At 41.8% G+C, this 57,681-nt stretch overlaps 1 protein-coding gene across 1 annotated transcript; it reads right to left on the bottom strand.

Annotated features, from left to right (window-relative positions):
• Positions 1 to 25,989: 25,989 nt before the first annotated feature.
• Positions 25,990 to 57,045, bottom strand: CDC25C (cell division cycle 25C). The gene is made up of 16 exons (XM_075274628.1): positions 56,834 to 57,045; positions 56,034 to 56,125; positions 40,669 to 40,711; positions 40,169 to 40,198; positions 39,664 to 39,697; positions 38,196 to 38,270; positions 37,750 to 37,845; positions 36,965 to 37,111; positions 35,584 to 35,673; positions 34,236 to 34,418; positions 32,732 to 32,833; positions 30,797 to 30,859; positions 30,005 to 30,103; positions 28,826 to 28,959; positions 27,232 to 27,343; positions 25,990 to 26,187 (listed from the first exon to the last, which is right to left on the bottom strand). The coding sequence occupies exons 1-16, from the start codon at positions 57,022 to 57,024 to the stop codon at positions 26,047 to 26,049; spliced, it is 1,632 nt and encodes a 543-aa protein (XP_075130729.1). The 5' UTR covers positions 57,025 to 57,045; the 3' UTR covers positions 25,990 to 26,046.
• Between the last annotated feature and the right edge of the window lie 636 nt (positions 57,046 to 57,681).

The raw sequence follows: 57,681 nt of genomic DNA, 5'->3' as shown, positions 1-57,681 counted from the left end.
GTGTGTAGTGTTTCCTTATCTTATTAATAATATGGAGATGTAATAAAAATGGGATATTGGTTGCCTCTTATTAACTATTTCTTTCCTTCATGGAGCAAACACCTGTGCCCTGGGGATTACAACTGTAACTTAATTACTCCAGCGACCTATCAATTTCTTCCCAATTAAATTAGGTAAATATAGGAGACCGAGGCAAACACACAGCAAGACAGCAAGTGCCATGGTCTGGACTCAGCCTCATATTTCACTTCTCTTATCAGCTGTATTTATATTAGCGGTAGCTATACGTGAATACACAGGCAGTCTCCAGTCCACAGCCCCACCTCCCTCAGCCTGAACATACATGACACATGGCGCAAAGCACTTACTGTCACATGGAAGAACCTTGATTTGTGCACAGCTTGGTTTTATGATTTTATAGGAAACACTGATTTTTTTTTTCTCCCCTAAAACTGTTTTTATCAAAAATGCACAAAAATTATACAGCGTAGAAAGAGCTATATACTGTACAAATATCTTGGAGGATATACATCAAGAAAATAGCTGCCCATTAGATAAAATAAAGCGTAGCAAAGTAGTATGGTGCATTATTGCAAGGACAGCAGAATAGGATTAAAAGGGTTTTACCATTTCAGCAATCTATCCCTTATACACATCATTGGGAGTCCAACTACTGGGGGGCGCACAAGAAGAATGGTGTTTTTCTGCCTGTTCTGAATGCAGAGATGGTCAGACAGGAGTACCCAAGCCCTATTCATATCAATGGGAGCATCAAAGATAGCCGACCATGATCCCTTTGGAATGAATGAAGTAATTCTATGCCTGTCCAACCATCACTACATTCAGGGCAAGGAGAAAAAAAAAAAACCCTCAAGTTCTTGTGAATATTGGTGGGTGGAACCCCAATAATCTGCAACTTATCTCCTATTCTGTGGAATAAAATATAAGTACAGTGGGGCAAAAAAGTATTTAGTCAGTCACCAATAGTGCAAGTTCCACCACTTAAAAAGATGAGAGGCGTCTGTAATTTACATCATAGGTAGACCTCAACTATGAGAGACAAAATGAGAAAACAAATCCAGAAAATCACATTGTCTGACTTTGTAAGAATTTTTTTTCAAATTATGGTGGAAAATAAGTATTTGGTCACCTACAAACAATCAAGATTTCTGGCTCTCACAGACCTGTAACTTCTTCTTTAAGAGTCTCCTCTTTCCTCCACTCATTACCTGTAGTAATGGCACCTGTTTAAACTTGTTATCACTATAAAAAGACACCTGTGCACACCCTCAAACAGTCAGACTCCAAACTCCACTATGGTGAAGACCAAAGAGCTGTCAAAGGACACCAGAAACAAAATTGTAGCCCTGCACCAGGCTGGGAAGACTGAATCTGCAATAGGCAACCAGCTTGGATTGAAGAAATCAACTGTGGGAGCAATAATTAGAAAATGGAAGACATACAAGACCACTGATAATCTCCCTCGCTCTGGGGCTCCACGCAAAATCTCACCCATGGGGTCAAAATGATCACAAGAACGGTGAGCAAAAATCCCAGAACAACGCGGGGAGACCTAGTGAATGAACTGCAGAGAGCTGGGACCAATGTAACAAAGCCTACCATCAGTAACACACTACGCCGCCAGGGACTGAGATCCTGCAGTGCCGGACGTGTCCCACTGCTTAAGCCAGTACATGTCCGGGCCCATCTGAAGTTTGCTAGAGAGCATTTGGATGATCCAGAAGAGTATTGGGAGAATGTCCTATGGTCTGATGAAACCAAACTAGAACTGTTTGGTAGAAACACAACTTTTCGTGTTTGGAGGAAAAAGAATACTGAGTTGCATCCATCAAACACCATACCTACTGTAAAGCATGGGGTTGGAAACATCATGCTTTGGGGTTGTTTCTCTGCAAAGGGGCCAGGACGACTGATCCGGGTACATGAAAGAATGAATGGGGCCATGTATCGTGAGATTTTGAGTGCAAACCTCCTTCCATCAGCAAGGGCATTGAAGATGAAACGTGGCTGGGTCTTTCAACATGACAATGATCCAAAGCACACCGCCAGGGCAACGAAGGAGTGGCTTTGTAAGAAGCATTTCAAGGTCCTGGAGTGGCCTAGCCAGTCTCCAGATCTCAACCCTATAGAAAACCTTTGGAGGGAGTTGAAAGTCCGTGTTGCCAAGCAACAGCCCCAAAACATCACTGCTCTAGAGGAGATCTGCATGGAGGAATGGGCCAACATACCAACAACAGTGTGTGCCAACCTTGTGAAGACTTACAGAAAACGTTTGACCTCTGTCATTGCCAACAAAGGATATATAACAAAGTATTGAGATGAAATTTTGTTACTGACCAAATACTTATTTTCCACCATAATTTGCAAATAAATTCTTACAAAATCAGACACTGTGATTTTCTGCATTTATTTTCTCATTTTGTCTCTCATAGTTGAGGTCTACCTATGATGTAAATTACAGACGCCTCTCATCTTTTTAAGTGGTGGAACTTGCACTATTGGTGACTGACTAAATACTTTTTTGCCCCACTGTATGTGTATTGCATTAATGTGGTGGAAGATGATTCTTGATCCAGGAGCCCAAAACAATAGATCTGAGAGGTCAAGTGTCTTGACCAGATCTAGGAGGAGATCAGATATAGTCCAAAAGAACAATTTTAGTGCTTCTCCACAGAAGATAAAGTCTGGTCTGCATGAGTGTGGTATTCTGTCCATGCAGAAGGTAAATAACAGATGACTGTAACACCTGCTGTCTGCACCTGCCAACTTACTACATCTTCCAGCAAGCATGGTGGCCAAGTTATCTTGTCTAGATTCTACCAGTTCCCTGTACCTCCACAATACCATACACATATACCTCCTGATTATGCTGCGGCTGGGTCTGGTAATGGAACCACTCCAAGTGGTAGGAACATCCCCATGCAGGGATTAAAGTCCCTTAGGAGAGACCCCCAAGTGAAACTGGTTTAGTAACACAATGGCCTCACAGCTTGGTGTCCACTACAATGATACACAATTGGATCAAATTGTTGTTGGATTGTCTGTGAGACATAAAGATGGGAAAGCAGGATCTCAGCGGAAACACGGTCTGACATGCAAGGAAGCTCTACTTATAGCCTGCGTGTAATACTTCTCAATCTGGGGTAGTTAAATACATTTTTATAACTATAATGACCAACCAGCAATTGAGAGGAACACAATTGGAAATTGTGGCTCGTATAAGCTCATATAAGCTTAGACAAGTCAAATCAGTCCTGACCATATATTGGCTCCCTTCCTCCATGTCACCTTTTGCACATGAATCTTTCAGATTATTATGGAGGAATTGATAAGGACATTTTTCACAGCAAATTTCTAGCCTCAAGATGAGAGGAGGAACCGAGTAACAAAAAGTCTAGCGAAAGTCCACAGCCTGCACAAAATGTCAGCTCAGGACTCTGGAGGGGAGAACCTGTGTGTGCCACGGGACCAAGATCAAAGAATACTAATCAATAATAGACAGGAAGCTCACGGTTTGGGCAGGTTGTGTCAGTTCAGGTCTGTTTGCAACTTATAATCACTAGAGATGAGCGAACAGTGAAAAGTTCGATTCGAGTAGTTGCTCAATACTCGACTGTTCGATCGAACTTCGAACCCCATTATAGTCTATGGGGAATAAATACTCGTTTAGGAGGAAACCACTATTCGACTCAGGAGGGTCACAAAGTCCACTATGACACCCCAGGAAATGATGCCAACACCCTGGGATGTAACTGGGACAGCAGGGGAAGCATGTCTGGGGGCATCTAACATGCCCAAGTCACTGTATTACGTCAGGATCCCTTTCAGCTTGCGATATACGCAAGCTGACTTTTTCCCATAGAAATGCATTGACTAGCGTTGATTGGCCGAATGCTATACAGATTACAGCATTCGGTCAATTAACGCTGGTTCTGCCGGAGGCTCATCTGTGAGGAGGCAGAGTCTAAGATCAGACCAGAATGGAGACTGCTGTGGACCGATCTTAGACTCCGCCTCCTCCGGCAGAACCAGCGTTGATTGGCCGAATGCTGCATATGTTTAAACATATCCGATGTACTATCAGAAGGCTGCCAGCAAGTTGTATGTACCTGAGGAAGGGCTATTTGCCCGAAACGCGTAGTTAACTTAAAGAGGACCTTTCACCACTTTTGGGCACATGCAGTGTTATATACTGCTGGAAAGCTGACAGTGCGCTGAATTCAGCGCACTGTCGGCTTTCCCGATCTGTGCCCGGTGTAAAGAGCTTACGGTGCCGGTACCGTAGTGCTCTATGGTCTGACCATTAGCCAGAGACGTCCTTCTGCCTCGCGGCGCCTATCGCGCTGTGCTGTGGAGCGGGGAGGAACGCCCCCTCCCTCTGCTCACACAGCTCGTCCATAGACGAGTATTATCAGGAGCGGGAGGGGGGAGTTCCTCCCCGCTCCACAGCACAGCGTGGTTGGCGCCGCGAGGCAGAAGGACGTCTCTGGCTAATGGTCAGAAACGCCCTTCTGACCATAGAGCACTACGGTACCGGCACCGTAAGCTCTTTACACCGGGCACAGATCGGGAAAGCCGACAGTGCGCTGAATTCAGCACACTGTCAGCTTTCCAGCAGTATATAACACTGCATGTGCCCAAAAGTGGTGAAAGGTCCTCTTTAATAAATTGTCTGAAGATCATCAGCTCTGTTGTTGGTTTGTGCGTGCTGTACCCCACTCCTCCTACCTGATTGGTTTTTTACCTTGAGGGATCCGTTTCCAATGCAGTACTCTGTGTCCGGTTTTAAAAAAAACGGTTTCACCACGGAGAGCTCAAAGCGCTCACGGCCGGACTCAGCACGACAGATTTCCATCTTCTGCCAGCAGAAGACTGAAACCTAATACGGCGTGCCGAACGCTGGTGTGAACCCAGCATAAGACACTTGTTTTCACTCAAGATTTATCTATCTAAGCCTAGAAGATTTCTTTACCAAAACCAGTCCTTCCATTTCCTCATATAACAGAGAGGCCGGTCACGGTGCAGGTGCCTTTGGCAAGTTTTATAAAATAATTGGGAAACAGGTTTCCCAATGGCCTTTAGAACAGCAAGGTGTCTTGACCTCTACCACTAAGACAACAGCCACATGGTAGCTGTTCTGTCCATTTCTGTGGCCCTTTTCCAACCACTGCAGTTTTCCTCACAATCCATAGGATAAGCCTTCAATATCAGATCAGTCCAGCTTCCAGCACCCCCACTGATCAGTCTATTGAAGGCCACATCACTGCTGGACCTGAGGTCGCAGTCACTAAAAGACTGTCTTATTGCTCTCAATATGAGAATAGCAGTTTTGCAGTTGTGTTACCTTTTTAATCACTAACTGAATTTAAGGGGTTTTCTCATCTCATTGTCTTGGCAGCTTTGCCTGCAGTGTCTACTTCTTACTTCCTGAATTTCTCTCCTCCCTCCTGCTAAATGGGACATACAATCTTTCTGCAGATCAGATAATATGCAGATGCTTGTACAGAATGGAATCAGTGTTATCTGTGTGTTTACATTTGAGAGATAACAGACTCGGCTTTATCAGCAAACTACAATTAACTGAATGGTCCTGCCAGCACTGAGTAAGTGATGTCACTTGTCCTATCTCCCAGGTCCATAGTTATAGCAACGTTGTGTAAACAATGGAAGGAATAAGGTCACATTGCACGCAAAGAAAGCAGATTTCTAAAGCAATTTATTTAGGAAAAGTCTTCAATTTACATAAGCTACCAGTACAGATGGGATCCTTGAGATGGGACAACCCCTTTAAGAATTTTGCAGGGCAAGTTGTCAAGGCTACTCAAGGACTCTTCATCATGCATGTTATAAGAACATATGTAAAGAAATAGACATTTATACAGAAAAGTACAAATGGTGCAATAAAATACATAAAAACATCACAATAAGCTTGGAGAATCTTTGAATAATTTCCGGATAAGCAGTGTGAAAGTTTTATTGTCTCTAAACTGATGTTACTTTTAGAGCAGTGTCAGGCTGAAGGTCCTTGTGCCTGCCAGATAAAATGAGCCCCTAAGAAATAAACTATATATTCTTAAGTTTGGGTGACTTCTACTTGAGCCTGGGCACAGAAGAGGATCCTCTGGTACTCTAGTGGGTCTGACACTGGTTCAAAGAGCTGTTAACCCCACTATCTGTGTTACAAAATCCGTCCTGTATGAGGAATGCCATAGACAGTGTGTGGGAGGGGGGCATACTGAGGAGCATATAATACTGTATGTGGGGGAGTACTGAGGAGCATATAATACTGGGGGGCATACTAAGGAGCATATAATACTGGGGGGGTACTGAGGAGCATATAATACTGGGAGGGATGCGTAATTAGGAGCACATAATACTAGGGGTCATACTGAGGAGCATATAATACTGTGTGTGGGGAGGTACTGAGCAGTATATAATACTGGGGGCATACTGATGAGCATATATTACTGTGGGGAGGGAGTACTGAGGAGCATATAATACTGTGGGGAGGGAGTACTGAGGAGCATATAATACTGTTGGGGGGATACTGTGGAGCATATAATACTGGGGCTACTGTGGTACTGTGGAGCATATAATACTGTTTGTTAGGCCTACTGTGGAGGATATAATACTGTAGGGGGGGCTTGATGTGGAGCATATAATACTGTCTGGCGTCCCCTCACTATTTATATCACTCGGTATCTATTTTATAGCAGACGTGATATAGTACAGGCGGTAATAACATTGCACGGTCACTACAAAACAGATCCTGTGCAATGTAAATAGTGAACATTAATTGTTCAAAAGTATAAAATGCAGAGACCTTTACATTTCAGTAGAAACTTGTTTGTATTATGGAAAGCTCTGTAAAGCCCCATTCATACGGCTGTAATTTGTGGGTCCGTAAATGTCCGTAATTGTGGATCTGCACAATATTAAGGTTAAATTGCCCTGTTGGCACTTCACGATAATTTAGTAGGTTTTGGGCTGCAGTTTGGGCACTCAGTCTCTAAAGGTTCGCCATCACTTCCCTAGGGTATTAGGTGCCAATGCTTTTCTTGCAATTCCATGTACCATATGTTATGTATGTTATGCACTCTCACCCCGACCCATATAATAAAGTTACTATGTTATATAAATATTTGCAAACAACAGTGAAATAGCTTTTTTCCATAAATGTGCTATTATTTTCCAAAGCAGTGAATCAAAAATATCCATGTGTATTTAGTATTAACAGAATTGTATTGACCCATTGAATAAAATTAACATGTTAGTTATAAAGCAATGCCAAATGTAAAATGCAAGATGAATAGTGGCAGTTAACCAGTAAGTACAATGTACCTGATCCTGCAATATACAAACCCCTATATATCAATGTCTATGGAAAATGAAAAAGGCCTTTTTGGTAAAATAGTATCAGCACATAGGGGGTTAAATCCTCAGCTGCATCTGTTACCATGGTAACTGCAGCCACCAACCAATAAGATTGCTGGATCTGAATTTCAAAAAGCAGTTGGTGCCGTCAGTTACTGCAGTGATGGAGGAGATGGACGTTGTGCGCGCGGCTCTGCAGAGGTGATCACTGTACGGTGACGTCTTTGGTAAGAGATCTGATCATATTGCTGAGGATCTTAAGACATGACCGATCATTAGACAGCACATATTACAGGTAACAGCAGGGGGCGACTCTTATTAAGTGTCCATTATTAGTCTCAGTTCACATGAGGTTCTCTCTACATTATTCTGCTTCATCATTTATATGACAAATAAGAAATATTTCCATTATCATCTTTGCTTATTTTAATAAGATTTCTTCTTGTGGCCAATGGCGTCAATTGTAATCTGTTAGCTCCGCTCAGTCAGGTTTGGGTTATTATGGCGCCCGGCAGGATAGCACTGTCAGCTCTGCTATTCCACATAGATATACAAGTAAGAACTTTATGATTTATATTATATCAATATGAGATCTAAAACATATCAGATGTATAACAGATAACATGATGGACATGACGGACAGATCTTCTGATTATAAAGCAGTAATGTACATTGTTATTGGGCCACTGCTCTGATATTGGGCACAAAATATCTGTTTAAACTAACTGATCATAGCTCTTACCTCGAGATACCGGAGCTTAGGGGACAATAGTGGAGTCCAAAGTCCCAGAACAGGTACAAACAATACAATAGTATAGTACAATAATGCAGTAAATAAAATAATACAATAATAATAATAATATAATACAATAATAAATAATAATAATAATATAAAAATAGAAGAGTATAATAATGGTAATAGTGATGTCAGCAATAAAATTAACAATTTTTATGATTTCCTGACGTCTACCATCATTACCCCTAGTGCTGAACGGGAAGTAAGTAAATGGAATAAATAAATAAAGTAAATAAAATAAAATAATGTAAGATTAAAATAAAATATTATAACTTTTTATATGTAAATCTATGTCATGTATATATCCATGTACAGTATATATATCAAGGTGCCACATGTATAATGTTCATGTATAATATGTAAATTTGTCATGTACTGTATATATTTATATGTTTAGAAATATCTGTAATTAGTGACCACATGTAATGAAGATATCAAAGAATCAATCAAAGAAGCTTTATTGGTACATCCGAATAGATATTTGGCATTGCCGAAGCAAGTAAAGTGGAGGGGGAGAGTTGGGGTTGGGAAGGAGAATGGGGGGGGGGGGGTGATTTGGGGTCTCATCTTCCCCTTAGTTGGTGGCAGGTGAACACATATTGGGCAGCGATCTCTACAGTCGACTCCTCTTCTCCCAGTAGGACGTAGAATTTTACCACAGGTCGCAGGATTGGACATGCGGCTGAGCACAATTTACTACATGTTGCAGGATCAGACACGCAGTACCACACGTCACAGGATTGGACACGTGGCTCAGCACGCGGTATGACACGTCGCAGGATTAGACAAGTGGCTGAGCAGGCGGTATCACACGTCACAGGATTGGACACGCGACTGAGCACACGGTACCATACGTCGCATGATTGGACACGTGGCTGAGCACGCGTTACCACACGTCGCAGGATTGGACACGTGGCTGAGCATGCAGTACCACATGTCGCAGGATTGGACACGTGGCTAAGCATGCAGTACCACACATGCCACATGTAAATTTGTCATGTACTGTATATATTTATATGTTTAGAAATATCTATAATTAGTGACCGCATGTAATGAAGATATCAAAGAAACAAAGAAGCTTTATTGGCACGTCCAAATAGATATTTGGCATTGCCAAAGCAAGTAAAGTGGGAGGGAGAGTTCGTGTTGAGGGGGAGGATGGTGGGTATGGGAGGGGGGTGATATGGGGTATAATAGTCTTTGGGGTCTCATCTTCCCCTTAGTTGGTGACAGGTGGACACATATTGGGCAGCGATCTCTACAGTTGACTCCTCTTCTCCTAGTAGGATGTAGAATTTATCACAGGTTGCGGGATTGGACATGCGGCTCAGCACCATTTACCACGTCGCAGGATTGGACAAGCGGCTGAGCATGCGGTAACATACGTCGCAGAATTGGACACGCGGCTGAGCACGCAGTACCATACGTCGCAGGATTGGACACTCGGCTGACCACGCGGTACCACACATCGCAGGATTGGACACACGGCTGAGCACGCGGTACCATACGTCGCAGGATTGGACACGCGGCAAAGCATGTGGTACCACGTCGCAGAACATGGCTCAGAACGGGGTACCACACGTTGCAGGATTGACATGCGGCTGAGCACGCGATACCATACGTCGCAGGATTGGACACACGTCGCAGGATTGGACACGTGGCTAAGCATGCAGTACCACACATGCCACATGTAAGTTTGTCATGTACTGTATATATTTATATGTTTAGAAATATCTATAATTAGTGACCGCATGTAATGAAGATATCAAAGAACCAATCAAAGAAGCTTTATTGGCACGTCCGAATAGATATTTGGCATTGCCAAAGCAAGTAAAGTGGGGGGGGGGAGAGTTGGGGTTGAGGGGGAGGATGGTGGGTATGGGGGTGATTTGGGGTATAATAGTCTTTGGGGTCTCATCTTCCCCTTAGTTGGTGACAGGTGGACACATATTGGGCAGCGATCTCTACAGTCGACTCCTCTTCTCCTAGTAGGATGTAGAATTTATCACAGGTTGCGGGATTGGACATGCGGCTCAGCACCATTTACCACGTCGCAGGATTGGACAAGCGGCTGAGCATGCGGTAACATACGTCGCAGGATTGGACACGCGGCTGAGCACGCGGTACCATACGTCGCAGGATTGGACACTCGGCTGAGCACGCGGTACCACACGTCACAGGATTGGACACACGGCTGAGCACGCGGTACCATACGTCGCAGGATTGGACACGCGGCTGAGCACGCGGTACCACACGTTACAGGATTGGACACACGGCTGAGCACGCGGTACCATACGTCGCAGGATTGGACACGCGGCAAAGCATGTGGTACCACACATACCACATGCAAATTTGTCATGTACTGTATATATTTATATGTTTAGAAATATCTATAATTAGTGACCGCATGTAATGAAGATATCAAAGAAGCTTTATTGGAAAGGCCCGAATAGAAATTTGGCATTGCCAATGCAAGTAAAGTGGGAGGGAGAGTTGGGGTTGGGGGGGAGTATGGTGGGTATGGGGGGTGTGATTTGGGGTATAATAGTCTTTGGGGTCTCATCTTCCCCTTTATTTGGTGGCAGGTGGACACATATTGGGCAGCAATCTCTACAGTCGACTCCTCTTCTCCCAGTAGGATGTAGAATTTACCACAGGTTGCAGGATTGGACATGCGGCTGAGCATGCGGTACCATACGTCGCAGGATTGGACACGCGGCTGAGCACGTGGTACCACACATACCACATGTAAATTTGTCATGTACTGTATATATTTATATGTTTAGAAATATCTGTAATTAGTGACCGCATGTAATGAACATATCAAAGAATCAAAGAAGCTTTATTGGCACGTCCGAATAGATATTTGGCATTGCCAACGCAAGTAAAGTGGGTGGGAGAGTTGGGGTTGGGGGGAATGGTGGGTATGGGGGTGTTGATTTGGGGTATAAGTCTTTGGGGTCTCATCTTCCCCTTTATTTGGTGGCAGGTGGACACATATTGGGCAGCGATCTCTACAGTCAACTTCTCTTCTCCCAGTAGGATGTAGAATTTACCACAGGTTGCAGGATTGGACACGTGGCTCAGCACGCGGTACCATACGTCGCAGGATTGGACACGCGGCTGAGCACGTGGTACCACACGTCACAGGATAGGAAACATGGCTGTGAATGCAATACCACACGTTGCAGGATTGGACATAAAGATGAGCATGCGATACTACACATCGCAGGATTGGACACACAGCTCAGAACGTGGTACTACACGTCGCAGGATTGACATGTGGCTAAGCACGCTGTACCACACGTTGCAGAATTGGACACGCGGCACAGAACGAGGTACCACATGTCGTAGGGTTGGACACGTGGCTGAGCACACGGTACCGCACGTCGCAGGATTGGACACGTGGCTCTGCACGTGGTACCACACGTCGCAGGATTGAACACATGGCTGAGCACACTGTACAATACGTTGCAGGATTGGACACGTGGCTGAGCACGCGGTACCACACGTTGCAGGATTGGACACGTGGCTGAGCACACTGTACAGCACGTTGCAGGATTGGACACGTGGCGCAGAACGTGGTACCACACGTTGCAGGATTGACATGCGGCTGAGCACGCAGTATAACACGTCACAGGATTGGACATGTGGTTGAGCACGTGGTACCACAGGTTGCAGGATTGGACAGGCGGCTGTTGCAGGATTGGACAGGCAGCTGAGCACGTGGCACAACACATTTCAGGACTGGACACGCAGCTGAGCACGAGGTACCACACGTCGCAGGATTGGACACGTGGCTGAGCACACGGTACTACAGGTTGCAAGATTCGACCCTCAGTTGAACATGCGGTACCACACATCGCAGGATTGGACATGCGGCTCTGCACTCCGGGTCCTCCTGCTAGAATATATATATTTATGTGTATGGCATGAGAAAGGCTCCAAGCATTGGAGCTAAAATGTCGCACATGCAATACACTATTGAACTATTTTCGGAGTGTTGCCTATTTCTATTTATTGATTATATATATATATATATATATATATATATATATATATATATATATTTGTCAATAATGTAATAAGAATTTCTATATACAGCATATATTTACAGAGCCCATCAACCACTTAGTGGCCTTATTACGATGGCTCCCTACACTAACACTTTATATATAAGACAGGAGATAAACTTTTTATATTCTCACTGTTACAGTGCAGTCTATAAGAACTTGATCTCTGGGGGTCTTGTCTATGGGGGAAGTGCAGCATTTTTTTTTTTTTTTATAAAAGTAAAGTCTTAGAGTAGGGACCCATCTGAATGAGGTCGCCGTGACGTGGCAGATGGGCTCGCACAATTTATCAAACTGTGCGCTAAGAACCTCACATTTATAACTGTAGTCAGTGACACGTGAAAGTGTAGTTGAAGATTCTCACTAAGAAGTAGAAACCCACTTGTCAGAACTCTGAATGGTTAAAACTATTCTGGGTGCATCAGTCCTAATCTAATTTACCTTGTCTTTTAATCTTCCGCATTTAATTTACTTCTTAGGCTGCTTTCACATGGAGTTAACACACCGCTCATTCTGACACGTAAACACGTTCAGAGTGAGCGGAGTAAAACAGAATCCCATTGAGATGAATGGGTTCGGTCCTACATGCGCTACCCATTGAACTCAATGGGAGGCTTTTTTACCTATTACTTTTAATGTGATATGCGCGTATCACATTAAAAGCAATAGGTAAAAAAGCCTCCCATTGAGTTCAATGGGTAGCGCATGTAGAACCGAACCCATTGAACTCTCAATGAGATTCTATTTTACTCCGCTCACTCTGAACATGTTTACGTGTCAGAATGAGCGGAGTGTTAACTCCATGTGAAAGCAGTCTTAGATTGACTTAAAGGGGCATTCCAGCAAGAAATATTGGGTAGAAGGCAAATATTAAATTGGTTCCATCCAAGTCCAGAGGCTGGTACTAGTATTTCATTTCAACGAGCCATATTAAGTGTCAGTGATTTTTAGAAAATATGCCTTCAATATATGACAATACATCTTGCTGCTGTTACATAGGAGAGGTTGTAAAAGAAGTGTTACTGCAGCCTCTAGTAGTATAAAAGTTTTGGGATTGCAAACAGCAATTTCATTGTTTATCAAAGGGGTCACTATTGAGGCATCATAATGTGTTGGTGATATATGGGGGCATTATAGTGTGTAGGAGACACTAAGGGGGGGGCATTATACTGTGTGGGAGACACTAAGGGGGGCATTATAGTGTGTGGGAGACACTAAGGGGGGCATTATAGTGTGTGGGAGACACTAAGGGGGGCATTATAGTGTGTGAGAGACACTAAGGGGGGCATTATAGTGTGTGGGAGACACTAAGGGGGGCATTATAGTGTGTGGGAGACACTAAGGGGGGCATTATACTGTGTGGGAGACACTAAGGGGGGCATTATACTGTGTGGGAGACACTAAGGGGGGCATTATAGTGTGTGGGAGACACTAAGGGGGGCATTATAGTGTGTGGGTAACTAAGAAGGCATCATTATTATGTTACAGAAAGAAGGGACAATAAATATGTGGGAGTACAAAGGGACTGAGGAGGAATGGGCAAGGTCATAGGGAGTATGGGCAGAATTTAAGGCATAGCTTAAAATACCAAACTAAGGTCATTAATTCTTTACAGAAAACATTTAGGGCCCATTCACACGGGCACAAAAGGGGCGGATTATGGCACGTAATTCACGTCATAATCCGCCCCCAAACAATGGTGGTCTATGGAGACCACTAGCGTTCTTTTTTCCGCTAGCAGCAACCTCCGGAGTCGGCCCATTCATTTGAGCCGACTCTGGAGGGGGAAGCCCCCACGTCACTCTCGGTGCCAAATTATGCACAATGCATAATTATATTCTCTTCTGTCAGATGGGCGGTCCTGGGATGGAGCAGACAGAAAGGGACCACCCACCTGACAATACAGAACATGTAATGAAGCCAACAGAAATGATTACTGGGAAATGTAGAGAATAAAAAATCCAACTGCACCAGAATCAGTGGAGCTGCACCTATTGAGGAATGCAAAGAGTTGAAGCTGTTGGAGGTGGTAAAAGGTCCTGGTTAAAGTGAATGAGACAAAGCTGCAATATGAAGCACAACTGCTACATGTAAGGATGATTTGTGTAGTACGGACTAACCAAATGGACATACAGTCCTATGAAAAAGTTTGGGCACCCCTATTAATCTTAATCATTTTTAGTTCTAAATATTTTGGTATTTGCAACAGCCATTTCAGTTTGATATATCTAATAACTGATGGACACAGTAATATTTCAGGATTGAAATGAGGTTTATTGTACTAACAGAAAATGTGCAATATGCATTAAACCAAAATTTGACCGGTGCAAAAGTATGGGCACCTCAACAGAAAAGTGACATTAATATTTAGTACATCCTCCTTTTGCAAAGATAACAGCCTGTAGTCGCTTCCTGTAGCTTTTAATCAGTTCCTGGATCCTGGATAAAGGTATTTTGGACAAACAATTCAAGTTCAGTTAAGTTAGATGGTCGTCGAGCATGGACAGCCCGCTTCAAATCATCCCACAGATGTTCAATGATATTCAGGTCTGGGGACTGGGATGGCCATTCCAGAACATTGTAATTGTTCCTCTGCATGAATGCCTGAGTTGATTTGGAGCGGTGTTTTGGATCATTGTCTTGCTGAAATATCCATCCCCGGCGTAACTTCAACTTCGTCACTGATTCTTGAACATTATTCTCAAGAATCAGCTGATACTGAGTGGAATCCATGCGACCCTCAACTTTAACAAGATTCCCTGTGCCAGCATTGGCCACACAGCCCCAAAGCATGATGGAACCTCCACTAAATTTTACAGTGGGTAGCAAGTGTTTTTCTTGGAATGCTGTTTCTTTTTGGACGCCATGCATAACGCCTTTTTTTTATAACCAAACAACTCAATCTTTGTTTCCAAAATGAAGCTGGCTTCTCCAAATGTGCTTTTGCATACCTCAGGCAACTCTATTTGTGGCGTACGTGCAGAAACAGCTTCTTTCTCATCACTCTCCCATACAGCTTCTCCTTGTACAAAGTGCGCTGTATTGCTGACCGATGCACAGTGACACCATCTGCAGCAAGATGATGCTGCAGCTCTTTGGAGGTGGTCTGTGGATTGTCCTTGACTGTTCTCACCATTCTTCTTCTCTGCCTTTCTGATATTTTTCTTGGCCTGCCACTTCTGGGCTTAACAAGAACTGTCCCTGTAGTCTTCCATTTCCTTACTATGTTCCTCACAGTGGAAACTGACAGGTTAAATCTCTGAGACAACGTTTTGTATCCTTCCCCTGAACAACTATGTTGAACAATCTTGTTTTCAGATCATTTGAGAGCGGGCTGTCCATGTTCGGCGACCATCAAACTTAACTGAACTTGAATTGTTTTGTAGAAAGAAATGGTCCAAAATACCTTCATCCAGGATCCAGGAACTGATTAAAAGCTACAGGAAGTGACTAGAGGCTGTTATCTTTGCAAAAGGAGGATGTACTAAATATTAATGTCACTTTTCTGTTGAGGTGCCCATACTTTTGCACCGGTCAAATTTTGGTTTAATGCATATTGCACATTTTCTGTTAGTACAATAAACCTCATTTCAATCCTGAAATATTACTGTGTCCATCAGTTATTAGATATATCAAACTGAAATGGCTGTTGCAAATACCAAAATATTTAGAACTAAAAATGATTAAGATTAATAGGGGTGCCCAAACTTTTTCATAGGACTGTACATGGGGTCCTTCAATACAGCTGACTGAGAGGGTGCCGAGAGTCAGCCCCTAATAAACCTAATGATGCCTTATCCTAAAGATTCATTTTTCAAGAACTGGATAACCCCTTTAAATTTTCAATGCCAATTTAACATGTAACCAGGCAAAAGCATGTAGCCCAGACAAAAGATGTATTCTACACAGGCAGCACAATAAATCCAAATTCTTGAAATGGGTTGAAGTTACAGAGGTTTTCAGACTACCATTGTTTAGCTAGAAGACAAGGCTATCAGTACAATGTTTCCATGCAGTTCAATGCCACATGCTTAGAAAGTGTGCAGAGGTAAATAATATACTTAAGTAGCGCTACATTGTTTACATGCTGCAGCATTCAAGTCAGTGAAAACACCATAGGTAGTACCATTACATTTGTTACACCATTTTTGTAACAAATATAATAAATGAAAACTCCTTTAAATGTATTAATAAATATATATTAATATATGTAAAAACTCAAGATATTCGGATACAGTGGTAATCTAGAAGATATTTCCAACACAGGACACTCTGTGTGAGTTTCACAGACAACTATGTAGTGTGCTACTGGCTGACTCAAAATGGCTGACTCAAAGAACAATAGTGTGCAGACATGCAGGACTTTGTGTCTGGTAAAAAAAAAATGGCTTCATAGCAGAGAGGTACAAGATGCTCACGGACGGACACTGACTGCCGAGTTTCCGTCTCCTGTCCAGTTTTTCGGACAGAAGACGGAAACCCACAAAGTAAGTGCGTAAGTGTGAACCCGCCCTAAAGGAGACTTTTGATCCTCCGCTGTAGCACACATATTTGTAAGTCAGACAGTCCTATTGTGTTGCTACTGCATTCCCTATAGTTACATCCTTGCTTATTTAACAGGAGCAAAGGTTACATTTTCCCACACAAAAATCCCATTTAACAGTTTCATTGATTGGTGGCTGGATTTTATTAAAGAGGCTTTCTAGAAGTAAAATCTATGGCAAGAGACTAGAAATGGATGAGAATGACCACTCAGTCATTCACCCGCCAAGGCAGGACGCTGCCATAATGAGGTCCACTGGGCCGTTCCAGCATCTGCCATGTTGGTGTCTGCTATTTTATATGAATTCTGTGACAAAGGTGCCTGTGACAATGATGCCTATGCTAACTAACTGGAGTGCAGTCATTTTAGAATCAGCCAAGTGAGAAGATCAAAAAAAAATCAAGAAAAGGAAACCTATATCCTGAACAAATTTCACCATTCATGCATTTCACATTCTTGAGATAATAACCTCCTTTTCTATATACTGTTACAGCCGTAATAGATAAAAGAGAGACTTGTCAGTCACACATAATAACAATGGAATGAGAAGTATGAGCTTCAGTTACTGTAATATTGCAAAACGTGCATGAGCTGTACAATACATACCAACAAAGAAGACATGAAGGCAAATGCTTACATTCTCATACTTCTATATTAAACACTAAGAAAACTGAGAAGAGCTCAACGGAACCCATAGGCAAGAAACCATGCATATCATGTTTGCTGTTTACTAGTTTTGAAGGGAATGGGAAGACAATGGATGGCATGTCTCCAAGTATCTGGACAGGATCAGCTTGATCAGGTATTTTACTTTAAGCGTAGACAATGTGCACTAGATGCAGGTTAGACCTGGGACTAAAACCTGGGGTAGAAGCACAGAAGGTAACAGCAGTCATTGCAGGAACAGTCACATAATAATAATAATAATAATAATAATAATAATAATGTTTATTTATATAGCGCCAACATATTCCATAGCGCTTTACAAATCAGACACGAGTCACTTTTTAAGTCAAGTGCACATCAATACTACGTAAACACCAGTAATACCACCATACAGTATAGTGGTCCACACATATGCTTTGTAGAGGATTGTCATGCTGCACACTATACTATACATGAATATCCATCCCTGATCAGTCACAGATAGCCTACATAACAGTTAAAGAGCACCTGTAAGCTCTCCTGACATGTCTGCTTTAGTAAATACTTCTATTCCATATGGAATAATTCAGATGCACCTTTTCTCCTATGAATAAATTGATCCCAGACCAATATACAAAAAACAAATCTTGCTTTACAGCCAGCGATGGGCTGTTTATGACATCAACATGCTCCACACTCAGAAAACAACCTGCAGCCTATGACTGTAGGTGGTAGGGTAGGAGGCCATCAGTTCTCTGGCCCACTTATTTTTCAACTAGATACAGTTGTAAGGGTCCATTCGCACTGAGTTTTGTGGTGCTGATTTGGCCACAAAACTTGTGTAAAAAAGAAGTACTGTAAAACTGAAACCCATTGAGTTCAATGGGTTGTGTCTTACACGCGCTGCCCATTAAACTCAATGGGAGGCTTTTTTACCTATTGCGTTCAACGTGTTACATGCGTTAAGTATCTATGGTATGTTCTGCATTTGTTTACATGGTATTAGCTTCTTAATATGTAACTTCTTGTGTACCTGTCACGCTAGCTCTCTGTCACTGCTCCCCCTCCTTGTCTCCCTAGCTAAACTACACTAAGCTATCCCACCCTAGCTATGCTAAACTAGGCTAGGCTATCCTACCCACTGATCTCTACAGCGCATGTCTAGAACTCATCCTCTAGACTGCGCATGTGCTGGAAGAGAAGAGGAGAGGAGGACCCTTTCCAGCAGTGAAACGGATCACCAGATTTTCAGAAAGTGTCCTTGGGGCAGTCACATGACCACCCCAGGGATATAGGTAATTTTTCGGACTATAAGACGCACCTAGGTTTTAGAGGAAGAAAATAGGGGAAAAAAAATTTGAAGCAAAAACTGGTAAAATATTTAATATATGGGAGTTGTACCGTATTTTACGGACTATAAGGCGCACTGGACTATAAGCCGCATTGCCCATGAGCGCCTTATAGTCCGTCTCGGTTCATATATAAGGCGCACCGGACTATAAGCCGCAGTCCGGTGCGCATTATATGTTATTGAAAGCGCCGGCAGGCAGACTTTGCCAGCGGCCGCTTAACCCCCCGCGTGCCAGCCGCTTCTATTGGAAGCGCTCGGCAGGCGAGGAGGGGCTCTATCAGCAAAATCATGCTGATAGAGCCCAACCGTAATGTTGTGAAACTTACCGAGCGGTGCAGGGTGGGCGGGCATTCAGGCCTCCTCTTCCTCCGATGTTCCGTCCTCCTCCTCCGCCGCTCGCTGATAATGGCCTGGGCGCATGCGCAGTAGTAGAAGCATTATGATATTGCGCATGCGCCCCGGCCATTATCAGCGAGCGCCGGAGGAGAAGGACGGAACATCGGAGGAAGAGGAGGCCTGAATGCCCGCCCGCCCGCCCTGCACCGCTCGGTAAGTTTCACGTTCTGTTTCAGCGTGACAGCAGGGCTGCCGGACACTTCCCATTCATTTCTATGGGAGCCGGCATGCGAGCGCTCCCCATAGAAATGAATGGACTGCTTTTTTCCATTCATTTCTATGGGGAGCACTCGCATGCCGGCTCCCATAGAAATGAATGGGAAGTGTCTGTCCATTCATTTCTATGGGGAGCGCTCGCATGCCGGCTCCCATAGAAATGAATAGGAAGTGTCCGGCAGCCCTGCTGTAACGCCGGCGTGTACTGCTGTGATACACGCCGGCGTTCCGTAGTGTGAATGCACCCTTACGGTGCCTTTTATGTATGTATGGAAGCGGCACGCAGACTTTGCCGCCGCTTCCATCCATATATAAGGCGCACCGGACTATAAGCCGCACTTACGATTTCTGAGGAAATCGAAGGTTTTTATGTGCGCCTTATAGTCCGGAAAATATGGTAGTTTTGCAACAGCTGCAAGGCCACATTGACAGGTGACCCTGCAGCTGTACGGGGATGCATAGAGTGTTTTTTATTGCGGGGCCAGATGTACTTTTTAGTTATACCATTTTGGGGAATGTCTATTTCTTAGATCACCTTGTATTGAAAAAAAAAAAAAAACAGGAGGTGATTTAGAACTTTTATTTATTTCATATTTTTATTATATATTTTTAAAGCTTTTTTTTTTTTTTTTTTTACTATTTTATTCCCCCCCCCGGGGGCTTGAACCTGCGGTCACTTGATTGCAAGTCCCATAGACGGCAATACAACTGTATTGCCGTCTATGGGACATTCTGTGTATTAGTATTACGGCTGGTCGTAGAGACCAGCCGCAATACTAATATATAGCAGTGACAGGCCTGGGAGCCTCATTAGGCTCCCGGCTGTCACCCGAACAGGTCGGCTCCTGCGATATCGCTGCGCAGGAGCCGGCCTGCAACTTCAGAGGTACGGGGCCGGTGGGGACCGGCCCCGGGGGAGAAGGGGCCACCGATACTGACCCGGCATCCGCTGTACTAGAGAGGCGGATGCCGGGCGAGGGATAGACGCTGGCACAGGTGCTGGGGCCTGAGACATCGCTCCTCTGCCCTGCCTGAAGCCAGCGGGGGGAGGAGCGGAATAGCATCGCCGCTGCTGGCTTCATGCAGGGCAGAGGAACGTAGCGATGTCTCAGGCCCCGGTGTCTATCCCTTGCCGGCTTCCGCCTCTCTATTACAGCGGATGCCAGGCGCCACATTCAGACTATAAGACGCACCCTTCTTTTCCCCCCAAATTTTGTGCGTCTTATAGTCCGAAAAATACGGTATAAATTTTTTTTTTGTAATCAATGTAAATTAGAAGTTAGGTGGGGGGAGGGAATTTAGTTTATAGGAAGAATTTTTGTTTATCCCGGCCAACCCCTTTAACTTTACAAGCACTATGGTGGCTATGGTCATGCCCAAATAAATCAATGACTGACCAGTAACAGGGCCTCACCACAAGTATCTGCAGCAGTGGAGCTTACATTTTGAGCAGAGTAGCATGGTAAGGGCTCGTTCACATCTGTGCCCGGTCTCCATTTATGCAGGTTTCCGTTTCCTGCACAAAACTGAGCAGGAGACGGAAAGCTGCAGGACTCTTTCAAACCCATTCATTTGAATGTTGTAAAGTGTCCGGCCGTGAGCGCCAGTGGGTGTTTTATGCTCTCTGCCGCAAAACCATTTTTTTTTAAACCAGACACCGAGTCGGACATGCAGTACTCTGTGTCCGGTTTAAAAAAAAAAAAAAAACGGTTTTGCCGCGGAGAGCATAAAAACACTCACCGGTGCTCATGGCCGGACCCGGTCTGACAGCTTTCCTTCTTCTGCATGCAGAAGACGGAAAGCTCAGAACGGAGTCCGGGCGCTAGTGTGAACCCAGAATCAAGAAATTGAGACATTTTTTCAGTGAATTAGGACATGGCTGATTTTTCATGCAAATTTTGATACATTGAGTAACAAATCCACAAGTCCCATGGACTATAAATTCATAGCACAGATTTTTCATTTGTCATATTTTAAATAGAAATTATGAAAAACTGCAAATTTACCATCTTTAGTTGCGGCTGTGAGCCATATGTACAGGTAATAGCAGTAATAACACAAACTTTTCTACATACAAGTATCATCGACAGGTAAAATATGACTGAATAGGTAGTGCTTATGGCAAACCTGAGAGCTTTGCTAGGATCCTGGGGATCGCTTGCCATATATTGGAGTATTTGAGAGGGTTCTGAGGACATCTTGTGACAAAAACATGTCATTACAATTCCTTATCAATGCAAAAGTTCCACCTTGAACTCTGAGGGCATCTAGTGGTTGAATGGTACTCACTTTTCTCGTTGTATTTATTTGGGGGACCAGCACCATGGGTACAGACCTGGCAACTAGGAGGCTGATAGTATGAATATCAAAACATTTTGGCTTCACCTCTGGGCTCTACCGTCTCCACAGACACTGCTAGCCAGTTTGTACTAAAGCAGTAGGGAGTAAGCTCAAACAAACAAACAAGAAGTAAAAAAACAAAACAAAAAAAACAAAAAAAACCAAAAAAACACAGATGATGGAACCAACAACCATCAACATATCCTGAACACTGAAAAGAACCAGAACAGCCCGGGGTAGGAACAATATGAGTCTCCCAATAAATACAATGAGAAAGGGATTCACACAGAGTACAAAAATCCAATTTTCTTGCATCTTTGAGAGACACAACACCATGACCCAAAGCAGTCCAAGAGAGTGGGAATTACACAGCCATCCGTTCAACCTCCTAGCACACAAATGCTTGCAGAATCTTACAACTCAAGCTGGCAATGGCATTCATAATGGATCTAGTAGAATTTACTAAAAGTGTTGACAGAGGCACAGGTAGCAGCATTGCAAACCTGGGCGGCGGAAGCCTGATACCTGAAGGGGTCTGTGAGAAAAAAAAAAAAAAATAGACCCAAGTTGCCTGGACCACATCCAGGCAGTGAAGAGCAGGGGAGTAACTAGCAAATAGTGGGCCCCATAACAAACTTTTGACTTGGGCTCCCAACACAACATAGCACCCCCTTTCCTGGCTCCCACACACACTATAATGTCCCATAGTGGCCTCCAGACAGTTTAATATCCCATAGTGGAACCTCAACACAACATAATGTTCCATAGTGCTCCCTCCACACAGTAGTATGTCCCATAGTGGCTCCTACGGTGTTAGTTACAGCTATAGCAAAAATTTTGGGTGCAGCAGAACTGCTATTATACTCGGAGGTCTTTTAAGACTACATTGTATGACGTTTGGAGGCCCATGGGAAGTGACAAACATAAAGAGATAGTGTTACTCATCTCTCCTGACTCATGTTCAATGAAATCAAAGACATGGGTTACATCAGCATCATTATTCGTTGTGACGCCAGCCTAACTCACGTGACATCTGAGACATCCCTGAAAAGGCCAGAAGACAGCAGGGAGTTCTGCCAGAGCCCAAGAGAGGTAAGTAACACTGCTTTTATAGGTTTTATCACCTCCCCTGGCCCTCTGATCATTATGCTCCGTTATCTGAAGAGTCATCCCCCTCCTGAGTAGTTGAATAGCAGTTTGGACTGAATGGAATTGCCAGGTGATAAATCTAACGGGATTGTCCAACAAATACTCTTGCTGTGGGCCCACGGCCTTTCTCACTGCTTCTGCTTACAGTCTCCTCCACTTCCCACTCTGCCCTACAGGGGGAGTAGGGTGAGACGGTCTGTGATGGTGTCAATTTTAGTTTTGAAGTAAGAGGCAAAGTAGTCAGCTGAGATAAGTGATGTCGGAGGGGGTGCAGGAGGACGGAGGAGGGAGTTGAAGGTGGTGAATAGCTCTTTGGGATTCCGAGAGAGTGCAGATATGAGTGTGGTGAAGTAGACCTGTATTCTTAAATGCGAGAACTGCCTCTTTGTAACTGAGGAAGTCTTCCTAGGAGTGGCTTTTCTTCCCTGCAACCCGCGATGAATGTCTCAATTTTTTTAGTCAGGTCAGTGTGCCAGGGTTGCCTATTGATAGGTCGGGCTCTAGTGGTTGTGAAGGGGGCCACAGAGTCCAGGGCTGATGGTGGTATTATAGAAGGCAGCAGCGGCATCAGTGTCCTGGAGTGAGGATATATCAGCGAGTAGTAGGAGAGAGTCTGAGAGCGTGCGGATGTCAAGACGGTTTAATATTGGTGGCTGCCAGATCTAGCAGTTTACAAATGCTGAAGCACATGGCTGCATACACTGCAGCACCCGTTCTTGGTTGTTGTAGGTCAACCCCAATAGTCTGACTTGCCTGCAGTATCCTATACACATACATACAGTACATACAGTATATGACGGTGTACTAGGTAGTTCCATACAGTCAGCAGTAGGTGTCTATGCCATAAGCGATCAATTATGCCACACCGATACAAGAAGCCCAGAATATTTTTCAATCAATCATAACCAGGAGAGCATTCCACTCATATTTCTCATTATACTAACATTTTGGTGACATTTAAAGGCTATGAACACTCTTTCATATTTTTTTGTTAATGAATGATAGGTGTTTGCAATTTTTTCGGCATTTTTCTAATAAACTTTAAAGAATGGTTGAGCTCTGGCCTCAGTAGCCACAGTGTTTATAGAGTCACAATGGCACGCTTACCAAAATACACAGTGACTAAGTGACTATATCCAGTGCTTTCCCCAGGGTTCACATTTTAATAATGTAGTAGAGATCCATCAAAAACTTAGTTGTCCACCTGTCTGTACATTTAAAACACAACCTTACCATTGTCATTACTAAAACATACACAAAATAAATGTAACAAAGTCATACAGTATAATTTAAAGGTATGAACCTTTAATTGTAAAAAAAAACAAAAAAAAAACACACCACCATGTATCCACATATTTCATATTACCCACACATGGGAAACTAGTATAATTTTTACAAGTCAGTCACAGTATTCGCATTGCTCATCAAAATTTTGCAAATCTCTGAGATACGGAATAGAGAATGCTAAATCAGTGTATTGTACGGCAGAGTCATAAACATTTCCTGAAGTGTACTATACACAGTGGCTGTTCTGATGAGCACATTATGAAAAGTAAAGTCACCTTCGCAACCTCGTATTATTTCAGTGACTATACAACAGTTAAATAAGCACCATTTCATTAATACAGGCAATAATTAGAACATATGTAATATACCTTACAAGAGCTTATTCACTTACCTAATACACTCATTCTATGAGAGATCTGTGAAAATGGATTACATTTGGTCATGAAAAACTATTGCATCCATTTTTCTCCATGTGAATAATCTCTATTCACATAGAATTTTTTGCAGGTGATTTTTGAGGCGGAATCCACCTATCAACTCTCCCATTCATTTTAATGGGAGACTGGAGAAAGTTTTTAGGATCAAAAAAAACATCTGCTCCAGTCTCCCAAATGAATGGGAGAGTTGACAGGCGTTTGAGGTGGATTCCACCTCAAATATCAACAAGCAAACAACGACACGTGAACTTACCCTTGGAGAGAAATACCACTTTCTGCTCTTATCAGGTTGTTTCCACGCTTCCATCCCATACTATCACTGTGAAAATTCCTGCTATACCCATCTTGAGACAGACTCCGATGATTCAAGTCTTTAAAAGTCTATGTAGAAGGGAATCTTGAGAAGAGAGCAGGAGGTGAAGGAGATAAGACGACGGACACTGAACAGAAGCTTTCTATTACAACCAAAGCACTTCACCACATCAGTACAGATCACTATTTCTCTGTTTAAGTCATGCATGTTTATGGGGCAGAGTGAGAACGTGTGAGTGAGAGACAGATATAGAGCAGATTCTCCTCTACTTACAGTGAGTAGCTAGTCTCCACACACCAGTTAAGAATGCAAGTCGTACAATGAACAGACATATATGAAACTTATGTGTCATCATGGTAACATACTACAAATTAACCCCAAGCAGTCCGATTCTGCAATCTTACTCTTATTTCCATATGTCACCTAATGCTTATGAACATCCATTTTGGAAGGTTATAGCATAGGCTCTATAGACAAAAAATAGAAAAGTATTTTTACTCAAGACTTTTTAGAAACCGGTTTCATTTTAGATGGATTAGAACAATAAAAAAAAAAAAAAAAAAAAAAAGAATGGTTGTGAAAGTGGGCATTTCCCAATAAATTAGAGTTGCACAGTGTAATGGCCACCTAGAGCGGGCATCTGGCTCATGTGTCATTGATAAGCCCTAATAGGGCCATATAGAAGAGATGTCACCATGAGAAGCTCTCTAAATAATGCTTTTACTTATTGCAGTTTAGAGTTTGTAGTGGATATTTGGGTTCAATCATTAAGAAGTTGCTGGTCACCAGAAAAGACATGATTTGTACGAAGACTTTAGTCCACACTCTTAAGACAGCTGCATTCATTATATAAGACACAGAAAGGTTCATATCTCATAGTCATAATCTAGACTCATTCCCAAATTCATGCACATCCAGTGCAATCTTGCATGGTTTTTAATTTATAGAAAATATAATAAAGTTATTTCACAAGGGCAGCAGTACCAATGTAGAGATCCTTTATAAGTGAAAGAAGCCATGGCCACGTTGGATGTTGCAAATTGATCTTCTTCAAATTTCTCAGATTGCTAAGATTTATCCAGGGTAAAGACATCTCCAAATACTTTTACAGTTTCATCAACCGTGCAATCTGATCCCTTCTCTTGCGGTCTCCTGCCCAGGATTTGCTTTTTGTCCGGCATTTCAGAAGTTCTTGGCGATAATCCTGGTGATGCATTGGGCAGTAGCTTTGAGGCTCACATAATGGCTGCAAAAAATTGAATAACATATAAATAAATAACAATTCCATGACCAAAACACACACCAATTATTCAACTACTACATCCTACTAATATTATAAATGCAAAAGTTTGGATGTTTGTTCCTCAATCACCCAAAAATGGCTGAATGAATTTGGATGAAATTTGGCAAATAGATTGTAACCTCGATTAAAACATAGGCTACTTTTTATCCCGGTAAATGAAATAGCTTCCTGACTGTTATGAATTTATGTTCACATACTATATTAAACTGCTCTTGCAGCAGCATTATCTCAGCTTCTGATAACGCCAGGTCTGTTATCTCTCTATGTAAACACTCAGCTAAACCTCAGTTCATTCTGTACATGCATTTGCATATTATCTGATCTGCTCCAAGTAGTGTGCTGACACAATGGATGGGAAAACACCTTTAATCCCAATTGGCAGTTTGCTACTTTTAAACATGCCGGGAAAAAGAAAATCTAATTTGTTGCAAAATTTTAAAACAACGACGGCTATGAAAGTAGACAGAAGTCACAGGGGGGATTATCGGCACCAGCAAGCTGCTGAGATGCCGGAACAATCACAGGCACAGCGCGAGGAACAAGTTCAGCGGCAGGCCAGCAAAATAGCTGCCGAAACGCCAGAGCAGGCGGATCATCAGCGCCAACAACACGCTCATTTTATTCTATCCGAGTGAGCTGCTAAGATGCCGGAACAATCACAGGCGCAGCGTGAGGGATAAGTTCAGCAGCAAGACAGCTTAAGAGCTGCCGAAACGCCGGAGCAGGTAAACCATCGACGGCAGCAATTTGCTGAATATAGGTAGATCATCAAAGCCAACAACACGCAGACGAAGTCGCGGGCAGAGGCTAGTTTAATCTATTTTCTAAGGGTTTGCATTTCACTGAGAATGTGCAGGAGAGCCCTAGCCCAGTAGTCTCCAAGCTGAGGCTCTCAAGTTGATGAAAAACCCACAGGATGCAGATGGGGCAGTCTGTGAAATGTAAAAAGCACTGCATGTACAGGAAAAATACAGAAACAGGGCTCACCTTGTATTCTGGAAAAAACTCTTTGTATCCCCCTTTCAGTAAATACAGCTCTGGATAATAAAGATTTGGGTATTCATTCCTAGCACGATCTTCTTCTCTCAAGAAACGACACCTTTCATATAAACAAAAAAAACTTACAGAACTTAGGAAACAGATGAAGTCTAAAGGCTTAAGATAAATGCTTATTAAAAGCTGCAAATGCACATATAAAACACTTGACCAGGAGTGCCTGTACAAAGTTGTGGTAGAATGTTGGCCGTAAACTGCAGGATAAAGCCCACAATATGTTATCATACTTATAGGCATATGAACAAGTTGTGCAGCTGCCTACATGCATGTAATGTCATATGTTACTTAGGATTTTCAATAGTATACATTACAAATATCTTTATGCCAGAGGAAAATTATGATCTGATTCACACAGGTTGGAGTGTTAAACCCTGCATATTATGATTTCTAAGAAACTTGTAACATTGTACATGTTGAATAGGGGGAGATGAACAGACCAATATATACTTAATAGGGAGAAGGACCTTGGTAGAACTTGAGATCTAAGCACTAAACTTTCTGTTCACTCTGGACTTAGGCGGTCATGCACATTGATTTGACAGTCATCTCTGCACGTACACACATACGGAGAAGACTGTTCACTACATATACAACAACCTATCAGACTCTTAACACCAGAATAAACAGGAACGTCAGAGAAGGTTTTTCTAGAAGATTATCATCCCACTCTACAAGAAACTGCTAGCAGATAGAATAAACATTGTCAATGTGACATTTGTCCATTAAAATGTAAGACAGTTTTTATTTTATTTTTTTTTTCATAAAATAGTGGAGATGAAGGGAACAAACTTTGCTATATACTTCACTAAAGAAAAGTGCCTGTGTCTTTAACTGTTACATCTGTCTTTACTTCTTATGTGTATTGCAGAGCACAGGAAGCTCTCAGCCTCGTGCACACGCACGGGGCTGACAGCTTCCATTTTTGCAGGATCAACCAGGTACATGGAGGGGACGGCATGGGGCAGACCCGGGGTCACTGATCAGACCCCGGCCTGCCCACTACCAACACCTGCATCCCCCCGACACCGTCGTGGGGGGGTGCCGATCGACACCATTATGTACCGAAACCCCTGAGATGCCGGCGGTCAAACATGTTACAACGGGTGACAACGGGGGTTACAGGGCATTGTCAGCCATATGTTACGGCTGACACCCACAGGGCATGGTGCGCACACAGTTTCTGTGTGCGCACCATGCAGTCGCCGTAGTACTACGGCGGTTTGCGGGTAGTCCTTCCTGGCAGCGCCATACTATTACAGTGGATGTCGGGAAGGGGTTAATGAAGTGTATTAATAGCTAAAGGGGTATTAATATGTCAGATTTCATAAAAGTCCGAAACATGTGGGTTGTTCCAACTTCCTGGTCCTGGTAGTCCCATCTTGCCACTCTGTAAATGAAGACTTGCTAATTCGGAAAATAGCTTAGCATATCTACAGTAATAATCATTCAAAACTGCAATGTCAAGGGTGCAGTTGTTTTTAGATTAGAAAAAAGTGAAAAAATTAGAACAGATTTAGTTGCCTACATTTTTGGGCCTCTCTCAGATGAAAACTCGCAGTGAAACACCAGTATAATGCGCTTTTCTGCCACTGATGGGACCAAAGGACACTTGAGAAAATAATCCAACACATCTTCTGGTCGATGAAGATTCAAAGCTCCCTGCACAACACAGAAATAATCATATTCATGTTTGAAGTACAACTTTTCATCTTGAATTTTGGGAAATATACCTTAAAAGAGGTGTATCAGATTAAAAACCTCTAAATCTTTCAGAATTGGTCAAGTGATCCCTCACAGACAGCCAGTTACTCAAATTTAAGAATTTAGGATAAACACTGAAGGGCATCTCATGGCTACCACTAGACCCATCAGCTTTAGATTTTGTTCACAGAACAGATGCCTTCAATTTTTATCTGTTCTCTACTAACTTCAATGGTAAATAAGAGAACCTCTCTCTTAGGTTAGGTTCACACCTTAGGGCTCGTTCACACGGGGCAAGTGGGGGCGGATTTTGGCGCTGAATCCACGTCAGACTCCGCCCGCTAATAATAGAGGTATATGCAGACCGCTAGCTTCCTTTTTTCCGTGAGAGGTATGAAAAAAGAAGCGAGCTGCCCTTTCATTTGGGCCTACTCCGGAGCGGGAAGCCGCGACTGTCGGAAGCTGTGACAGTCGCGGCAGGTGTGTTTTGGTCCTATTCTGACGCGGCTTCCCGCGTCAAAATCAGGACCAAAATACGCCATCCCGTGCCCCATGTGAACGGGGCCTAAGCCCTGTCTCCACCTGGGGATTCCGCTCCCCATTCAGCTTTAAAAACGTGGAGAGAAAAATCCTGCAAGCAACAGAAATCGGGAGGAACCCACTATAGTCTATGGGGCCTGCGGGTTTCTGAGGGTAACTGCTTTTTTAAGCGGATAAGGCTTCCGTTTGGGTGAGGGAGGTCCCCAAGCGAACCCCCTGAATGGAAACCCGAATGAAAGTGTGAACCTAGTGTTACCCTCCCAAAACAATTTAAGAAAAAAAATCTTTAGGATGACCAAAGCCTGAGTGCTATAAGAACATTTAACAGAAATTTAATAACATGGCTGTGTCTACAAGAAGAAAAAAATTCAGATACAATTTAGTTTCAGTCTCAGTCAAGAAATAATTGTATGAAAACATTTGCAGAAAGTGAGAAAGCTTTATAATTGACACAACACCTCACCTGAATATGGCCCCCTTCATATTCATATGGATACCGGCAGTCAAGGATGTAGAACTTCTCCACAAGACTGTTGAATTCTCCATGAATTAAGGCTGCCATCTAGTGCCAAAATGTTCACATTTAACATAAAAAAGGAGAAAAAAAAAAAAAAGTTAGTTAGCCCTTATATTGGTTTGTTGCACGGGCACTTTCACAATGTGTTTTGCAATGACAGAGGACTTCAAGAATGATGCCACTGGCACAGACTGCCTAAACAAAATCTCAACTTATTTCAAGAATATGGACAATTCTCAAGCTCAATGTTCATGTAAAGATACTAAAAAGAAAGTTTATAAGGGATAAGGAGTCCAATATCTGGGATGAAGGCTTCATTGTCCTAACACAAAACTATTGACTACTAATGTGCAAAATGTCAGACTCCGAGGAAGGTTAACACCAATTTCACAATTGGGATCAGGTTTCTTTGAAATGCTGAATTAATTGACCATCCCTAGGTATACCAGATTAATAGAAGCCAACAGGATAATCTGTGTCCTATAGATACATAGGATATAGGCACATATGGCAAAGTGACACTAAAAAAGCAGTCTGAAAACAACCCAAAGAAAAGCAGAATTGTGAATGCAGCTCTGAACTACATGCAATAAATCAGGATGACATGACATTTTCTGTGTAGATTAGGTAAATACGCACTGATTTATGATCTGCACAGAATGAGAAAAAGTAAAATGAGTGCTGGTAACATTCTCTATCCCGGTCACATGCATTTCACTACATGAAAGCTATATTTACAGTCTCAGTTGTTATGTAGCGGAGATCCTGATGACGACCGGTCACGGTAGGCAAAGCATAGACCTGCAGGAAGGGAAAATACAACCAAAGTTAAGATGCTGAACTCTTTTTCAAAGGGTTTTGAATAATGATACAGAATTTGCCAGAATTTCAGAAATCAATGCACACTCCTGCAGTAGGGTTACTTACATTGTTACAGGTGGTCAACACAAGGGAAATGTTGCCAAATACTTACTTTTGGAATGTACCCCTTCTCCTCAGCAAAGAGAATACAGATTTCCTTTGCAAATACAGTGTTAACCTTCCCCATCATTTGCATTCTTGATGGATAAAATGTGCCGGGGGTGTGCATCATCCTTAAATTTTTTTTTTTTTTTTTTTTTTTTTTTTTATTATTGAAGTGACATACATGCACGGCTACTGGCTGTCTTAAATGGGTATTTCCCATCTCAAGGATCCAATCTAAACTACATAAATTCAAGAGTTTTCCTAAATATATTGCCTTAGAAATGCTGCTTCATTCGCCTGCTATGCGAGATTATTCTTCCCCATTGTTTGCACAACATTGTCAAGGCACCTGGCCTGGTATCTCTCCTTATCTGACCTGCTCTCTGGAGGATATGGCGCTTGAGTTCTCAGATCAGGTTTGCTCTCAGAGCAGTTATCTCCTGCTATTAAATCCCAGACAATCAGTTCAACTAATTGTAGTTTGCTGGTAAATGTTCAGGAAGTGTCTATTATCTCTTACGCTAGGTTCACACTAGCACCTGGAGTCCGTTCTGAGCTTTCAGTCTTCTGCATGCAGAAGACGGAAAGCTGTCAGACCAGGTCCGGCCGTGAGCGCCAGTGAGCGTTTTATGCTCTCCGCCACGAAACAGTTTTTTTAAAATCGGACACAGAGTACTGCATGTCCGACTCTGTGTCCGATTTAAATAAACCGGTTTCGTGGCGGAGAGCATAAAATGCTCACTGGAGCTCACGGCCGGACATCTTTCAAACCTATTCAAATGAATGGGTATGAAAGAGTCCTGCAGGTTTCCGTCTCCTGCTCAGTTTTGTGCAGGAAGCGGAAACCTGCAGAACGGAGACCGATGCAGATGTGAACGAGCCCTTATGTAAAACAAAGATAACATTAAGTTTACTGCAAGTCCATTCTCTCCTTTGCAGCATGTACATTTATTTTTCTTCTCTATAAACCTACTGTGCATATTATTTCATCTGTATTATCATCAATTATAATCTATAAATTATAATCAATCTCACATGGTAAGGGCAATGCCCATTTCTACTGAGCTATTTCATAGTGTCCTGTCCACTAGACAGTAACAGTCTGCCCACCAGCCTTTTATTCTTGTTGAAGAATACACAACGTGAGGAGAGACAACAGACTAAGTTGCTGAGAGAGGGAGATGGGAAAACCCTTTAAAACCACTGCCAGTCTTACATGCTGTTCTAGAGGCTACTAGTGGCATAGTGAATATACCTTATTAATGTCAAGGTGCCATTTTGCGGTCAAGAAAATAAACTTTAATGTTTTATGTAAATTAGCTATTCAGTGGAGCATCAGATTGACATGTGGTCACCACACATTGGGACCCATCAATTGTGATATTAGGGGTTTGGCACTGGATGGTGACCACCATGGTTTTTTGTTTTTTTTAGGTATTATCTGCCAGGTACAATTTGTTGTGGCAGGTTTTTGATACTGCAGTGCTGCTCCAAACACTTCAAGTGGCAGCAGTACAGAAACCCGCCATATGATTTGTAACACGTAAACAATGATGGAAGCTGCACTGTCCTAGGCTAGCAGATCTATGACTGTCACAGCTGTCAATGTCTCACAAATCTAATATTGATGGCTTATCACTGTTAAAAACTGGATAATCAATTATTGCTAAAAGTATCAAAGTCCAATTTTTGTGCATGTGATATCACCTTTGAAAAGTCTCCAATTAACTGTCTGTGACTGTAATCCTCATCCAAAGCCTTTGTAATATCCACATCACATAGAGAAAGAGTCTTCTTCAGAGAGGCTCCCTAAAAACGAAGTGTAAAATGTCACACAACCAGTTATAAAACATTCACCAGCAAAAACAAGAGAAACAAATGTGGCTGAGTACATTGGGGAGTTATTACTAAGCCTAATAAAGATGGCTTTAAAGGCTTCCATAACGCATACTGTCCTAGTAATTTTGAGTGAGTATCACTTTTGTGTGTTGTAGTGGGTTCCCATGGGACAGATTTAGACAAATCACGATTGCAAATCTTCTGGAAAACAAAAGGTTACAAATATAAATCGGGGGTCATGACAAGGAATCTGGTTGCTAGTAATAATAATACATTTTATTTATATAGAGCCAACCTATTCAGCAGCACTGTACAACTTGTAGGGTTCAAGTACAGACAAAAAGATACATTACAAATAAATAGTCACTTCACACAATGGGACGGAGGGCGCTGCTCGCAAGAGCTTACAATCTAGGATTGCTAGACTATTATTTACCTATATTTTGATACTAAGTATCTTTACATGTAAATAGTATGATAGTGAGAACAATCACACAGCAGAATTGTACAAATACTGAAGTATATAAACCCAACCTACATGCAGGAATATTTTCTTGGTTCAACCTTCTAGAAATCAGTACATGTGAAAGGGACAAGCAAGGATAAACAAAAGCATAGAGGGTTTATTACCAAACACGCTAAATAACCTGCCAAGTAGATAACTAAAAGTTGCCAATAGGAAAGGTAAAGCGATAAGATTTGGTTTGTAAAACATTTGTTTACTGTATGATAGGCAAAGAAAGGAAAAACCAAGAACATTATTCCTGGGCAGGAAAATATCAACATGCATTAGAAAAAGCAACCGATAAACTGAGTAAAATAGAGTGGCCAGTTGTTGGCCAGAAACATTGAAACGCAGAAGTAAGAGACAACAAATAGCAGATACATAGATACATGATACATAAAAGTGCACAGTAATATATTAAGATTCCAATAAGGGCCACCTTCAGATTTCCGTATTTCATCATATGGTTCCCATGTATCATATAAGAATACTTCTCAAACAATCCACATTTGCAGTCCCTATAATGCGATGGCAATTCAACACAAATATGGAGGGAAGCAAAAAATAAAAAAATAAAAACACAGATCAGCTGTCCCCAATCACAATATATAGGATAAAGTTCCCAAACATGTATCACTGCCACAATGTAGTCACCAGGAGAATGAGACACAGGAAGGAGTAGCTATAAAGCCACTCATACCTCCTATACACGTCAGTAGTGTTGTTCTCACGTTACTGCCCAGTCAACAGCAATGGCATGGGTCTAGTGGCGTTTGTGTATTCCAATATAGGTAGTCAGAGTGCAAAAATACAGTATGGTCTTTTGCCACACACACATGCATACATAAACATACCCAATTTCCTTACCCGCCTTCTTGGTTGGTTGTTCTCATCTGCTTCAGGCTGGAGTGGGCTGCTGGTACTGCGCCTCCTTTTCACCCTAACTGGAGTTTCATTATCTTGGGGTCTTGCTGACCTCTTAAGGACAGGCCGGTTCAATTTTTCAGGCATAGATGGTGATCTGTAAAGGCGACTTCTATTCATAGACACCTGCAGAAAGCAAAAATTAGTTTTATCCAGATCCTAGAAATCACATAAGTAGTAAGACTGAAGCCACACACCGTGAGCATGCTGCAAAATGTCAGCAGCATGTCCTTTTGCAAATATCAGTCAAAAGCTTGTGGGGGTTTTTGGTGGCTCACCTACAGATTTCTCATATTGAAATCCATTGGTAAGACCCGCCTCATAATTTACATGCTGTGGAATAGTCTTCATGAGTCAAGGCAGTAAAATAAATAAATAAATATTTTTTTTTAAAAAATAATGAATTAATTTAAATAATTAAATTAATTAGAAAAAAAAAAATGAAAACGCCTCAGGCTGGGCTCACAGCAGCGCTGGCTCTTCTTACGGGGATTCTGTTTCCCACTCTGCTTGAAAAATGCGGAGCAAAAAGTGATGCAAGCAGCACTTTTCTCTACACATCTTTTCGCCCTGCTTATAGTCTATGGGGTTCGCGGGTTTCCACGGGCAACCACTTTAAATGGATTAGGTTTGCAATTGGGAGCCCCCAAGCAGACTTCCTGAACGGAAATCTGAACACAGATGTGAGCCTAGCCTCAGAAAGTTTTATAAAATAAATCAAGCAATAGGTAACCTCACCTTCCCCCAGCTCTACATTTCCTGTTCACTCTGGGCCCACAAGAATGACTACTGAGTCACTACTGAGGTGGTTTAATTTATGTCAAGAGGGGCTAGACAAGGACTTGGGCAGGTATGGAGGTTTGGGTTTAAGAACCAATGATTTTATTTCTCTCTTTTTCTTGTACATCATTCTGAGCAGTTTCCAAAACATTTTAAACCCCCAGAGACCCCTTTAAAAGAGAGTCTTCATATCCCTTTAAGATAGGGAATGTCCTATCCTATTACTAATCTGTTAGTGAGCATTCCCCACCACCAAACGATGATGCTGAGCTGTAAAGCCTGACCCTCTGACAGTACAGCAATATGAGCAGCAAAATAAGCATAGCTTTCTCTGGAACAGGGGAGATATCAGCAAAACTAAAAGTGCACTAAATTCAGCACACAAACAGTTTTCTATTGCTTTATAACATGACTTGTATGATGGGACATAAACTGTCTTTTTTAACATACAATACAATCTGTAGTTTATGCAGAATTATGTACAGTAAGAAGAAAATCATGTTTTACTTACATTACTGACATCAACCTCCGGATTCAGGAAGGGTCCACTAAGCAAAACTGCCATTGAAGAGGATAAGTTAGCAGCTACTGTTGATGTATTCTAGAGAGCGAACAAAATGATATTAGTAAGGCAAGGAAACAAAGTAATAAAGCATTTTATGTTATATCTATATTCACACAGTGCAAAAAATTCTATCAAACAGTGAAAGCCAGTGGAGATCTATTCATACATTACATTACATTATTACATTTTACATCTCATCTCTTTCTGAACTACTGTATATTGAGTGCTGCAAAAGTCCCTTGACACATACACCTAAATCTATACATTCACGAATGTGTACATGTGCAGAGTTCGTGGTAAGATGGCAGGGACGGCACAAGGATGCTATCTGTGCACTGCCTGTGCCACCACAGACCCATTACCTCTCCTTCTGTGAGTCTGGGCCGCAAAATGGACAGATATAGGACCTGTCCTAAGCAATGCCTATGCTCATGGCTCATAGAATATAATGGATCAGTGTGCCACTTGTTAAAAATACAGCTAGCACACTAACAATAGACATGGTTGTGTGGGTGAAGCTTAAAACAACCGAAGATAGCACTAACTGCGAATATCAGATATTACTAATAAACTAAATAACAGAAAATATGACCAGAACAGTGATACATATAATAGAGAATATGGTGATTATACTGAGAGACTATATGAAAGACTGTTTCTCTCCATTTCATTCTTATTAATAGATTTTTTTTTTTAACCCCATACAGTAAAACACACGTGGTGTCTTTTAGACTGGATTTTTAAACTCTCAAAAGTCCTTTCAAAGACATTAAACGGCTTTCCATTAAGTATATATTATAAGTAGTCATTGTCTTACAGGATACTGATCCTATTATGGTATGGTATTTGAGCAGTAAAGAAAAAATGGCTAAGATAAAAAAGGATGCAAAAGCTGGGCTCAAAAATCAACCAAGAGCAAAAAAAAAAATAATAATAATAATTAGTATTAGTGACCTCCTCGACTTCTTAACACAGAAAGAGCTGCGATTTCAATGGCTAAATGACAAGTTATACAAAACTTTTCACACAAATCTCTATATAGATGTGTTTCTATATCTCTCTGCTCTACAACATGATACAGATTGAACAGTATTTGCCATGTGAAAGGTAATATACCTTTGAATGTACTAGATGCAAAGCCAAACTAATGTGCTACTTCACTACACATTACAATATTTTTTTGCACTCATTTTTTTGACATTTATAGGTGTAAAGTACAACATTAAGTAAAAGACAAAATCTATATTCTCTTATCACATTACAGTATTTGTAAACCTGCAATGGCTTCATATTTCATAGAATTAAAGCCTAAATCTAAGATTCTCACCTCAGCCTCCTCTTCATCATCCATGGCAAAAAATTCAGAGAACCCATCAAAGTTTCCATCTTTGCCCTCATCTACACATGTTGGAACAATATTAATAGGTGAACCCAAGACATGCAGCTCGGGGTCATCCTCTGTTGAGAAATCGTCCTGCAGACATAAAACAAGATTTTTATTCTTTAAGTTGTGTATAAAGAAAAACTAAAAGTCATCAAACACAGCTTCCAAAGCTTGGTGAAAAACAGGATTGTATAGTGCATCTCCTCTGCAGTCTCATATGCATAGTTATTATGAAAGAGTCATAAGAAGTTTCCCTAGAGGTGCATAAGCCATACCTTACAACTCCTCTGAATTAATATGGATTTCTATTGGGTTGGATTTCTATATTAATATGTTTTCTATTGGGTTCAAACATAAAACAATTCCAATACGTTCCTTTCAATTGAGGCCCGGTTCACATCTGCGCATGGGTTTCTGTTTGGGGAGTTCGCTGGGGACCCCCTGAACGGAAACCTAATCCGCATAAAAAAAGTGGTTACCTGAGGAAACCTGCGGACCCTATACACTAGAATTGGCTCAGTGTGGTTTCCGCATGAAAAATACAGAGTGAAATGTAGTGCTTGCAGGACTTTTTTCTATGCATTTTTCATGCAGAGAGGGGAATGGAATGGCCTGAACGCAGATGTAAACCGGGCCTTTGTCGGTTTGGATAGAGCAGTGCGTGTAACTAAACGTACACATTGCTATCACCTACCACACTGAAACATTTCTACATCTATTCCACTCACCTTGCCTCCAAACGATGGAGATAACTGTACATCAGCTGCTGCCCGGAGAGGCAGCATAGAACATGGTTTACCTGGATTCTTACTCGTCCCACTCTGCTAAAAATCGGAGAAAGGGACTGTTTAAATTAAAAACTACACAATGGGCGACAGATATAAAAGTGTAGGAGCTACAGCTGTGACCAAAGCATTCCTCTAAAACAAGGTGTCAATGCATAACTTTAGAATGGCCTTTACACTAGACCGCTTTTATAGGTGTCTCCCAGTGTGAGAAGAAAAGTTCTTTAACCGAACAACAGGCTGTAGAAGTGTATAAAGTGCAACCTCAGATCCTGCTGTTATCTTCAGAGTTGCAGTCAAATACATGACAAGTCAATGCAATTGGAGAATTTACCATCTTGCATGACAGCATCTATTTGCTACCACTGTGGATCAGAACACACACTTACATTTTCCTTATTACTTGCATTGTTGTGACTTCCAGAATATTTCTTAAAACTGGGTGTGCTGCAGCGAAGCCTTGGCTAGTTGTGGAGAAAAATGACACAGAGACTGAATGTCGAATAAGAAGAATATTAAATTACACAGAGTATCTATATTCTAGCTTAGAACGAGATGCAAAGAATCCAATACATTGATCACTGACCAGTTGTCTACTGTACTTTCTAAATTAGTTTGTAATACCATCCTACATCTTTGTACAGTGTACTGCTCAGCAGATTCATATACAGTGATGTGCTATAGAGCTTGTATAATAATACAGAGATGGTTGTCAGAAATAGCCATCAATCACAGACTAGGACTGCCCACTGGACTCCTACGCCCAGTACGAGTAGATATTTCAGTCAATCGGTTACAAGCTAAACGGATTCAGATATAGTTTTGTGGGGAAATCTACAGCAAGTCTGCTTCTGCACTATACAATTATGCTGACAGTGTTAAGGGAACCAGTCACATGAAAAGTGCCATCTAATCTGTATGGAGCATGTTATAGAACATAGATAGAGCAGAAGTGGAGCTCACTAGTGTATAGGTTTGTGGGAAAAGATTCAACATACGGTAACTTGTCATTTATCTGTTGAATTCTCTGGACTTTCTATGTTGAGCAGTCAAGGAGGCCTTTAAATAAACTTTGTATATTTTTTTGTTGCTATAAAGAAAAACTGAAAGTGAAATATTGTAATCATTCACTCAGTTCACATTAAAAGGGATTTCCAGCCCCAGGAGATTTTTTTTTTTTTTTAATTCTAATTCCATCAGTATCTGATCTGTAGGGGTGTGACTACCAGACCCCAATCAAGTGATCCGCCTGCTAATGTGCCGAAAGCTACTGCTGTGTACGGATACTGGAGGCAGCTTTGCTCTATTCAAGTAAAAGGTTTACAGCTGCAACAGCCCAGTGGTTATAAACTGGTGCTGCAGGCACTACACCTATTACTGGAATCGGGGGCATGGCTGCCTTTAAAAAGGACATTTCATGTCGTCATGTGAATTCAGCACACCGTTGGCTTAGTATGTTGAAGATATCAGTGCCGTTAATTTTGGCACAGATATCTCTCCAGTGTCAGAAGGGCTGGACTGTGAGGAACACCCACCCTTCCCGACAGTACTCTTTCATAACAGCTCTACGGTCGGGTGAGGGGGCACTCCTCACAGCCCAGCAATGGCATTGAGTTGTCAGACCCACCTTTCTGACAATGGTAAGATATCCATGCCAAAATGAACAGAACCAATAGCTCCAGCACTGGGGCACTGTCGGCTCTCTAGCATTAAAATGTCCTCTAGGATAAAATTGGAGCTTTGTGAAAATCATCATGCAATACTATTAGTGTTTGTTTCTCATGTCAAATTAGATGAATGGACAGACATTTCTACAATTTCTTACTCTATGTGAAGCATTAAGATAAAGGCACTCACCAATACACTATTAATTCTTTTTTTATGGCATTTCCTGCAAGATAAAAATGAAGTTGACTGTACAATCATTTAAATGAGATCCAAAACACATGTACGTGGTCTTTTTAGTTACTAGTCAATATACACTGCAATACAAGGCGGATTCATAAGGCTCAGAACTGGGTAAGTTGTACAGAATGCCCCAATAAGGGAGAACCTTATAGCTTAGGACTGGAAGACAATCCATATTAGCTTATCATAAATGTAGACCACTCACTACACATAGACAAATTACAATAATGTAAATAAAGATTTTTAAATATTGTAATGTAATATACATATTGATACCAAAATGAAAAAAAAATTGTCAAACAGGTTACTGAATATATATTCTTCATAACAAACATTTTTTTTTCATACATGAGTTACAAAAAAAGATGCAAGAGAAAGCATAAATGTATAGGAATAAAAAAATTCCGGGTTACCAAAATAAAGCCATAAACATGTAATTTGCAATGTTACTTACTTTGCTTTCATTTCAGGTTCCGGGGTAAAACTTAGAAAATAAAGCAGAACAGATAATTCAGGTATGAAAAAGCATGTCTGTGTCTGGCTGCCCAATCGAGGACGCTTAAAAAACTAATATTTTTGGCAGGTCTGTGACATTCCCAATCCAAGTCAGTCTCTCTTTTTGTGTCAGCTCTATCTCTTCATTGCAAGCTCTTGTGAGCAGATCTCCCACTCCCATTGTTTGATTTATTTAGTTTGCTACTCTATATTGTCCGATTTTGCTTGTTCATAAACTCACTGAATTCTAAAGTAATGCAAAATATTGTCGCTATATTACTAGATTGCTATTATTGGCCAGCTTTATAGAAACTATCTAATGACATCTACCAGTCAGGAAAAGTCTATTAAAAATCAATGAGGAAAAGCAATAGGAGAGAATATGATTATGACAGGAGGCCAAAATGTAAAGTCTTAACCAGAGGTGATCGTGCAAGATAAATGTAGATTACTACTTACAAGTCCTCAGGCTGGACACACATGGAGTTTGTAGCTTCTTTATCTGTACACAAGGATGACAATTCTAGTAATAGACAAACTAACATAGGAAATCCTCCACATCCATGCTACCCAGAATAAAATGAAATATTGAATAATAGAACCTTCTTACTACTAGGGAATGGCAGACAATACTTCTGCTGTAAGGGAACCACTATCCCCATTGCTACCTCATAGAAGCTTAGTGTAGGACAAGGTAAAACATTGTACAATTTTAGTCTAGAACCATAGTCATAGCTTACATGCTTTGACTGTTCTACCAACCATCTTTAAGCAGGGTGAGATTAGTTTGCTGTCTCAATAAAACGATAAGCTTTGAGCTGGTGAATTAGGCTCCAAGGATCCCTGATAGCTGATATTGAGGCAGTAGTGTCTTCTGCATTGCAAGAGTGGCATATAACCTAAACATAATAGTTATCATGCTCTGCACTAATGTTTATGACAATTTTACAATTCATGATTTAAAGGTTTTCAATAACAATAGAGAACCTTTCATCACCTACACTAATTTTAGTATTTTTTAATAGTCACTTCTCCACTGATTCCAGAGCAACAAGAGCAGGTAGTTTTGATACCTGATGTGCTATTTAAGCTCTGTAATGCCAAAAAAGCCGTGTCAGGCAGGGAAGGAGGCGTGAGCTTCCGTCAGAGACAGCCAGTGTCAGAATAACACACCTTACCTGTTCCTGGCCGACACATCCCTCCTGACAGTACAGAACCTAAATAGCACATCAGACACCAAAACTAAATGCAGTGGTTACTCAAGAACAGTGGAGCCTAGAGAAAAAAAAATTCCAGAATCAGTGGTGCAGCATCTATTAAATTGTGCAAAGAACTGGACTTGTTGGTGGTTGTAAAAGGTCCTCTATAACCACTTCCCGCAGCAGCCATTTATTTTTTTTACTCCCCACCTTCCAAAAGCAATAATTTTATTTTTCCATTCACAGATCTGTATGAGGTTTTATTTTGTGTGTCAAAAATTGTACCATATGATGGTATGATTTTAATATGCCATATGATGATTGGGAACCTAGGGAAATAAATAAATTCAGAATCAGGTGTAATTAGAAAAAAACTGTATTTGTGAAACTTTCTTATGGGCTTCAATTCTATATTCTGACACCCATAGCTTTTGTATATTACTGTGTACATGGCTGCATAAGGAGTCTTATTTTTTTGCAGGGCCAGATGTACTTTATGCCATTTTAGGAAATGTCTATTGTTTTGTATGCTTTTTATCCAAATTTTTATGGGACAAATTTTTCAATGACACTGCGCTCTCCTGGTTCTCCTCTTATCTCTCAGACCGCACCTTCAGTGTATCATTTGCGGGCTCTGTTTCCTCCCCTCTTTCCCTTGCTGTTGGGGTTCCTCAGGGCTCAGTCCTCGGCCCCCTGCTCTTTTCTCTCTACACAGCCCCCATTGGACAAACCATCGCCAGATTTGGCTTCAGGTACCATCTTTATGCTGACGACATCCAATTATACACATCTTCCCGTGACATCACCCCTGCACTCATACAGAACACCAGTGACTGTCTCTCTGCTGTCTCTAATATCATGTCCTCGCTCTATCTGAAACTAAATCTCTCTAAGACTGAACTACTACTGTTTCCACCATCTAACAGATCTGTCCCTGATATATCCATTGCAGTCTCAGGCCTTACTATAACTCCTAGGCAGCATGCCCGCTGCCTTGGGGTCATATTTGACGCAGACCTTTCCTTCACCCCTCATATTGAATCACTCGCACGTTCATGTCACCTCCACCTCAAAAACATCTCCAGAATACGCCCTTTCCTTACCAGAGATACACTAAAGACACTTATTGTCTCTCTGATTCATTCTCGCCTTGACTACTGTAACTCCTTACTAATCGGTCTTCCCCTCACTAAACTCTCTCCTCTACAATCTATTCTGAATGCAGCGGCCAGGCTCATCTATCAGGCTAGACGCTACAGCGATGCCTCCGGTCTGTGCCAGTCACTACATTGGCTGCCTATTCATTATAGAATAAAATATAAAGTTATTACTCTCATCCACAAGGCTCTCCATAATGCCGCATCTCCCTATATTTCTTCCCTCATCTCTGTCTACTGCCCAACCCGTGCTCTCCGCTCACTCAATGACCTAACACTTACATCCTCTATTATCAGAACCTCCCACGCTCGTATACAAGACTTCTCCCGAGCTGCACCACTTCTCTGGAATGCTCTACCCCGGACAATAAGACTAACTCCCAACTTCTACAGTTTCAAACGCAAACTAAAGACGCATCTTTTCAGACAAGCCTATCACAATTCCTAATGCACAAAATTGTCTGAACACTGTATAAGCAATGCCGCCCCTGCTACCTCTTGTGTCACCCCCTCTACCTCATAGATTGTAAGCTCTTTTGAGCAGGGCCCTCAGTCCCATTGTGTGAAATGACGTTCTTTGTTATGTATGTCTGTATCTGAACCCTATAAACTGTACAGTGCTGCGGAATATGTTGGCGCTATATAAATAAAATGTATTATTATTATTATTATTATATTATTATGGGAGGTGAAAGACTGAAAAAAAACAACAACATTATTTTGATTTTATCCCCCCATCCCCACTAGGGGGAGCACCTAGATGTTTGACCAAGGTTTTCAAGTGGTTAATGCCCTCTGATCATGGGCATTGCCAATAGCTCTCTGTTGTATAACACAGTGGAAACCCATTTGCTATGGGAGCTGCTCAGTTCCTGAGCACCCACCATACTTAAATACCCCACATCTGCAATAATAAAACGCCAAATATCGGAAAAGGTTTCAAGGAAAAAAAAACAAAAAAACAAAAACAAAACACATTTATCCTGAATGCCATACCCAAAAAAATGTATCAAAATCAAAGTCATGCATTCCCCTAAATAGTATAAATAAAAAGTACAGCTTGCTCTGATCAAAAAACCGAAATATATTTTAAAAATGACGTCACTGTGAGAATATTATGACACAAAATTTTTGAGACGTTTTAAGTTTTATTAAAACAACAAAAACTGTAAAAAACTTGGTATCACTGTAATCATAGTGACCAGAATAAAACAGTATGTTATTTTCACCAAAGTGAACACCAGAAAACAAAATACAAAAAGAAAAAAAAAGCAGTTGGAGGGGGGGTTGAACCACAAATGAATGTTATTCCCTATCCAGAGTATAGGAGTTAATGGTCTAATCAGTGGAGGCACCAACAGAAACCCCACAGATCATGGGGTCCCTTCTGGCCCATATGAGTGGAGCAGCAGGTCACATATCCAGTGGATAACAGATTGAAAGTCCAACCTCTTGCAATGATTCTGTTAATTGGTGAAAGCCACCCACTTCAACAAAATGGTCTTATGTGGGAGACGCTGGTAGGTCCTTACCCAATATTATCCCATGCATCCATTTTACATATTTACCTGTGATTTATACAGGTTATTTTACATTATATGACACATAATACACTCCTCATTCCTGATGACATATTTCACTGTATGATGTAACACTGTTATTTTGATTATCTTATTGCCAAGTCACTATGCCTTCTTTGGTCTAGCACTTTCTTGAAAGCGGTGGGGGTGTTGATTTTCCACAAATTGGTAGAACCCAGTTGTGCTAAGGGTGGTGCTTTTTTAGCACCATCTGTGGCAAGCTTATACACGTTACAGCGTGGTGCCTTGTAGTCACAGTGGGTGAGGACATTCCCAAATAAAAGGGGGAAAGGCTTTCGCACAGCTTCAGGTATTTCATGTGAAGCTCTATTGCAGGTACCCATCTGCGAAGTACGAGTCCAAGAATTGTTCCTCACGGCAGCATAGTGGACAGTGTGACAGTGGGACCTGTAGGAGCCAGGTGCAAACCCCTTGAGAATTGGGCAATTATTGTATGTTGTGTCAGGATTACCACTGCTCTCATACCAAAAAGCTTGCTATTATTGAGCAAGTAGTTAAAGGGGTATTCCCATGTACATAATTATTTTTAAATTTGTAGATAATTAAAGTTAAACATTTTTGCAAATATAAAAACATTTTGTAGAGTTTTAAAGATTTTCTAAATATCTTGTGGTCACAGTCTGTTATCTTGATTGGTTGCCAGTGGATACGACCACGAATGCAGGACCTTTCTAAGGTCAGAAAATCAACCATGATTTCTTTATTGTGGCCGAGATATCTTCTGATACATGTAGTCTCCCTGCCTGATAACCCAGGTACAATAAGAAAGTCATAGCTGGGTTCCTGACAAGTCCCAGACCATAGAAAGTTTCTGCATTAGTGGTCGAAACCATTGGCAACCAATCAAGACAACAGACCATCACCACTAAGAAAGTTAGAGAAAATCTTAAAAATTTTGCAGGACTATAAGACGCACCCAGGTTTTAGAGGAGAAAAATAGGGAAAAAAAATTTTCAGGCAAAAAATGGTAAAATATTTAATATATGGGAGTTGTAGTTTTGGAACAGCTGAAAGGCCACATTGACAGGTGACCCTGCAGCTGTACGGGGATGTATAGGGCGTTTTTTTTGTGGGGCCAGGTGTACTTTTTAGATATACCATTTTGGGAAATGTTTATTGCTTAGATCGCCTTTTATTTAATTCAGAGGCAAAACAGAGAGAAAAACCCGGCAGTTTGGCACTTTTGATTTTGACGTTCACTGTACATATAAATATTAGTAGACCGGGCATTTTCAGACACAGGGATACCTAATGTATATGTTTCACAGTAATGTTATACTTTTATATGTATTCTAGGGAAAGGAGGTGAACTTTTATTTATTTTATTTTTTATTATATTTTTTTTTTAAGTGTTTTTTTTTTTTTTTTTACTATTTTAATATCCCCCGCCTAGGGGGCTTGAACCTGCGGTCATTTGATTGCAAGTCCCATAGACGGCAATACAAGTGTATTGCCGTCTATGGGAGATTCTATACATTACTATCGCGGAGGGTCATAGACCAGCCGCGATAGTAATATATATCTATGACAGGCCTGGGAGCCTTCATTAGGCTCCCAGCTGTCATCGGAACAGGTCGGCTCCTGCGGCCTCGCCGTGTAGGAGCCGGCCTGCATCACTAAAGGTATGGGGCCGGTGGGGGGGGCTAACTGACTGCCGGGACCTGTGGAGGAGGAGTGGATTTGCAGCATGGACGCGCTACTGCCACCGCTGGTTTTCTTCAGCAGCAGTCACACTCCTGCCGCTGAATAAAACCAGCGGTGGCAGTAGCGCGGCAATCTGCAGGCCCCGGCAGCTAAGACACTCCCCGGCATCCGCCGGTCTATTACAGCAGATGCCGGGGACTGTCTTAGCTGCCGGGGCCTGCAGATTGCCGCGCTACTGCCGCTGAAGAAAACCAGCGGTGGCAGTAGCGCGGCCATGCTGCAAACCCACATTCAGACTATAAGACGCACCCTCATTTTCCTCCGAAATTTTGGGGGAAAAAAGTGCGTCTTATAGTCCGAAAAATACGGTACTTATATTTGCAAAAATGTTTAACTTTTGATTATCTACAAATATAGATATGATTATGTTCATGGGAATACCCCTTAAACACTTTGTGGCAGAACAACTGATACATCAATAAAACACTGTTGACAATATTGTGATTGTTTTCTTTGGTCACGCCTTGGTTAGTTCACAAGTAATAGGGATCCGACTATCGTGACATTGGGTAGGTCAGTGTGGGTGAGGGATAATGATGTGTAATTGTCATACTTCAGTTGTAACTGAAGTTGACCAGGTGCCTACTGCACCACCACAAAATGGCCGAAGGAACAGCCGACTGTGCATGTTCTGTGGTCATTTTGCCCCCTGTGCATTCTAAGCACAATTAGCATAATGAAGAAAAATTCAAAACCGGTGGTGAGGACCGGCAAAATAAAGGTAAGAGATGAATAGCCTTTATAAAGACTACTAGCTGCTACCTGCGACTTCATCTGCGGTGATTGTAGAAGTGTGTAAATAGAGTTGCGGGTGAAATTTTAGTAGTGTGTAAAAGGTATGGGATATGAATGTTGGGTAATTGAGCGAATACGTGAGTCTTTTTTTGTTTAACGTAGTTTTCATTAGAGCTGCTATACGTTGTTTTCCAAAAGTGTACATAGAGTGTTTGGGACTGAGGTCTTTCAAGTTAATATACTTCGGTAATGTGTGTGTTTCACTTTATTATTATTTTTTTTTTTTTTAATTTTAATGGTAATGAGTTTTGCAGGCTGCATCCAGCAGCTTGCAAAACAATACGGTTGTACAACAGCAGGGGGTGTCCTAAAGAATGCAATGCATTGCAATCCTAATGTATTGCTATGTATTGCATAAAAGTGCCAGTGCTATTGCAGGCTACGTAGCATAGCCTGCAGCAGCCTGGACACAGTCAGCTGAGTGGGAGGCATGGGAGAGGTAGCGGCTGCTATAGTAACCTGCCGGCGGCATCCTAGCTCAGTGTAGGCAGCGGAGATGAGCAGGAGGATGCCTACGCGCAGCGAGGGACAGACCAGAGCCGCGGGACAGGTAAGAGAAGGCAGCGGAATAGATAAAGCAGGGAGCAGAGGCAGTGTAAGTGAAGTGACCGGTGGTATGCAAATAAGCGGCAGCTATGGCGGGCGGTTGGCATACGAACATCAGCAGCATGGGCCGTAGCAAGGGGGGTGTGAGGTGCAAGTGACTGGGAGGTGTATTTTGGGAGGAGAAGTGGAAGGATAGGGCAGTGAGGGAGAGGGGTAAGGTTATTATGGAGCGTAAGGTGTTGGTACAGCAGAGTAGAGAGGGCAGAGGTCCTGGCAGTGGAAGAATGGTACGTGAACTTACCAGTGTCGGGCCGGTGGATGGATCCTGCAGAGGAAACAGCAGGGAGGCGATAGCGGTTTCGGGTAGTGTAGCGGCCTGAGCCAGTCTTTCGGGTGCTGCGGCCTAAGGTGGAGTGGCAAAATGGTGGCATGCTGGTAACACGTTGTTCATGTGTGCAAAGTGCGCATGCTCCTGTCAAGATAGTGGAGTAGTGTGGTGGGCGATGCCACGGATCCTCCCAGCGGTGGGGGTCGGCAAAGATGGCTGGTCCGGAGAGTGAAAGCGGTAGGCTCCTGCAGTATGGTGAAGGTGAGGGTGAAAGTGGGAAAGTATATGTGAATGTGAGTGTGTGGGGTTAGGGGCTAGGCTGTAGAGGGTAATGTGAAGTTTAGGGGCTTGCTAGGGTCCAGTGTGTGATATTGAAAAGATGGTGATGTCAGTTTGTTTTTTGTGGGGGTCGTGTGGAAAACGTATGTGGGTTATTGTGTTGAAAAGTAGCCTATTGCGCAATCGTGTGTATTAACTATGTTTGTGGAAAATTTAAGCCAAATCGGTGGAGCGGGTTTTGTGTGATTGACCGCCAAACATCCGAACATCCAAACCCAATTTCACATTTATAATATTAATAGGATTCCCAAGTGGTTTTAGTGAATAGTGAACGCCGTAAAAATTAAACCCATATAAAATATGTATGTTACAGGTGTCCCAATATGGCAACACAATTTTTTTTTTCTATTTAACCGGTTAAGGACCAGGCCCAAAAGTATGTTAAAGACCAGGCCTCTTTTTTCAAAACTGACATGTGTCACTTTAAATGGCAATAACTTTGAGACGCTTTAACTTACAAAAATGATTTTGAGATTGTTTTTTTCGTAACACATTATACTTCATGTTAGTGGTAAACACTAATCAATATTTTTGCATTTATTTATAAAAAAAACTAGGAAATTTGATGGAAATTTGAAAAAAATTGCAATTTTCAAAATGTGAAATTCTCTACTTTTCAAGCAGATAGTCATACCATCCAAATACATGAATAAATATTATCTCCCATATCTCTGCTTTATATTGGCATCATCTTTTGATTGTCTTTTAATTTATTTTGGACGTCACAAGGCTTAAAAGTGTAACAGCGATTTTCCAGATTTACAAGAAAATTCTCCAAACCAATTTTTTAGGGACCACTTCAGTTCTGAAAGTAATTATAAAGGCCTGTATAATAGAAACCCCCATAAATTACCCCATTTTCAAAACTGCACCCCTCAAATTATTCAAAACAGCATTTGGGATGTTTGTTAACCCTTTAAGCATTTCATAAGAATAAAAATAATATGGCAGTGAAATTTAGACATTTCATTTTTTTTCACTAATACATTCATTTAGACCTAAAATTAACACATTCACAAAGGGTTAAAGGAGAAAATGCATCTGATAGTTTATTGTGCAATTTCTCCTGTGCACAGAAATACCCCACATGTGGGTATAAACTGACTTTTGGGCACACGACAGTGCATGGAAGGGAAGGAGCGACACTGGGTGTTTGAACAGCAGATTTTGCTGGAATAATTTTCAGGCGCCATGCCTTATTTGCAGAGACCCTAGAGTACCAAAACAATGGAAATCCCCCAAAAGTGACCGCATTTTAGAATCCACACCCCTCACAGAATTCATCAAGGGGTATAGTCAGCATTTAGACCCTACAGTTGTTTCACAGATTTTACTAACATTGGGATGTGTAAATGAAAAATTACTAAAATGTCACTTTATCTCCAAAGTTTTCATTTTCACAAGGGGTTAAAGGAGTAAAATCCCCCCACAGTTTGTTAAACAATTTCTCCTGAACACGGCAATACCCCATATGTGGCCATAGTATGCTGTATGGGAATATGGCGGGGCTTGGAATGGAAGGAGCGCTATTTGGCTTTTGGATGGCAGATTTTACTGGAATAATTTTAGGTGCCATGTCTCATTTGCAGAGCCCCTAGAGTACCAATACAGTGGAAACCCCATAAAAGTGACCCCATTTTGGAAACTACACCCCCCACAGAACATATCAAAGGGTAGAGTGAGCATTTTGACCCTACAGCTGTTTCACAGATTTTATTAACATTGGGCCTTGAAAATGAAAAATTACTTTTTTTCCAACAAACTGTCAATTTAGCCCCAAATTTTTAATTTTCACAAGAGGATAAAGGAGAAAAAGCTCCCTAAAGTTCGTTACACAATTTCTCCTGAACACAGAAATGCCCCATATGTGGCCATAATCTGCTGTATGGGAACATGGCGGGGCTCAGAATGGAAAGAGGGCTATTTGGCTTTTGAAGGGCAGATTTTGCTGGAATATTTTTCAGATCCCATGTCGCATTTGCAGAGCCCCTAAAGTATCAATACAGTGGAAACCCCCTAAAAGTGACCCCATTTTGGAAACTACACCTCTCATAGAATTTATCTAGGGGTAGAGTGAGTATTTTGGCCTCACAGGTGTTTCACAGATTTTATTAACATTGGGACGTGAAAATGAAATATTACTTTTTTTCCCAATGAATCGTCCATTTAGCGCCATATTTTTAATTTTGCAAATAGTTTAAGAATTAAAATCCCCCCAAAGTTTGTTACACAATTTCTTCTGAACACGGCAATACCCCATATGTGGCCATAATCTGCTGTATGGGTACATGTTGGGGCTCAGAATGGAAAGAGCGCTATTTGGATTTTGGAGGGCAGATGTTGCTGGAATAGTTTTCAGGTGCCATGTCGCATTTGCTGAGCCCCTAAAGTACCAATACAGTGGAAACCCCTCAAAAGTGACCCCATTTTAGAAACTACACCTGTCAAGGAACGTATCAAGGGGTATTATCATTTTGAGCCTAAAATGCTTCCCAAAAAATTAATGTACAAAATGAAAATTGAAATTTTTAAAAATATGCCATTTCGGTGCCCAATACGTTGCACCCACTTTGTGTTGTCAGAGACCTACACTCCTAAAACTATTAAGGGGCCATCCCGAGGGGCACAAAATTATATATGTGGGTGTAAACTGCTGCTTGGGCACACAGCAGGGCTCAGAAGGGAAGGACCACTGTGCGTTTTAGCTTTTGGGGTAGAGATTTAGAGGGACCCTCTGGGCACCATGTTGTTTTTGCAGAGCCCTGGAGGTGCCAGTAAACTGGAATTCACCAAGAAGTGACCCCATTTTGTAGGGGCAATTTTAGGGTCTCTGCAAATGTGACATGGTGTCCAAAAACGAAGAATCTAAATCTGCACTCCAAAAGCACATATTGCTCCTTCACATCTGCGCCCTGCTGGGTACCCAAATAGCAGTGTATGCCCACATGTATGACACTGGTGTACCCCGGATAACGGACTTAATGCCATATGTGGGTATAAATGGCTGTTTGGGCACAGCCGGGGACAGAAGGGAAGGAGCGCTATATTGGTTTTTGGAGCACACCATGCCACTTTTGCAAAGCCCCTGAATTGCCAATAAAGTGGAATCTGCAGACATGTCACCCCATCTTGGACACTAGCCCACTGATGGGATTTATCAAGTGGTGTAGCGAGATTTTTTTAACCCTTGAGTGTTGCATTTATTTAGTTTCCAGAAATGAAATCGCAACTGATAGAGAAGTTAAAAATGAAAATTTTACTGATTTGCCATTTCAGTGTGCAACATGTTGTGCCCGACTTATGTCAGCAGAGACACTCCAAAAACTGTTAAGCGGGTATCCTGGGCACAACAGCTTTCAGAGCGTTCATCTCTGATACAAGTCGGGCATAACATATTACGCACTGAAAGGACGTATTCCTGGAAAAATGGTCATTTTCACCTTTCACAATCAGCTTCGTATTCATTTATGGATAATAAGTTATAGCAACACTTGGGGGTTAAAAATGCTCTCTGTACCCCTGGATAAATCCTTCAGGGGTGTAGTTTCCAAAATAACATCTCATATCAGGGGATTCCACGTTACTGGCGTTTCAGCTCTGCAAAAGTGTCATGGCATCCAAAAACCAAACCGTCTGCGCTCCAAAAACCCAATAACCCTTCTTCCCTTCTGTGTCCGGCTGTGCCCCAATATCAGTTTATACCCACATATGACATTACGTCCGATAGAACGGGTACATCAGTGTCATACATGTGTCATAAACTGCAGTTTGGGCGCACAGCAGGGCGCAGAAGGGAAGGAGCGCGATGCGGCTTTTGGAGTACAGATTCAGATGTTTGGTATCTGGACGCCATGTCATGTTTGTAGAGCCTGTAAGGTACCAGAAAAGTGGATTCCCCAAAGGAGTGACCCCATTTTGAAAACTGCACCCCTCAAAGAATGTATCAGGGGGTGTAGTGAGGATTAGTATCCCAGACGTGACTGCACAGCGGATGGCGAAGAGGGAATATATAAGCGGTGCGGAGGACATTGGGGACACCAAATTCTGTACTATGTCCCAGTAGCTCCTATAATTGGGGGAGTCACTCTGGGGGTCACTTTAGGGGTCACTTCTGGTGTCCGTTCCCTCATAAGCTGTAAATATGGGGTGTCCCCTGATATCCGCTCGCACAGCTTATATATTCCCTTCCTGCCGCAGCCAGTTGTGTTCTAATAATTTGGTGATTTTTGCGGACTTTTGTCTTCACATTATTAGATGCTATATTTTCTTTATTTTTCTGGTGACGCGGCCATATAAGGACTTGTTTTTTGCGGGATGAGATGCATTTCGTAATGACACCGTTTTTGGGTGTCTACATCTTATTGAATACATTTTATTAACCCTTTTTTGCTGGATTTAAAAAAAAAAAAAATCAATCCTGGCATTGAGCTTTACTTTTTTAGTTTTGCGCCATGCAGCGTACAGTATAAGTAACATGTGTCCTTTATTCTGCGGGTCGGTACGGTTACGGCGATACCTCATTTATGTTATTTTTTTATGTGTTACTAGTTCTGCAGAGGAAAAACACATTTGGGGACATAAATCAATGTTTTTTGCATAGCATCTTCTGAGAGGCGTAACATTTTTATTTTTCGGTTGACAGTGTTGGTTGAGGGCTTATTTTTTGCGGGACAACCTGCGCTTTTTATTGGTACTGTTATCGGATGCATATGACTTTTTGATCACTTTTTATAGTATATTTTGTAAGGTGAGACGGCGAAAAATCATTACTTCCGGCGAGTTTTTTCCGGGTTTTTTTTCCGGCGTTCGCCGTGTACATTAAATATTATTTCAGTTTTATTGTACAGATTGTTACGGACGCGACAATACCAAATATGCATTGTTTTTATTACTTTTTAGTTCTTTTTTTATATAATTCATTTTCTATAGAGAAAAAGGGATTTTTGGGCTTTATTACTTTATTAATTTTTTTCATACACTTCATTTTATTTTTTTTTTATTTTTTTTTTTACTTTTTCATGTGTCCATTTAGGACACTTCAATCAGCAATACTGTGCTGATATAGAATGCCATGTGAGACACAGCCTGCAGGTGTCCCACATGGCATTCCGTAGCAGGATGTCAGGCTGTGTAGACGCACAGCCTGACATCAGAAGGTCCTGGCAGGATCACCAGGTATGTGGGGACTCCGGGCAGTCTGGGGTCACTGGCCAGACCCCAGACTACCTTTTACTGCTATCGGCACCCTCCGATCTCGCCGCGGGGGGTGCCGATCTGATTCAATTGCTGGCGGATGCCTTTCGATCGCGCCGTGATGTTTCACGGCGCGATCGAAAGGGTTAAAACGTCCAGTCGGACTCAGTTCCGACTGGACGTTATTGAGGAAGGGGTTAGGTGTTAGTAACACCTAACCCCCGTCCTCCCCGCACCCCTCCCCCCGCCAAGAAGGTACCTAAAGACAGGACGTATTTTGACAATAGTCCGGTCTTTAGGTACCTGGACCGCAGGCCGTAAATTTACGTACGGCGGTCCTTAACCGGTTAAAAGGAATCAAAACATTATTATTTATTATGCTTACTTATATAGCGCCATCATATTCCTCAGCGCTTTACAAATATTGTCAGTCACTGTCCCATATAGGGCTCACATTCTACTTTCCCTATCAGTATGTCTTTGGTGTGTGGGAGGAAACCGGAGTACCCGGAGGAAACCCACGCAAACACGGGGAGAACATACAAACTCCTTGCAGATGTTGCCCTTGGTAGGATTTGAACCTAGGACTCCAGCACTGCAAGGCTGCAGTGGTAACCACTGAGCCACCATGCCATTACAAATACTACTGTATATACTCAAGTATAAGTCAACCCGAATATAAGTCGAGGCCCCTAATTTTACCACAAAAAACTGGGAAGACTTATTGACTCGAGTATAAGCCAAGGAGGGGGGGGGGGGGGGAGGAGGTATGCAGCAGCTACTGGAAAATTTCAAAAATTAAAACGGCCGGAGTTTTTGGGTGCAGTAGTTGCTGGGGAAGGGGAGGGGGTGTTTTGGTTGTCCGTCTGCCCCTTCCCTGAGCTTGAGGACTTGGTTTTTTTTCCCCAACTTGGAATTCAGCCTGGCTGAATATAGGGTATCTGCAGTGCTCCTATTAACCCCTTCCTGACGGAACAGGAGCACTGCAGATCCCCTATATTCAGTAGACCGAGTACTTTCAGACACAGGGAGACCTAATGTGTTTGTGTTTCACAGTAATTTTCTACATTTCTATGTATTCTAGGGAAAGGAGTGATTTAGAACTTTTATTTATTTTATTTTTTTAAAGCTTCTTTAATTTCTTCATCATGTTACGGGAGATTCTATACATTACCATTGCAGCTGGTCATAGACACCCCCCCCCCCCCCAAAAAAAATAAATAAATAAAAATAAAATATATATATATATATATATATATATATATATATATATATATATATACATATATTTTGTTTTGGTTTTTTTGCTTCACTCGAGTATAAGCTGAGGGGGGCTTTTTCAGCACAAAAACTGTGCTGAAAAACTGTGCTTATACTAGAGTATATACGGTATATAAATTTGGTACTGCCGTGATCATACTGACCCGCACAATACAGGTAACATGTCATTTTTACAACATAGTGAATGCCATAAAAATTAAACCCATAAGAACTTGGAGCAAATGTGTTTATTTTCCAATTCCATCTCATTCTAAATTGTTTTCCAGCTTCCCAGGGCATTGTACAAGATTACAAAGTAATCAAGGACATTACAAAGTACAATTTGTTTTGCAAACATGTGAAATGAAAAATGAAGAAAATTATGGCTCTTGGAATAGGGGGAGGAAAAGATGGACATGCAAAAATGAAAATTGGCGGTGGCATGAAAAAGTTAACCTGTAGTATTCATTTATGAAGAGTGGTTTATAACTGGAGGTACACCTTAACAGTAAATAGAATAAAAGCAGCCAGTGAATCTAATCTTATCAGAGCATATAGGATTTGTTCAGATGATTTGCTCTACAATGCTGTAGATACACAACTCCATTGCAAACTTAAGAGTTTAGAACAGAGAACAGGTGGTCTATGTAAATCTCTCAGCCCATTCATTTTCTGAAACATTTCTGTGGGCTCGTTCACATCTGCGCCCGGTCTCCGTTCTGCAGGTTTCCGTTTCCTGCACAAAACAGAGGCAGGAGATGAAAACCTGCAGGACTCTTTCATACCCCTTCATTTGAATGGGTTTGAAAGATGTCCGGCCGTGAGCCTTTTATGCTCTCCGCCGTGAAACCGTTTTTTTTTTAAATCGGACACAGAGTCGGACATACAGTACTCTGTGTCCAATTTTTAAAAAAACGGTTTCGCGGTGGAGAGCATAAAACACTCACCACCGCTCACGGCCGGACCCGCTCTGGCAGCTTTCCATCTTCTGCAAGCAGAAGACGGAAAGCTGAGAACGGAGATCGAACGCTAGTGTGAACCTAGCGTAAGCAGAAGTTTGAGGCTTCTGCATACATTTCAGTCTAGTTAAATAAAATGACTTTACACATTCAGTTAAAGGGAGTCTACTGTCTTCCCAAGCAACAACATACCTGCTCTTGCCGTTCAGAACCCCTCCCCTATCTGTGCAACTCCATGCAGCGGGAGAGGAAATATATTTGGATGGATCACGTGATAACAGTGGGAGGATCAATTCCAAGTGCACGGGCTAGCACAAAATGGGGAGGGGGTCTGAACGGCAAGAGCAGTGCATGGGTAGGTGAAGACATCCCCTTCCTTAGTACACCAACTACCTCACTGGCATGTTGACCCAAAGTGAATTTTCTCCAATTTTACAACTGTAAAAGACATTACACAGGTTTTGTTTATTAGCATATAGTGCCGAATAACGTCACAGTCCAGTTTGTTGGGGAAGGTGGTAGATTCCTATTTAATAACAACATTATTGATGGATTGTCCTTTAATAATTCATAGCAATTTACTAAGGGACCATGCGATATAAAGTACCTTCCTAATGAACGGACCTTTTACTAGAGAGGTGCTTATAATGTAAATGGGAATTACTTTTTCTCTATATTGCTTGCTCTAGAAACTGAACGTACTTTACAGAGATTGCAGATGAAAGATGTATTAGAAGTCTTACCCTTTGGCATTTTAACTGGCGACACAAAGTTTTGCAATCCGACTTCATCCCCGCTGAGATCAGACAAATTCAAGCAACGCTTAGGAGTTTCACTGCATGAACAAGTATATTCACAGTCAGAGCCAACATTTTCAGGTTCTAATCACACGTTGTTATTTTTAGTATTGTATTACTTGCCTTTACCCCATTTTTTATGATCTTGGACAACACCATTTATTTTATTTGATTTTACAATACAAAGACTTAAAAACCAAGGCCAAACAAAACTCGTCTGCCATCTTAGATTAGAAAATTGTCACTGAAGACCAGATTTTGCTTCCAACCCTTCATATTGTGATTGACAGCATCAGGCACCAACTCTCCTGTCACAAGTGGTTACAGATGGCACAGTGCAGGAGTATACCTGTACATCGAGAAGGACAGGCCCTGTGACCAGGAAAAGGAGATCTGACAGGTTAAAGGGAGTCTGTCACCAGGATGAAGCAGATTAAATCAGTAACACAGCAAGATAGGGTCAGGGTGCTGAGCGGAAATCTCACACATTTTTATAGATAGAAAAGCATTATAATCAGGTAAGCCAGTCCGATCTAACTGTGTTGCTGGCTTAATCTGCTTCTCCCTGGTGACAGACTCCCTTAAAACCAGTCCCCTGTGACACCAAGATACACATGGATGCCTGGCTTGGTTACAATTCAACTGACTGATTTTTACTAACCCCAACATCAGTCTTTGGGGAGAGTAACAAGGACTTTGGCCAACATCTACCTAATGTGTATAGGCAACAGTTTCAAGATACTTACCCAGTGAAAGTACTCAGGTTACTAAACCCCATTGCTAGGTCAGAGATTGGCGTTAATGGCTGCTCTGGAGAAAAAACCACGGACGCATCTTTGTCTCTCAATAAATTTAAAATCATTCGACAGTTTGTACGGAAATTAAGACCGGACGAGGACTTTACGCCATCTGATGTTATGGAGTGATTGTCCGCCATGGCGTCAAGTCTTGAGGAACCTGCAGCTCTACAAAACAGAAATATATAGATATCCATGAAACACACATGTCCACGCTACTTCCAAATAACATAATGACCTCCTAGTCTCATTATTTTAGTGTATCCTCATATAAGCATCTTATGGTTTATAAACCGGATTCTACATCTACTAGGTCTACCCTGTTCTGGCAGGGTACTGCCACTCAGCGCCTATTCATATGAACGGGTGCCAAGCTGCAATAACACAGCTACTACATAGTGTAAAAAGCCTTCAGATCTGCAGGGGGTGCCAGATGTCAGATTCCCACTGATCTGAGATTTGATAGGAAATCAATATCTAGTGTTGAACAACAATTTTAAGCAAAAGTGCCATGTTTAACATTAGCTGCATAAACTATACTTGAGCAGCAGTTTATCCACAATATGAGACATCTCTGAATTTGAGGTGGTCCCAGCCGTCAGATGCCCACACCTGACCTGTATAGACATTAAGGTAAGGGATAACTCATTTAGAGCAATGCTTCTCATCACACTGTGATGTGTGCCTCTCTGGTAAAATGGAGCTCCACTGGCAGAGACTTGTGCCACTGCTGCCAGTGTCAGACTTGGCACAAAGCAGGGACTCAAAAGCAGAAAGTGCACCGATTATGCAACGAC

The sequence above is a fragment of the Leptodactylus fuscus genome, chromosome 5 (assembly GCF_031893055.1).
Source record: "Leptodactylus fuscus isolate aLepFus1 chromosome 5, aLepFus1.hap2, whole genome shotgun sequence".
Taxonomy (NCBI): domain Eukaryota; kingdom Metazoa; phylum Chordata; class Amphibia; order Anura; family Leptodactylidae; genus Leptodactylus; species Leptodactylus fuscus.
This window is presented reverse-complemented; position numbering and strand designations above follow the sequence as displayed.

Bases quoted from the DNA above. Each gene is read 5' to 3' on its own strand.
- CDC25C (XM_075274628.1), bottom strand. From the start codon at position 57,024: ATGGCGGACAATCACTCCATAACATCAGATGGCGTAAAGTCCTCGTCC. The intron at 40,712-56,033 runs GTAAGACTTCTA...CCTTGTGTACAG, and splicing joins GCCAGTTAAAATGCCAAAGG to ATAAAGAAGCTACAAACTCC. The intron at 37,846-38,195 runs GTAAGTGTGTGT...TCCGATTTTTAG, and splicing joins ATGCAAGTAATAAGGAAAAT to CAGAGTGGGACGAGTAAGAA.